General features: G+C 46.8%; 5 protein-coding genes across 8 annotated transcripts in view; 3 read left to right on the top strand and 2 right to left on the bottom strand.

Annotated features, from left to right (window-relative positions):
- The window catches only part of Znf454 (zinc finger protein 454), a 13208-nt gene extending 6979 nt beyond the window's left edge, over positions 1–6229 (top strand). The window contains exon 5 of one of the 2 annotated variants that reach the window (XM_087569256.1): positions 3232–6229. In XM_087569256.1, the coding sequence (XP_087425382.1) occupies positions 3232–4544 (1313 nt within the window). In that variant the 3' untranslated portion in view covers positions 4545–6229. 2 annotated transcript variants of the gene reach the window in all.
- A 1427-nt stretch (positions 6230–7656) lies between these two features.
- On the bottom strand, positions 7657–22430 carry Grm6 (glutamate metabotropic receptor 6). The gene is given in 10 exon segments (NM_022920.2): positions 7657–9488; positions 10816–11127; positions 14288–14911; positions 15000–15145; positions 16154–16354; positions 16456–16596; positions 17585–17739; positions 19240–19375; positions 19934–20150; positions 21781–22430. Coding segments are annotated over 10 exon segments (2616 nt in total). The 5' UTR covers positions 22267–22430; the 3' UTR covers positions 7657–9290.
- A 9326-nt stretch (positions 22431–31756) lies between these two features.
- On the top strand, positions 31757–41780 carry Zfp879 (zinc finger protein 879). The gene is given in 5 exon segments (NM_001134600.1): positions 31757–31941; positions 32684–32750; positions 35066–35192; positions 35592–35684; positions 39898–41780. Coding segments are annotated over 4 exon segments (1668 nt in total). The 5' UTR covers positions 31757–31941; positions 32684–32717; the 3' UTR covers positions 41313–41780.
- Positions 41781–44825: 3045 nt separating this feature from the next.
- Positions 44826–60777, top strand: Zfp354c (zinc finger protein 354C). Of its 3 annotated transcripts, none has more exons than XM_087574569.1 (6): positions 44826–44971; positions 45385–45497; positions 46036–46120; positions 53857–53983; positions 54498–54590; positions 55678–60777. In XM_087574569.1, exons 3-6 carry the CDS (start codon positions 46088–46090, stop codon positions 57105–57107), a joined length of 1683 nt encoding a protein of 560 aa, XP_087430695.1. In that variant the 5' UTR covers positions 44826–44971; positions 45385–45497; positions 46036–46087; the 3' UTR covers positions 57108–60777.
- Positions 60778–64057: 3280 nt separating this feature from the next.
- Positions 64058–71157, bottom strand: part of Adamts2 (ADAM metallopeptidase with thrombospondin type 1 motif, 2) — a 215605-nt gene continuing 208505 nt past the window's right edge. Inside the window, 1 exon segment of the mRNA NM_001395424.2 lies at positions 64058–67376. Within this exon segment, the coding sequence (NP_001382353.1) occupies positions 66922–67376 (455 nt within the window). The 3' untranslated portion in view covers positions 64058–66921.

Below are 71157 nucleotides of genomic sequence, written 5' to 3'. Positions count from 1 at the left end.
TTCTTGTGTTTTTACTCACAGAAAGAAAAACATCATGATAGATGGCTTTGCCTTTTACATTTTCTGTCCTCTGGGCCATGAGCTGACAGAGAGAGCTGATGGTTAAGTGACACATGGGGTGGTCTGTGCTAGATATTTATGCTTGCTGACACATTTAATCCATAATGTTCTGCAAAGCAGGAATGATGGATGCATTTTGCAGCCATCCTACCCAGCAAAGACAAGGAATTTGCACTGATGCTGCTCTTGGATGGAAGGCTGGAATTAGCACAGACCCAACTGAGCCCAAAGCTGTTGCGTTTCCCACATTACTTTTAATCAGGCAGAATCCGCAGGATAACTACCAGACCTCATGTCTCAGGTCGCTGATGGTCACTTTTACCCTCTCTTCTTCGTTTACGAATCTGTTAGCTGTCTGCGTCTTACACCCTTTAGTTTCCCATTCTCCTTTTTGGTCTGTTAACGTATTTGCGTGTAACAGCACAGTTTCATTTATAATTTTATTCTTACTTTACTTCGTGTGTGTATGCAGGTGCACACGTATACAGAGGACGGAGGATGTCTTACTGCCTTGGGGCAGGCTTCCTCTCTGGACCCGGCTGGGGCTTGGTGTATTTCAGCTGAGCAAACCCCCGTGATTTCCCCGCCTCTATCACCCTCCTCCTCAGTGCTGGAGTCTTGGCAGGAGGCTTGTGGCCACACTCAGCCTTTACCGGGAGCTAGGGTTCTCAACTCAGGTTCTTACACACCTACGGCGAGCACTCTTCCGTACTGAGCCACCGTGTCTATCCCCGTTTATCGTTTTAATTATGAGTTATAGCCTCTTATTCTCCCTCTTTGTCGTTATTTTTTTCTCTTAAATCTACTGTTGAGTACGTGTGGAACTGTAGTTTGCAGCAAGGGATTATCTGGTCAGATGATCCATGGGGCTGTACCTACTTTTCAGGTAAAGATCCCATCTGTAAAGGCCCTATGCTCCTTCCCCCAGATTCACAGACTTCCCTTGCTAGAAACCCTAGATGCTGTCTAGCAAGAGAACATTGTTTCTCTCCTTACTTTTGTGACGCTGTAGTGTTTTCCTCTTGTAGATGTCACAATGTCTTGTTTGGGGACGTCGCTTCTGCATACACAGTTGAACATCCTTACTACATAACATTTATGTATACATACGTGAACATTTCCACACAGCCTAGGGGGCAAGTTAACTTCTGTTTAACTGAATATTCGAATAAGTCTAGGAAACATAAAATAACATTGGTCTTGGTCTTGAGGGTTTCTTCCTACCAAGTATTGACCTCTAGATTCAGAGTTGTTTGGGCAACGCTGGAGTTGTCATGAAGACCACGTCACTGGACAAGATAGCCACACACACCTGTTATTTGTTAGCATGGTATGGCCCACATCAGAGAGTTTTAAAGTATTCTTGTGTATTTTTGTGTGCTTTATTTGTAGGTTTATATTTTTTAAAAACTACTTTAATAACTGTACTTAAATGCTGAACCTCTGTGGGCTTGCCTTCTAGGCTCCACCCAACAGTTTCCTGGCAAGAGCCAGGTAGGCCTGACTTGCTATAAAAGGGGCTGCTTGGCTCTCTCTCTCTCTCTCTCTCTCTCTTTCTTTCACTCTCTCTCTCTCCCTCCCTCCCTCCCTCCCTCCCTCCCTCCTTTCCCCCTGCCCCCTCTCCACTCTCCACGTGTTCCTGGCTGGCCTCTCTGTTTCTTTGTTGCTACTCCCTTCTCAACTCCTCTTCCTACGCCCTAAATAAACTCTGTTCTACACTATACCTGTTCTATGGCTGGTACCTCAAGGGAAGGGATGCCTCACCATGGGCCTACTGAGGCACCCCTCCCACCTCACCATACTGAGCTCTACAAAACATATCCTGGCTTTTTTTTTTTTTTTAATAAAATACGCCCTTCCTTTTAGTCCATCACCCATCAGAGGTAATAGAAAGGAAAGCTTATAATAAATAGTCCTTTGGGGTGAATTGAATCTACATTGTCAGGATATCAGCAGTTTAGTTCACATGAGTCAGTGGCAGTAGCTCAATCCACTCACAAACACCTTAAGTCAGCAAAGGCACTGTGATCCGGAAGAAACAGTCAATCGGCCCAAATCCAAGGAAGTGGTAAGAGGCCACCAGAACATCACCAGAAGTTCTTCAGTGCATTTCTCTCTATGAAGGCATGACAAACAATGATCATCAAAGAGTGGCAAGGCGAACCAATACCTCATAGCTTTGTCCACTGACTGCTGGGTTCTACTTAAACCCTTTCCAACATCATGTGTTCTCTCAAGCATCCACTCTGGCAGAACATCGCATGCCCTTTCACCAGGCAGCTTCCAGAAAAACACCGCATGTCTGTTGTCAGCAAAACATCCTCTCACATGGCTGCTTCAGCAAAAACATCCTCTCGTACGACAGTTACCAGAAAAACATCACATGACACAACTGAGTCTCAAAAAACTCCCCCCAGATTTCCACTTTATTCTTTGACTAAATTTTTTCATACAATATATTTTGATCACGGTTTTTCCTTCTTCCCCCTAGAACCTCCCCATCTAGAGATATCTCTCCCTCTAGAGAATTTTTCGAGACAGAGTCACTTTTTAAAATATTTTATTGTTTGTGTGTGTGTGCACCTGTGTGTGCCTGTGCATGTGTGTGCATGTTTATCTATGTTATGTCTATGTACCACATGCATACTTGGTGCACGCAAAGCCAGAAGAGGGCATTGAATGCCCTGGAACTGGAGTCATAGATGTCAGACACTGTATGGATGCTGGAAATTGATCCTTAGTCCTGTAGAGGAGCAGCCAATGCTCTTAACCAGTAAGCCGTCTCTCCAGCCCCCAAAACTTACTCTTTAACCTAGATTAGCCTCAAACTCATGGTCAGCCTCTCAAATGTTGGAATTACAAGCAGGAGTCAGCTTTTGTGGCCTATATTGGATATTTTTGAGCTTTAAAAAATCTATTTAGTCACAAACAAAATAACTGTTCTCAGAATTGCAGCCCAGATGCTCTGAAATAGGGCTCCCAACAGTGCCTCATGTGCATTGGCCTCTACGGTCCTCCTGAGTCATTTCTCTGGCTATTTCCCTTTGCATATTACCACTTTGCATCTCCAGCTACCGTTTCTTTGTTAGCATTGTTAATGGCTGTTCATTTCATTCTATCAAGCCATTTCACCCAAGTAAAAGTGACATTTCTGTTTTTGATATCTTTCAGGAGGGATGACTATGGCCGTGAGTAAGAAATTCCTTCAGGCAGATATCCCTGAGAAAGGATCAGATCAATGGATTACGGAGCAGAGAGCCACCAGAGAGACTCACTGGGTGTGTGCTGAGGAAGGTCAGGAGGTCAAGCCGAAGCAAGCAGTCCTCACCCATCAGGACACTCCATCAAAGCTGAGTGAGCAGAAAGTTGGGGAGTCTGACAAGGGCTGCACAGCGAGCTCCTCACCCATTCGAAGTCAGAGATCTCAAGCAAGCCAAAGAGCTTTCGAATGCAACAGATGCGGAAAAGTCTTCTCTAAGGGTTCCATCCTTAAGAAACATCAGAAACTTCATATTGAAAAACTCAACCCAAGTCAGAAAACACTGGTGAAAGAAAAACGGTATGAATGCAGAGAATGTGGGAAAACCTTCCACCAGAGTACACACCTCATCCATCACCAAAGAGTTCACACTGGTGAGAAACCGTATGAGTGTAAGGACTGCGGCAAGGCCTTCTCAGTGAGCTCTTCGCTTACCTACCACCAGAAAATCCACACCGGAGAAAAGCCTTTCGAATGTAATATTTGTGGAAAGGCCTTTATCCGGAACATACATCTCTCCCACCATCATAGAATACATACCGGAGAGAAACCTTTCCAGTGCAACGTTTGTGACAAAGCTTTTGTTTGCAGAGCACATCTTACCAAACACCAGAACATCCACAGTGGCAAGAAGCCCTATAAATGTAGTGAGTGTGGGAAAGCCTTCGGTCAGAGTACAAGTTTCCTGCAGCATCAGAGGATCCACACTGGAGAGAAGCCCTTTGAATGCAATGAGTGTGGCAAGGCCTTCAGGGTGAACTCTTCCCTTACTGAGCACCAGAGAATCCACACTGGGGAGAAACCGTATCAATGTATTGAATGTGGCAAAGCATTCAGGGATAATTCATCCTTTGCTCGACATCGGAAAATGCACACCGGAGAGAAGCCTTACAGATGTGGTTTGTGTGAGAAAGCTTTCAGGGACCAGTCAGCCCTAGCACAGCACCAGAGAACTCATACCGGGGAAAAGCCTTACACGTGTAACATATGTGAGAAAGCCTTCAGTGACCATTCAGCCCTTACCCAACATAAGAGAGTTCACACGAGAGAAAAACCGTACAAATGTAAAACCTGTGGGAAGGCTTTTTTCCGAAGCACACACCTCACTCAACACCAGAGGATTCACACGGGGGAGAAACCTTACAAATGTAACATGTGCGGGAAAGCCTTCAACCAGACTGCAAACCTCATTCAGCATCAGAGGCATCACATTGGAGAATGGTGATAGGAAGGCAGTTCATAAGTGCTGTGGGAATGATGTCATTAGTTATTGAATAGAAGAGAGGCCACAATCACAATGGAGTCTTTTATCAGGATGGTTGTATTTACTGGCAGTCGGTTTCATAATGCCTCGGGTCTTGAGAATCTTAGTGGTGAACGCACCTTGCTCTTCAGTCTGCCTCGTTTAGATAGCAGTGCCTTTTTATTGCCCTGAATTACTGACTATTAGAACCAACATGAAACTTCATTAAAAGCATAAATGTCAGCTTGTCAAATTCGCAACTGGTTAAGATAACTACAGGGGCTGGGGATGTAGCTCAGCGGTAGAGCGCTTGTCTAGCAAGCGCAAGGCCCTGGGTTCGGTCCCCAGCTCCGAAAAAAAAAAAAAAAAAAAGATAACTACAAAATTATGAAACTTAAGATTGAGAAGCAAAGGAACAAAATACTAAAGGGAATGGTCTATACGCATCTTCTCACGTGAGCAAGTAGCCTGCTGGCTTTAATAGAACCCTTTGTCTCCCCTCATCCATATCCCTGATGCCTGGTGTACAGCAGGTGCCATCAGTAAGTCAAGCACCAGCCAAGAATCAGTGACTTTGTGCCTCTCAGGCTCCTGCTTGTTTCAGCTACCCTCTGTCAAATCTCCTGGGTCCGCCTGCCCACTTTCTTCTTAGGAAGTTCTAGGAAGGTTCATTTGAATTGCGTGACCATCTTCTGACTTAGTTTCAACTTTTACCACCATTTTCCTTGTTATCACCACCCTGGACCTCATTCATAGTGCAAATCAGAAGTGCAAAATCAGCAGGATCCATGAGTCTAGATTTTGTACCCAAATCCAGCTTTCAGAACTCAAGGTCTCTTTCTGGAGGCAAAAGTCATCAAAGGTACTGTGCCACCCAGTTGTACCTACCTCGGCTAACTATGATCCTGGTATGATTCCTAGGTAAGGGCTTTCCATGATAGCCATTACCCTCTCGCCAGTCCAAACCATAGTAAAGTCACAGTGTCCACAGGAGTAAGAGGCCTGCTCAATTTCAAGCGGGATGTGGTTGTGGCTCCTATCCACTTCCACTTTTGTGACTCGCCATCTCCTCCATATACAGTTGACCTGAGATGAGGGATCTAAGCCCAGTTCTCAGATGCTCTGACCCATTTCCTGTTCCTGGTCAGTGCTCTGTGGCTACTGCCTTAGAGTGTATCTGCCACTCCCGTATTATTGAACTGTGTGTCCGGGTCTTCACCTAGCTTTTCATTGGATTTCTGAAGGTTTTAATTCTGTGTTCTATAAAAAGCACTATGCTAATAATTTCTGCCTATATATTTGAAAGTTCCTTTCTTTTCGTCCATGGGGCATCCTACCACTTAAAGTCTCTACTGTTCTGACAGGGGTGAACAACATATCGAACAGTTCCATAGGTCCCGAGATGAAGGAGGGTACCGTTGACATTCTCTGACTATGGCCAGACCCAGGCCCAAAAGACTGTGACAAGCTAGACCTGCAGGCAGGTCTTCTGTCATTGATCCCTCAATACCTTTTGTAGAAATCACATTCACAACCAGGCATCTTCATGTATGCAGTCCCTGTAGACGCTCTCTTCTACACCACAAGGAGCAGAAGGAGTCCGTACCAGTGCGAGGCGGTACGTGTTTCACAGTGAGAATGGAAGAACCAATAAAATCATTCCAGGAGGCTGGTTCCTGGTTCCTGGTTTGTAGAAGTACCGTTAATGAAATCAGATGCTCTTGTCCCCTGAAGTTAAAGAAAAGGACATTCTGTATTGTGTCACACTCTGTTGGCCCACACCTGGAAGTTTTGGGCACCTTCAAAGCCTAAATTGAGTTTTCAGCAAACAAAGCCCACCTGTGCAGGCAAGCCTCCCCTGTTAAGGGACTGAAAACTCACGTCTTCACTCACGCATGTAAAGGGTATTTCAAGAGGTTACCTGGCACTTCCGGGGTGGTGTACTCACATCCATTGCAGTCTCACCTGGCTAGACCTGCAGAGTCATTAACCTGCCGCGACCTGCTTCCTGTTACTGACGTCTCTTTTCTGTACTATCCATACGACCTACCCTGTCCTTTCTCAGATAAACCCTTCTTGGTCTTTACCTTTGGTCTCTCGAGAGTTTCCAAGTTCCTTTTTGTTTTCTATTGGTTTGTTTTGAGACAAGCTGATCGTCGTGCCTCGGCCTCCCAAGTGTCCAGCTTGAAAGTCATCACATCCCTAAGTTTGCTGTTCATCTTTCTGTTAATGGCAAAGGTGCTACCTCCAGATGGCAGGTACTCCACTGGGGCTGAAGCCTGCGTCAGGGTGACAGTCTCCTTATCTTAGTGACAGCCTAGGAGGGGGACTGCAGTCTCCCTTTCTCTGGGCTTATCTTCCTCAGCCGTAGCTCATGAAATTATATTCATTCGCTCATCTCTTTCTCAAGACTAATAGAACCCCCTTACAAGATTCACAAATCTGAAGAAAAAAACATAAAACTTTATTTCCATTTGATTGACCAGTTATCTGGTAATTCAAATCTATGGAGGAGACTCTTAAGGAGTTGCCAGTCCTCCAATGAACACGAAGAGAAAAAAGAAGAAAGAACCAAGTTGGGGAATCTCAGGAGGAGATGAGATACCACCCCTTGTCAAAGTCACAACTTGGATACACCACAGAATTCCAAACGGAAAGGAACCTCATTGTTACATTAAATATGAAAGGTTCCCAACAAACAGAGGACCTACTGCTCTATACGAAATTGGTCGTGATATGGGGAGCGTCAACAATAGAATGCTTAAGAGAGAGCTGGTAGGAGGAAGGTGGAAGCCGTTGTGTATTAAGGAATTCCCACCAGATGACAGGAAGTAGGGGCTTTGGCAGGAAGCCAGGATTCTAGTCAGTAACCTGAGCTGAATCTGTTAAGTGCATTCTAGAAAACACTAAGAATCTTTCTTAGTTGAAGTCTGCAAAAACCATATGGATGCAAAAAGAGAGGGAGGGAGAGAGGGAGGGAGGGAGGAGAGGAGAGGAGAGGAGAGGAGAGGAGAGGAGAGGAGAAGAAAGAGAAAGCTTTCAACTAGAAGTCAAAACCCACAACTCACTGCATATCAGAAACACAAAGAATGGTAAGTGCAAGAAAACCTTTATTCAGACCTTGGCTCACCGACTCTAGAAGAGATCCCAGAGGAGAAAAACACCATGCAGACGGTCACGTGGACAAGGCTCTCCCGGGAGAACACATTTCACACTTTGAGGGTTGACATAGCACAGAAGCCTCAGAACGGAGCATCAGAGCTCACTCAGCAGTAAATGCTGAGCTGTGCTTTGCACCGTGGGAAACCGGGAACACAGCAAGTGAGGAAGAGCGGAACAGCAGAGATGTTCTAGAGAGAAGCCTGTTGCCTTTAAGATACTAAGTAAAGTATTACATCTCAAGATCAAAGCTCATTACACCTTGGAGCATCTGTCCATTGAAGTGTAGCTAGCATACTTTCAAAACTTAGTTCTGTACCTTAAATACTGGAGAATTCACAATAAATTAAAGCATTTAGCTCTATACATTAAAACAAACAAATGAAAAAAAACCCAAACAACGAAACAACAACAAAAAACGACGAAAGAAAAGTTCCCTAACTAAAAACCAGCTCTGTAAAACTAATAGTCAAAACTAAAGCCCGTGCATGGTGTTCCCATAAGTCCCTCCACATGCCTCCACCACCTTTCAGGTGGGCGCTCCAAGACTCTATGCAGGGGAGCTTTTGTGCTCATCCTAGTAATTAAAATTTTAAGCTGGGCATAGTGACACACACCTTTGATCCCAGCACTTGGGAGGCAGAAGCCAGCAGATCTCTGTGAGTTCATGGCCAACCTGGTCTACATAGTAAGTTCTAGGACAGCCAGAGTTACATAGTGAGACCCTCACTCTAGATAATGATAATAATAATAATAATAATAATAATAATAATAATAACAACAACAACAACAACAACAACAACAACTCTTAAGTGCAGAAACAAGACAATTCATGGACACTCTGACCAAAGTCTAGCTATACCTTACCATCTCTTACCCACTGTAATGTGTTGGCATTTCTTCAAGTTGGAGTAATCTATGGAAACATACACAGCAGAGAAAAACTGTCCAATCTTTTGGATGACCCTGGGGAAAAGACCACAAGGGAAGCGACCTCACAGAAGCCTGCCCCAGTTCCCTGTACTGCTCCTCTCTCTGCTGCAGGCTCACACTCAGTTCCCAGAACCCTCATACAGGCTCTGCTCAGGGAAATATTTCCCCAAATTCAGACCTCTAAGTTTCCTATTGTGGTGATTGCACCCCCCACCCAGCTCTAATCCTGGATTTCTTGTTGGGGTTTACACATTCTGACAGACACCCTGGCCAGCCCCTAGGTTGTAGTGTTGGATCAAGATAAATCTTATCCCAACCTGGCCAAGCCCTGGCTTCACTATGGTTTTGAATGCCTGCCCAGAAGGTGTCAGTTTCGTCTCTCTTCAGGAAGATTCCTGGAAGCAGTATTTCTTACAGTGGGTCGGAGGGGCAGAATGATGTGGTTGGCGTGCCCAGGAAAGCACAAGTCCAGCGTGGTCGGGGTTTAGCTTTTTCCTTCGGAAAAGACCATGGGCATGGTCTTTACACATTCCTGGCCTCCGATGGTCTCTGTGGATCTTTCACAGCTTCCACTTTGAAGCCAGGAGAAGCAGAGAAAGGGCAGGGAGCAACCTGTGGCACCCACACTCAACCTTGCTACTTGGCGTCCTCTGCGTTCTCGTTCTGGGGTGGGGCTGCCATCGTGGAGGTCTTCTTGAGGCTGCGCTTCCGCTTCTGTACGTTCTGCTCTGGATGGAACAGGATGACGTAGGTTTTGGGCACGTAGAGCATGCCGAGGGACACTGATGCACTCAGGCTCAGTGACACAGTTAGTGTGGTGGTTTGGATGTAGATCTAAGCAAGGAGGAGGGAACAAGACCAAACTTAATGCTGATATCTCTCTCTCTCTCTCTCTCTCTCTCTCTCTCTCTCTCTCTCTCTCTCTCTCCCTCTCTCTCTTTCTCTCCCTCCCTCTCTCTCTCTCTCTCTCTCTCTCTCTCCCTCTCTCTCTCTCCCCTCCTCTCCCCCTCCTTCCTCCCCACCACCACCACCTATAAACAGCAGGTGAGTTACTTTAGTCAAGAGAGTGAAAATCGGAAAGAAGGAAAAGTTAGACATCACAGTGTGGGTCTGGTGAGGGCAGGAAGATGCAACGACAGACTGAGTGGACTAGTAAAAAGGAAGAGAGTCTGGAGAGGTGTCAAGGCACTTGCCCGCAAGTCTGTAAACCCAAGTTAGACTCCCAAAAGTTGTCTTACAATCTACACAGTTTGGACTGTGGCACACACGCAGATGCTTATACACACACACACCAAGACACATGGAGAAGCCATAAACATTTAAATTTTTCATTAAAAAGGGGGTAAGAGAGTGGGCAGATGACTTAGCAGTTAAGAGCACTTGCTGCTCTTGTAGAGGACAGGGGTTCGGGGAAAACTAGACAGCTTACAACTACCTGTAACCCCAGTTCTAGGGGATCTTGTGCCCTTTCCTGGCCTCCAAGGGCACCTGCCTGCATATGATACACACACACACACACACACACACACACACACACACACACGTACACACAAGCACATACACACACATGCACACACACAAGCACACACACATGCACACACATACATGCACACACACATACACCTACACACACACACATGCATACACACACATACACGCACGCACACACACACAAAATGTTTTCTAATTACCAAAAAGGAGGAGGGTGGCTTGGGAAAAGGGTCCCACTCCTAAAGAGCCAGAAGGTATTAATGAGTAAACGAATGAACCTGTTTTCAAATATAGAAATGAGGGAATAGACAAGGCATTCAAACGGGACTGGATAACTCACAAAAAGAGGGCGCAGGTGAACGAATGTTCTATAGTCCCGAATAAGTGACCAGAGGAAGACAAGCACTTGGCCAGTAGATTAATGAGGAAGAAATCAAAAGGAAGAGAAAAAGGAAGCAGGGAGGTTGAGCAGTTAGGAGGAGCACTAGAAGAGCAGTGAGTGAACGGAGGGCGAGAAGAATGGCTGGACGAACAGGCACAGGGCTCCGAGGGAGACAATTGAGTGTGGTCAACCCACAGTCACTCAGAATCGGTGGCCCAGCTCCTGGACAATCCAGACCTTCAGTAGGGAGTGAAGAGTGGATAGGAAAAGTGTGGGGCACCCAGTTACCTTCTCAGCTGACTGGGCGGTACCAAAGAAGATGGGAACAAAAGCCAGCCAGATAATACAGGTGGTGTACATGGTGAAGCCGATGGGCTTGGCCTCATTGAAGGTCTCAGGCACACCTCGGGCCTTGATGGCATACACTGTACACGTGACCATGAGCAGGAGACTGTAGCCCAGGCAACCAATGAGGGACAGATCAGACATATCACACTTGAGCACACCCCTGGCCTGCTCGGGGTCCACCGTCCTCTGCTCCTCGTAGTCAATCACGCTGTGTGGAGGCTGGGCCCCCAGCCATGCTATCACTCCCACCACCTGTGGGAACCAACACAGTGTCAGGGACACGTTCTCTTCTACTGGCAAGTCTGTTCCAGCCCATCACCCAGGTCTCTGGCAGGTTCCATTCCCCGTGATATTCTTGGCCTATTGGGTTGGATGCTCAGTCGTAAAATACTCTCCATGAAGTAGAATCATCCAGAGGTGTGTTCTTACCTGTGATGGGGTGGGCAGAGTGGACAGATGTGCTCAAGGCACATGTGGACCAACCAACCCCACTAGGGCTGGGTGGGTAAGCAGCCACCAGACCAGCCTGCACTGAACTTTTAACAGCAATGCCGTGCCCCTGTGCACCTTCAAGGTTCTAGAACCTTCTTCTCAGCCTCAGTTTCTCCAGATGCAGAATGGAGAACCCATATATCAGGACATGAAGGGAAACAGCTAATGCAGGTGCCACCAATAAGGACCAGTCCCCAGAGGGCTGTTCTGCCTACACGCCCAAGCCACCCCACAGGCAAGATAGCATCAGCTTGCAACTTGACAAAGCTGGTTACCAGGGACCCCCTTCCCTCTCCAAAACTAGGGAACTGTGAACAGAATACCATGAGCTTGTGGGTAAATGTGTAGTGAAGCAAATATACCCACACCACAGGCCAGAGAAACAGCCTGTGTAGTGGTCAGAATGTGAACTGAGGCTAACACCCAGGCCCTAACAGGGAGAAGAGAGTTTCGGCTACTTCCTAGTGACAACAGACAGACCCTGAGCCAAAGGAAACTGAGGGATAGGAATCAAGATGTCTACATAAAGGTGAGACCCTGAAGGGGCCGACCCATGGGTTAGTACGGGTTGTTCCCTGTGCAAGACTGCCAGATGAATGTGTGGGTGGGACTGAAATCTAGTCAGCTATCATCCAGTGTCATGTCCTCTGAAAAAAGGACCTCAATCAAAGAGTTGCCTCCATCAAACTGGCCTGTTGGCATTCTGTGGGGACATTTTTTTCGGATTGCTGATTGATGTAGGAGGGCCCAGCCTGCCGCGGGTGGTACCCTCCCTAGGCAGGTAGACTGGACTCATAAGAAAAAACTGAATGTGATTTTGGTAGCCAGCCAGTAAGCAGTGTTCTTCCATGGTTCCCACATTGACTTCGCTCAACCAATGTACTATGTACATAGTACAGATGTACTATGACCAGGAGGCATTTTAGTCATGGCGTTTCTCACAGCAACAGCAGAGAAATTAGAGCAGGATCCTTACGGTAATGTGTGCACTCAGAGGGAACGCTGCAGTAGCAGCTTCAGCAACTAGGGCCGAGTGGAATAAATCCATCCCATCTAACCAGCCCAGCAACACTGGACACTTCTCCTAGGGTAGGGGAAAAGTCACTCAAAACAAACTAGGTCCTGAGGCTGACAGGAGGATCAGTAACCACAGCATATACTCATACTGAAGCCACAGCCCATGTGACTGCTCCAGAATCTGCAACCCAGGCTGTAACAAGCCTCTATGAAATAAGAGGAAAAAGAAAAGGCGAGCAATGGATAAGAACAGATGATGAAGAGGAGACTCCAGGGTCCACTTACACCACTTGTTACCCGTAGGTAAATTGAAGGAGCAAGGAAGGTGCATGCAGTGGCCATGACTTTAATCCCGGCACTTCAGAGACAGAAGCAGGTAGATCTCTATGGGTTCAAGGCCAGCCTGGTCTACAGGATGAGTTTCAGGCCCACAGGGTTGCATAGAGAGACTCTATCTCAAAAAAAAATGGGGGGGGGGTAGGCAATGAAATACCACTACATATCCATTGATACAAACATCTAGAAGAGCTGAAGGTCTGAGGCGTCCAAATTCATGAGGCAAGACAGATGAATCTGAGGGAGTTAGGGGAGCACAGAATCTCCTCTAAGTATCTCCGTCCAATGAGTGAGGGCAGTGTTGGAGCTCCTTCTCAGGATACTCAGAAAGATCCAGAATCTTCTAAATATAGAGAGTCCAGTGCACGAACCAAAGTCATGGGTGGGAATGAACATGGGAGTGCAAAGCCAGAAGGAGGAAGGACTCATCTGCCCAGGAGAATGTGTCTTGTCAACAGAGGCCAGGCTGTAACAGCATCCAGAGAGCATGGCTGGGTACACACTGTCACACCAGCCACCACAGACTCTATGTCAAGTCATTCACCTCTTAGTTCTCTCTCCATAGAAAACATCCAGTCTGAGGAGTCTGTCCAAGACTGTAAGAGTAACGTCTCAGGAGAACCCCCGTGGGAACTCTGAACCTCAATTGTTAATGCCCCTTGCACCATGAGATGCTGGCCCTGCGGAATGAATGCTGCACCCCCACAGTGACTGCGGCCTCTGGGATACATGCGAGTCGGGCTGTGGGGACGCTTGGCTAACGGAAGTAGATGACAGCACGGTCAGACAGACGGGTGCCCAGTTTCCTCTACAGACTCAGCAGTGGAAACAGCGTTTTAAACGTGAGTAGCTCTCAACCCTGAAGAAAAAGAGGGTGCTGTGTTCTGTTGGTTATTTCAACGCCCTCGCTGTGTCATCCTGGCTGGTCCCAGCCTCTCAGAGATCCTCCTGCCTCTGCCTCCCAGGTGCTGGGATTAAAGTCATGGACCACCACATTTGACCTGTCCTTTTGATTTTTAAACACTGGATCCGAAATGGGAAAAGATGCCTCAATAAAGTCTCTTCTCTGGAGGGGGGGGGGGGGAGACAGAGAGAGAGAGAGAGAGAGAGAGAGAGAGAGAGAGAGAGAGAGAGAGAGAGAGAGGGAAGGGGAGGGAGGGAGAGAGAGAGAGAGAGAGAGAGAGAGAGAGAGAGAGGAGAGAGACTCACAATGTAGTCCAAGCTGGCCTAGAACACTCTATGTACACCATAGAGTGCTCTATCTCCCAAGTGTTGCGTTTAAAGATTTGCACTTACCACAAGGGGTCTGAAAACTGCTATATGCCAAGAGTGGCTTTGAACTTCTGCTCCTCCTACTTCCACCTCCTGAGTGCTGGTATAACAGGTTTGTGTCACCGTGCTGGGTTTATGCCGCACTGGGGGAATCAAACCTAGGGGTTTATCATGTTAAGAAATCCCTCTGCTAAATGAACTGCACCCCTGGTCTCTTATTCTCTGAGTTTGAAGGTGGAGGACTTTGTGCACCCCTTATTCACTCGCCATGTTACTGGGGAATCTGGGGACCCACCTGCAGGGAGGTGAGGCCGAAGGTGATGACTAGTTGCGAAGTGGGGCTGATGAAGGGTGGTGGTGTGACAGAGCGCTTCCCTTGCTCAAAGATGCGGTAGATGCGGTTGGTCTTGGTGAGCAGGGCTGAGTAGCTGAGCGTGGTGCCCAAGCCAAGCAAGAGTCTGCGGGCAGCACAGATGGCTGCACAAGGCTCGGCTACCATGAGGAAGGTGATGGCGTAGATCAGGAAGATGCCAGTGAGCAGCACGTAGCTAAGCTCACGGCCAGAGGCGCGGACTATGGGAGTGTCATTGTGTCGCATGAAGGTGGCCATAATGGTGGTGGTAGCCATGATGCCCAGGACAGCCAGGAGAAGGGGCAGAGCTGCCCATGGAGAGGACCAGGTCAGGCGCACCACGGGTGTGGGACGGCAACCAGTGTGGTTGGGGGTGGGCCTCATGTCCCCTGGGCAGGCCTCGCATGTGAACTCGTCCACCTGGAAGCGGTACCCGTCGCAGGCCTCACAGTGCCAACAGCAGGGGACACCCTTCACCATCTTTTTCCGTTCACCGGGCCCGCAGGGGAGGCTGCACTGAGAAGGGGGCACTTCATGGGGGTCGCCTGACCACCGTAGAACTTCCATCTGGACAGATAAACACAGGCTGCTGACCTCTACCGCCAGGAGTTCAGAGCCCTTCACCTCCACCTGCAGCTTGGCCCACGCCACCTACATCCAGTCTAAGGGCCTCTGCCCATTGGCCCACGGCCTGGTACCCGCCGCTGCTGGCGCTTCCGTTGGTTGCCTGGTACTGGAAGATGTCATAGCGCCCGGGGGCATCTCCATTCTCATTGAACATCACTGGGGTTCCTGCACTACCTACGGGAAGAAGAACTAGACAGGCTCTGGTCAGGACAATCAGCATCACTCATTAGCAATGATCATTGCCTCACAGCAGGAGATAAATGCTGTCTGGCAGCCATGAGAAGGGCATGGGACAAAACATGCCTCCTCAGAGCTGGAGATGGCTCAGTGGGGGAGCAGCCCTTGCAGCTCAAGCGTGGGAGCCTGAGTTCAGATCTCAGCACTCACTCCTAGGGCTCAGGGGCAGGAGGATTGCTGGGTCTTGCTGGCCCCCAACCTAGTTCTAGTTTTAGCGAGAGACCCTGCCTCAAAATAATAAGGTGGTGAGGAGTGACAGAGAAGGCCTGCTGTCCCTCCACAGGTGTGCACAGATGCACACGTGTCACAAAACCAAAATAGCAGGCATCCCAAATATCTGGTAGAGAGTGTACAGTTTTATGCAGTATAGTAGCTGAAAATCATCATCATCATCATCATCATCATCATCATCATCATCATCATCATCATCATCATCATCTCAACTCCCACACGCCACATACACACAGGTTCATTCAGATCCATTCCTTAGGCCCTGGACCTTACACAGCTTCTATTGGTGCAGGGAACATGTCAGACCCATGCCTTTTGCTCCAGTAGCTCAGAGCCTGGCTCCCTTTGGAAGCCTATGACTCAGAGTGGGCTGTGCATCCACAGCAGGGTTCTTCCTGGAGTCCGTACTGGGCCCAGGCGCACCACTGAACCTGGGTCCTCTAACAGCTACCTGCAGTGGACAGGAAGTTCTAAGTGACTTGTGGGGTCCAGGTAGATGAATCAAAGAGCAGTCCCTCAACACTGAGTTTTGCAAATTGGTTCTGAAGGTGAAGCCCCTGGAGGGTTAAAAAGCAGAGGTCTACACTCGGTTCAAAGCTGCAGGGACCCGTCTTGGTATATTCTCTTCCATCCGGCCCCTTTTCCCGCTGATGGACTGCCAATCAACCCATGGAGACTGGCTTTCCCACCCCGTGGGGCCAGGCACCCACTCACCATTGAAGCGGACTGCTCGGATGTAGTGCAGCAGAGTCCGGCCATCAGTAGGCTCCATGGCTGGGCACAGACCTGTGTGGCCTGGGCAGAGCGCTTGGTGCATGCTATGCAGAGCGTGAGCAATGGCGTACACAGCGTCTATCACAAACTGCACCTTCCCCTCCTGCTCATAGGCGGAGTCCTGGCCGATGCGTTCCTCACCTGTCCTAGGAGGCCCAGAGGAAGTGTGCCTGGCCCCTAGACACCGAACCTGAACTCCCCACCCTCTCCCCGTCACCTTCCCCATCCGGGTTAGTGCTCACCTGTGCATTTCCGGGTGGAATCATCTGACTGGCCACCGGAGCTGGTTAGTTTGCAGTTAAAATTCTCTTCCCAGAACTCGGCAAACCAGATGTTTCTGCGGTTGTTCTCCAAGGAACGAGTCATGAAGTATTGGTCAAATCCTAGGAGGCAGGAGGGTGGGGACCATCTGGCCAGGTGTTGTGCTTCTCTTACGTCCTTTGGTCATTGGTCCACTGTGTTTCCAGGAGTGGCCCTGTGACCAAGAACTCGATTCCGAAGGCAGAGACAGGGGAATTCCCAGAGCATGCTGGCTAGCAAGACTAGCCATAGCGGTGATCTGGGTCGGACCCAGAGACGCTGCCTCAATGAATAAGGTGGGAAAAGAATTGAGGATCAACCTCAGGCCTCCACATGCACACATGCACACACATACTAACTAGAATCCAAGGCTCTGAGAACACCATTGCCTCACTGCTCCACACTGGTACCACCCACTTCCAGATCTCTTCAGATGAAATGCCTTGACTGCTAGCACTCTCCTCGGACCAGCTTGTCCACTGGACAATTCTTTAGCATTCTAGCTAAAAGAAAGGGTGTGAAGATGGGCACCCCACAAACGCTGGAAGCCTGTGAGAGGCAGAGTGCATCTTCTACTGGGTCCCTGAAGCATGCTGTCAAGGCTGCAATTTCAGTTCCCTATTCAGAGAACCGAGAAAAGCCCTCGCAAAGTGAACCCTCACTGATGGATTCTTCTCAGTGCTCCCAGGTAGGAATGGAGCTGACAGGGAGACAGACAAGATAGGCTGTCTGTCACTTCATCACTTGGATCAGAAAGACAGTCTGTCCCACATTCTTGGTTTCTCTCCTGCCAACCTTCCCACTTAAATCACCTTTGGTACAACCAAAACCATATGCATAGAATTTTAAAACAACAGCAAAACACTGGGGCTCTTTGCTTTGGACTCTGAGCGGAGTGTCCTTTCCCTCATAGGCCTCATTCAAACACTGTTTGCTGGGATGAGACTACAGAATCTCAGAGTTACACAGCATGTGGGACTCCTGGAAGAGAGCGGTACCTGATAGACACATGTGGAAATGAGCATCCCAAACAGGAAGCATTTGGGAGGATGAGTGGGGTGGGGGACTTACCGTCGATTGAAGCCCTTTTGGGCAAGATAGTGATGGCCCCCACAGCCTCTTCCTCTAGGTTCAAGATGGGAGAGATCTTGGATCCCCAGCTGTCTGAGCCAACCCACAGGAAGTGGCCAGTCAGGTTGGCCTGGCGTGCTGCCTCCAAGACCCTCCTGGTAGGAACAGAACTGGAAGTGAGTTACAACCTAGGATCTTCCTCCAGTTCGGTCTTAGCCACCTCCCATCCTGTATCCCTGCATCCTTCTCCATATCAATCATCACATCCCTGTTTATCAGGGCTCTGCCCACTATGTGCATGTGTGTGTGTGTGTGTGTGTGTGTGTGTGTGTGTGTGTGTGTGTGTGTGTGTTGTATGTATATGTGTGTGTGGTGACCAGAGGTCAACTTTAGGTGGCCTCTACACCTTACTTATTATTTATGTATTTATTTATTTCAGACAAGATTACTTCAGTGCCCTGGAGCTTCTCATGAGGGTAGGCTGGCTGGCCAAGGAGCCCTAAGGATCCTTCTATCTCTGCCTCCCCAGTCTGGGATTATGAGTAGCATGTCACTGGGGTTGAACTCAGGTCTTCATGCTTGTGTAGCAGGCACTGTACTGGCTGAGCCGCCTTCCCAGCCCTCTGCCCACTCTAACCCACTCTACACTGGCCCTCAGATGACACTATGGTTTGCATTGGCTTTGAGTGTATCTATCTGGTGGAAACTTGCTCCTCAGTGTAAATGCTGGGAGGTGATGTGACCTTTAAGAAGTGGAGCCTGTAAGCTGGTCTTGACATTGAATGTCTTTAACCCCAGCACTTAGGAGGCCAGCTTGGTCCACATAGCAAGTTCAGGGATACACAGCAAAGCCCTGTCTCAGAGAGAGAGAGAGAGAGAGAGAGAGAGAGAGAGAGAAGAAAAAAGAAAGAGGTGTGGCTTAAGTGCAAGGTTGTTGGGTCACTGGGGATATTGCTCTTGACCTTGGGAGGAGTGAGGTAATTCCGTGAAAGTAAGTAGTTATACAAGAGTGAACTCTGACTCTGGTTCTCTGCTTTCTGATGTTCCCTCTCACCATGCACTCTCTCCTTCTCTTACTCCCTCCTTCCATTTTAACATTTGCCAACACGTGGCGCAAGGTAGGCCCTCTGCACTGCCTGGACTTTCAGCCTCCAAAAGTTTATGTTAAAAATATGTCTTTTCCTAAAAAGTTACCCTGACTTGGATATCTTATTATAGTAACAATGGATTAATGCAGAGAGCTTCTCTGGGGAATGTCAGGGCACTCAGAAGCCATTCTATCCACAAATCCCTCTACCAATGTCATACCCAACTTCCCCGGCTGGATAAGAGCCTGGGCTGGCTTAGGATAACGTAGGTCAGGGTTTACAGGGGCAGTGTCCCTCATGGTACATTTTCTGTTCTTGGGTCTGCCTACCAGTTCCCTCTCCCGCAGTGAACAACAAAAATAGTCATGTTTTCCTGGGTTTCCTAGGCCAGGCCCGGGGCATCTTCAGCCAGTCAGGCCTGCCTCATTCCCAGAACAGAAGACTCCAGATGGCGACAGGAAGAGCTTAGGGAGAGGAGTTGCTCATGGCTGGGAGTGAGGAAGCATAGGTCTCTTGGGAAGAACATTGAAGCATACACATGGTGACCGAGTGTGCCACCTGTCCCACCTGATGTCATCCTCATTGGCAAAGATGATGATGCCACGGGCGTTGGGTGTCTCCATGAGCCTCCGGATCACTTTGTGGAACTCTCCCGGCTTTGGCTCCCTGGGAATCTTTATTGACTGGGCAATACAGACACCTCCTGGATGGCAGGGATACCAAAGTCAACCCTCGTCTCAGCTACACTCTCACACCCACCTGCCTGCCACTTCTGTGACTACATGCTACAAGGACGTGACTTAAACCCTGGGTAGGGGTTAATTATGGAGTTTGGAGGGTAGAGAGCTTGCCAGGACCCTACTGAGGGGACCATAAACATGACCCGAATCCTTTAAAGTAACAGTTCTCAACGTATGGGTCACGACCCCTTTGGGGACTGAATGACCCTTTCACAGGGGTCACCTAAAACCATCGGAAAACACAGATATTTACATCACAATTCATAACAGTAGCAGAATAACAGTTATGAAGTAGTAATAAAAATAATTCAGTGGATGGGGTCACAACATGAGGAACTGTATTAAAGGGTCTCAGCATTAGGAATGCAGAACAGCTTTAAAGGGACCTCACCCTCCTGGAGCACTGTCCTGTCTGGCTACAGAGACCCCCTCCCTCTGTCTATGTCCCATCCCTCGAATCCTGGCTCTCCCCTTAGTTAACTGACTGTTGCCTGGAACCCCAGGGCCAACTCCCAACTCACCAGCCTCACGGGAAATCTGCACAAAGGCCTCAACCCCGCTCTCGCCATAGTTGCCCTCAGAGGCCAATGTAGACACGTAATTCCATCCCAGTGCCCGCACAATGTCCACCATGGCCTGGGCCTGGTAGGAGTCAGGAGGCACCACTCGGGAGAAGAAGTCATAGCGTGTGGAGTCACTGAGCTCTGGGGCTGTGGAGGCATAGCTGATCTGGGGTATCTGAAGCAGGAAGGACAGACAGCTAGGCTGTGACTGGAGAGTCTAAAAACCAGGATGGCATTGGGGACTCAAGACATGGATAAGTCACAGACAAGTTGGAAGTAGCTTTGGAGGGGATAATAGGGACCTGGACTACAGATGAGGGATAGAACGATGGAAGGGGAGAGTTGAAGGACACACACACACACACACACACACACACACACACACACACACACGTTAAATGTTTGGGGCTAGTGGGCTATCTGTGAATGCAATCTGGTGTCTGGAAGATTGGAGGGGCTTAGAGCAGGCTCACCACTGATAGTTGCAAAGGCTACAAGATGAAGAGGATCCTGGAGCTTAGGGAAAGTCTGCCCTGCTCTAGGGGAAAGGGTGTTCTGTTGACCCTATTTCCCAGAGGGAGAGCCAGTCTTTGTCAGTGGTAGCCCCCTGCTAGGATCAGAGCAGATTAGAGCTGGAGATTCAGGCTAGACAGTCCAGTGGGAAGGCTTGATCGAAACTAGGTTTGATCTATGACCATCAGATAGATTAACAGCAGGGATTATGGGACTGAGCCATAAGCTACAAGAAAGTGGGAGTGGGGGATACAGCTGAGAAAACAGGAAAAGGAGGCTGAACGACTTGGGCGGGAAGCTGATCTGCATTAGAACAGATAGCAGATGGCCCTTCAGGAGATAAAGAGGGACCAGCAGGCAGCCCTGGTGTGGCCTTTGCATCCAGGAAAGGCAGGTTGAGGCTATTCTAGGACTGGGTGAATGTGGTGTCAGCAAAGAGGAGTGGGAAAAGGAATAGGAAAATGGGAGGAAAGGGAAAGAGATGAAGGAGGGGTGAGGCTTAGCTAGAGAGTGTCAGGGAGACAGAAGGAGATAAACAAGAAAGCAAAAATCAGAGGAAAGCGGGCAGAGAAAGCCTTCTGCTTCTCTAGAAACGCCCTCTCCAGAGGCACTCCAATCCTTGGATCCTGAGGTGTCCAGACTGCAAAGAACACAATGCCCCCTTTCGATGAAGAAGATGCAGAGCCTTGCTGATAAGCAGTATAGAAAGGGGGAGGGAGCTCTGGACGTCTTTAAGAGTCCCCCCCACCCCAACGCGATCCCCACCCCACCCCCACCCCCCACCCCCGCACACCAGAAGGGATTAAAGGCACCAGAAAGGCTTAAAGGCAAGCATTTTGAAATAAAATTTAAATGGAGATTTTTTTTTAAAGGAGTGGCACCCCACCCCTCAGTACTCTCTGCTTCCTGGGGTAGCTCAGGGCCACTTCCTGGGGCTTCTAAAGAAGGGCCTAGTTCCCTTGAAATCTAAATTTCTTTATCACCTAGGGGTGCTCAGAGGCGGGAGCACCTAGCAAGATTGTACAAGGTGTCAGCAGAACCCGAATGAGTGGATAAGTGGGAACTAGATCCAATCTGCCATTAGTCAAGCTGGTCCAGGACACCGGCTGCTGGGGAAAGGGACACCCTTCACACAAAGATGCCAGACCAGCCAGTCTGAGGAATTGATCCGCCCCTGTGGACATAGCTTTTTAAACTGGTTGAGCTGGAGAGATTAAAACAGATTCTTCCAGAAGTTAGTAAAGGTATCGGCCACCTGGGAGGGAAGACCGGTGGTAGACGCCCGCCCTCACCGCAAACAAACGCAAGACGTTGGCCACCATGATGGACACGGAGCTAGCCGAGGCTCCCACCACCGCCACCACGCGCTCTGGAGGCGCGGAGCGCAGCGGGGGAACTCCCCCAGGGCAGCGCACACTGGCCTCGTCGCCGTCTCCGCGGCCTCGGATGAGCGCCTGCACGAAGCTCAGAGCCTGCTCCAAAGCGTAGGTGTCCCGCGAGCAGGTGTCGAGCAGCCGCGCGCCCAGCCGCACGCCGGGCAGCAGCTCCGGGTCAGCGTTGACGCGGTCCAGCGCGTAGAGCATCGCTTCCAGCCGGTGCACGCCTTGCTCTTTCTTCAGCGCCCCGCACGCGCGTCCTGCGGCTCCCCGCGCGTGCACTGGGAATAGTCCGCCCAGCGTCAGGCCACCGGCCAGGCGCACGGAGCCGGCACCGCAGGCTATGCCTGCCTGCGACAACCACCAGGCTAGCCATAGCAGCAGCACCGGGAGCCTCCCCATCTGCTCCTGGGCTGCGGGAAAGAAAGTTACCGGGAGGTCTTGAGCACCGGTGGACGAAGGAGTCACCCCGTGCTCTGCTGACACTTCGGGAATCTGGCCAGACACCGAGAGCACAGGAAAAGTTGGTGACTTGGTGACTCGCGCACCAGCAACTCAGTCGCCTCTCCCAGGCCTCCAGAGAGTTGCTCTCATTTTTCCTGAAAAGTCCCCCGTCGATGATCCTCATTACCCCTCCCGTCCTGCTCCCCCCCCCCAGTTCTGGGTACCTCTTCCTCTGGGCCCACCCCAGCGCACTCTAGACTACCTCCCCAGTGGTGCTTACCTGAGCCAACCTCTGGTTAGTAGGACGAATCTGTGACAGCTGTAAAATCAGAGCTCCAGCCTAGAGGATTTAAGGATTCTGGGGAGGGATGAGGATGAGGGCAGAGACCCCCTCCAGAGCTTGAGAGTGGAGGAAGGGCTCTCTTCTCTCTCGGCCTCTCTGGCTCCCTGGGTCTGTTTCTTCCCTAAACAGTCTTTAAATTGTGTCTGATCCGGGGCTGGGGATTTAGCTCAGTGGTAGAGCGCTTACCTAGGAAGCGCAAGGCCCTGGGTTCGGTCCCCAGCTCCGAAAAAAAAGAACCAAAAAAAAAAAAAAATTGTGTCTGATCCAGCAACACCAATAAGCTTGGCCACTCATCCTCAATATGCCAATTAAAGAGACAGAAAATAGTTGGAGATAAGAGATTTACACAACGTGTCCAGCCACACTGAGAGGAGGAACAAAGAGGCCCAGGGACCCCCCAGGCGGTCTTCAGAGACTTGAGTTTAAACAGAAAAGGACATGCCTAGCCAAGTCGTTGGGGTCCAGTTTCTTCTGCAAGGTGGTCTGACAGGTTGTGAAACCGTGTATTATCTGACTGAGAGGCAGGCTTCCTCTCTGGCTGCATCAGGCTTCAGGGAGAGTACACAGGTGTCTCTAGAATGCCCTCTCCTGACGAGAGAGTTGCAGGTGCTCTGACACTGTCCTTTCCTGTCTCACTGTGTTCTGCATTTCTGTACCTACCTAGATGCTGTTCTCCAAACGTAGCTTATTCCTACCCTGCCCACTACATTCTTGAAACCCTCCTGTCTTCCTGCCATTCTCACTCTCTGTACTGACTACTAGAACCTTTCCTCTTTTAAAATATTTGTATATGTATTCACTTATCTATCATGTGTGTGTATGAGTGTGTGTGTGTGTGTGTGTATGAGTGTGTGTGTGTGTGTATGACACCAGAGTTTTCTCCTGTTTGGCTTCAGACCAAACATGAGACATGGTGCATACTTTACGTATCAAAGCAGACTGGACCTCCAGGTTCTCCCAGCATTCCTCAGTCCCTATATGACATACTCAGTTCCCAACCCTGAGCTTTCCAGCCTAAGGGCTGGGCTGTCCTCCCCCCAGAGATTTTTCCCTGTATAATCCAGACATTTTGAATTCTCCCTATCTCTCTTCTTCTCTTTTCTCTGCATCCCCCTTGTCTTTTTCTATTCTCCCCCACCCTCGATGGCGACTCCCCTGGCCTCAATCCTTGGGGCCAGTGAACTCACCTAAGAGCAGCTTTCCAACAAACCTGCCTTTAACATACTCCAATTTGGCTTGAATTGGCTTATTTCACCAGTGACAGAGAAATAACCTACCACCTTCCACCATGTGGGTCCTGAGGCCTGAACCCTGGTTGTGAGTCTTGGCAGCATGCAGTTTTGCCAGCTGAGCCACCTTATCAGGGCCCAATCATTCTTTTTAATGCAGTTGCATAAGGGCCACTCCAACTTTCTCTGGGGCAAGCCCATAAGTGGCAGGTGATAGGAACCCGGTGAGCCAGAGAGTCTGAAGGACAGGCGTGAGACGGGTTTGGTGAGGCTGAGCAGACTTCAGCAGCAGCAAACACACAGAAGCCTTGCGGAGAACCTCTCCATCTGCAGACAGGGAAGCAGACACCTCAGGAAGTGATTGACAGCCTAGGGCCCTGCAGCTGACCATTTTCAGCAACGAGATTTGCATTTCAGAGTGGTGTGGTACACCAGCCCACCCACTGGGTTAGAGGGTTCGTTTACCCTGCAGCTCCCCTCTGGGTCAGGAGCCCTCAGCTGCCCCCTAGGTCATTTCCGAAAGCTTCCTAGCTCTCTGGAGCTGATTCGTACCCTGAAGTTGTTTGACCCAAAGGTGCTTTCCCATCATTTCCAACAGAGGACAGGATCGTGCTCTCTGATGCCGGACAGCAAAGGCATCTTGGAGACAGGTGCTGAGCCCCTTCCTCCAGGGATTAGTGGGCTCATCAATTCAGGGCCTGCAGCAGTTTGAGCTCCATTAGTCAGGATGGATTAGGGTGGCAGCAGAGATCTGGACATGGCTGGTGGAGAGAGCAAGCAGCAGAAACATACCACCATTCTCTGATTTCTCTTGCCACACCCAGAGTGGTTCACTGCTTGATGGAAGCCAGTGGGGCTAGGCCAGAGCCTGAGTGGGTAGGTGACACTGCAAGAGACTATCTAAGCAGAGCTTCTGTGTGTCCGTCTATCTCTCTGTCTCTCTGTCTCTCTCTGTGTCTTTCTCTCTCTGTGTCTCTATATCTCTGTCTCTCTCTGTCTCCCTCCCTCTCTATCTCTGTCTCTCTGTCTGTCTGTCTCTGTGTGTGTGTGTGTGAGTGTGTGCAAGCATGCACACGCAGATAGAGTTAACTTAAAACTATACATTTGAGGGCTCAATGAATGGGTGGTGTCAAAGCTTCTGACCTCCAGGAGTGCTGTGAATTGTTACTTTCTCACTTTTAGAGAACATGTAGGCAGGAGAGTTAGAGCATTCCTCATAGTCTCTAGCACATGGATGTTGAAAAGCATGGTGTCTGCATTGGAGAATGCCCACCTAGGCCTCAGTGTCCTGCATGGACCAGTACGGAGCATGTGTAACTATGTAATTCCATATTGGTTATATTTCTCATTGCTGTGACAAAATACTGGACAAAAACAAGTGAAACAAGAAAAGGGATATTCTGGTTCACAGTTTGAGGGGATTCAGTCATTCATGGCAGCAAGGTTTGCTGGGAAGAGTGTGAGGCAGCCGATCACACTGTGTCCACAGTCAGGAAGAAAAGAGATGGATTCTGGTGCTCCCAGCCAGCTTACTTCTTTTCCGTTAGCATTCCGTTATAGTGCCATGCACATTCAGGATGGGTGTTCCCCCCACTCAGTTTAACCTTCGTGGAGAGCCCCTCAGAGTTACACTCAGAGATGTGTCTCCCAGGTGACTCCAAGTCTATTAAGTGGACAGGAAGACTAACCACTGCCACTTTATCCCTCATCCCACAGCTGCTTTGACAGCCTATCTTTCCGCTAGCCTCATCTGTCAAACCCAAGGCAACTGTAGACCTTTCGGTGCTGGCAGAATGGGTTGTTTAGAACAATCTGCCATTAACCTTCGTTGATGCCTCCCCTGTGCAAGCTTCCTTCAACACACCTTTGCACCATCAAACATGTTCTTCCGTTCTATTGCCACGTGAATGTGCAGACTGACTTGTCAGTGCTGCCACCACAGGGTAGCCTGGCGGCAACGAGGGAAACAGCTCACCAACAGTGACGCACCATATAAATGGAGTTTTCTTTTTTTCCTAAAACTCATTGTTTTCAATAGACATTAGTTTAAAAATAATTTACAGGCCCAAGATTCGTAGCTTACTCTTGGACATTTTACATTCCAGTAGCTCCCATAAAGTTACTTAGCCTGATGAATACAGTAAAGCAGCAAGTAGACACCGGTTTGATTCCCTTTACAACTCTTTTCTGCGGGGTTTTTTTTTTTTTTTAAACTTTATTGGTTCTTTGTGAGTTTCACATCATGCACCCAGTTCTGCTCGTCTCGTCTCCCCATCCCCTCCTATCCTCTTTTCGTTCTTGCAACCTCTCCCCAAAATAACACACACACACACTTACACACTCACACTCACACATTCACTCACACACACATACACACACTCGCTCACACACACTCACACACATACACACACTCACACACACTCGCTCACACACATTCACACACTCACACTCACACACACTCACACTCACTCACACACACTCACTCACACTCACATTCACACACACTCACACACACATACACACACTCACACACACTCACTCACACACACATTCACACACACATACACAGTCACACACATACTCGCTCACACACACACTCACTCACACACACACTCACACACACATTCACACACTCACACACACTAAAACAAAGCATAGAGAACATCTCACTGTGGAAGCGGTAGTGTGTCACAGCGTGCCCACAGTACTTCCCCCAGTCCACGCATTTTCACTTGAAGATATTCATTGCAGTGAGTCAATGGTCTGGGTTGAAGTCTTCGGCTTCTAGGACACCATCAATATTGGATCCTCCTCAGGACCCCTCCAGGTTATCCTGTTGTTGCCCTGTGCCATGGAGAGAGATTCTGCAGCTTTGGAATGGCAGGAATGTCCCTTTCGTGCATCCCCACCGTTCACAGATGATATCCATTTGGGATGGGTCAGTTCAGAGCCCTGGACCTCGCCCTGGGTGGTAGCTGAGTGGCCAGCCTGCCGGCTCTCCTTACCCCACCACCAGAGTGAACTCTGACTTCACGTCATTCATCAGCAGGGGGCAGGGTCAGCTCTCATGCTCTCAGACCCTCAGGATGGGTTCTTCTGCACCCATTCCTCCAGAGCCAGCTCCACTGAGTGCTGCAGCCTGTGAGAGGCTGGGCCAGCTCTCACACTCTCACACGCTCAGACTGGCTCACCCATGCTTTTGCCATCAGGGCCAGTACGGGTGAGGTGCAGGGCCCACTCACTCAAGTGCTACAGCCAATGAGAAGCCACTAGCTCTCTCCCTCTCATGATCCAGGGTCAGCTCTCCCAGTCATTGCAGGTGTGTGTGTGTGTGTGTGTGTGTGTGTGTGTGTGTGTGTGTGTCTCACAACAAACAAGTGGCAGGGCCAGCCCTCTAGAGTGCTACAGCCAGTGAGGAGCAGGGCCAGCTCACCTGCTCTTATGCCAGTTCTCTGACTGCTTCAGGCATCACCCCTGCATCCATACCACCTCACACCCGACAAGTGTTGGGGCCACCTCTCCTGCACTCTATCCTCAGGGCTGCCTCATCTATTCTCCCTCTACCAAGGCTAGCCCAACTGTGCTGCCCGGATGAGGTGCAGGGCCCACTCTCCCGAGTGCTGCAGCCAGTGAGGAGCAGAGCCAGCTCTCCCACTCTGATGTCCTTGGGGGATGTAGGTTGATGTCGTTATGCAGGTGAAGGTAGACACAAGATAAAACAAGATCTGTCATTGGACGAGAAGGAAAGGTAGTGTGAAACAAAGTTTTAGAAAGAGATGGAGAGGCAGAAAGGAGCAGAGGCAACATGGAGGCAGACGTAACCAACCCTTGCCATGCATCGCTACATAGATACAGGTTGTTATGAATAATTCTTAAGGGATGGATTTCTATTGGTCAGTTTATCTTATCTAGGTGGGCGGTTTATATCTTTATCAATCGGTTGTGAGTTTATTGTGTGGATGTATTGTGGATTGAGAATTTAACATATAAATCTGATTGTTAAGTTACAGTTTATTGAATCATGATTTCACCGGTAGTTGGGAGTTTTTACCTTAACTACCAGGGGGCGGTTGCTGAGAGTGTGGGCAGAGTCCATGAGAGGGAGTAATAATAGGCCAGTCCCATGCTAGACTTCTAGAGCCCTGATTTTACTGGGTAGCTAGAACCAGGAAGCTCTCTTCATGGCTTGTAGAGAGCCGCCGGGAAACATACTAACCAGAGATAAATTATGGTTAGTTCCATATGGCCCTCTGGTGCTGGAACCAACTCTAGGGACCAGCGTGGCAAGAAGCCACTCTGGAATGGCTCTCAGATCACCTGGGTCTGAGAGTACTTGAGGGCAGGGTGGAGCCGCTGAGATAAAGGTACCCCACAGTGCCATGTGGCCCAACCAGTGCAGGATAGAAGGAAACCATTTTTTAATATTTACCGCAAAAGGGGGCCAGCTCTCCCTACTGCCTCAGGTGGCAGGGAGTGAGGAGGTGGGGAGAGCTTCACCTCCACACCCACAGTACCTCACAGCACATGAATGGCGAGGCTAACTCTCCTGGGCTTTCAGGGCTGATTTACCTGTACCTTCAACACCAGGGTCAGTTCTGCTGTGCTATCCAGGCAAAGTCCAGGGCCTGTTCTGAGTGCTGCAGCTGGTGAGGGGGCGGGGCTAACTCCTGACTGCAGAAGTAGTGAGGTGCACCGTATGTGTGTGTGTGTGTGTGTGTGTGTGTGTGTGTGTGTGTGTGTGTGTGTGTGTGTGGAATAGGGGGTTGGGGCGTGTAGGATGTCATATAGGTGAAGGCAGGTACAAGATAGAATGAGGCCTGTCATTGAACGTGAAGGAAGGATGGACCGAAGAAAAGTTTTAGAGAGAGGAGGAAGAGTCTTCAGGAGAAGCAGCAGAGAGAACCTGGAGGCTGATGTCAAGATTCCTCTCTGCACACTTACAGGTTGTTATGAATGTTCTTAAGGCATGGATGTATACAGGGCTTTCTATGTTTAGGAGGGCAATTATATCTTATCAATTGATCAGAGGTTATTGTATTGTGTGTTCTTGCATGTGGCAATTTAAGTTTAAGAGAGTATGTGGTGACCAGAGATACCAGGCCGCCACGGAATTGGGGTGTATATTTCTGGCATGGTGGCAACCCGCCTTGGGAACTAGATGGGTAGAGAGATTGCTGCCAGGCTCAGAGAGAAGCTATCGGCAGTGTGATATGGGATGGAGCAGAGCGGGTGAGAGGCTTTGCTGACTGAGATGAAGATGTCCACCAGACATCTTGGGGCACTACGGTGCCGGATCTAGTGTGGGATAAAAGAAAGATTTTTTTTTTATAATTTTACAGCAATGGGGGCGGGGGGCATCACATCTGCACCTGTGCCACCCCATGGCAGACAAGTGTCAGGGTCAACTCTCCCACACTCACACCCTCGGAGCTGGCTTACCTCCACTCTCAAAGCCAGTGAACTCTTGTTGCAGTAAATCTCCAACCCAAATAAGCCCGTGCAAGAAAAACACAACTCAATTAATAGGAATACAAGCTGCGCGCCTAGATTGGGCAAATCTACCACTTGGCAGGTGGTCCTGGAGTCAACAGGAAAGCAGGTTGAGCAAGCCAGTAAGCAGGTTCCTGCCTCAAGTTCCTGCTCTGACTCCATTCACTTGTAGAATGTGACTAAGTTCTCAGTTCTAAGCTGAGATCAAACCTTTCCTCCCTACCCTGCTCCCTACAACCCCCATTGCTTTTAGTCACAGTGTTTTACCACAGCAATAGAAACCCTAACTAAAATATCACCTATGTTCCTGTGTTTTGTTTTTAGTGTTTTATGATTCTAGCTCTAACATTTAGGTCTTTGATCCATGTTGAGGGGCATTTTTGAGTATAATAGGAGGTTTGGTCCAACTTCAACCATTTGCAGGTGGATATCCAGTTGAATACACAGCAAGGTGGATGACGTGAGGGCATAAGCCTGAATGACGAGTACGGTAAAGCAATGTTGATGTCTGGCAGGCACAAAGAACAGCAGTTGGAGCCCAGATGAAGACCAGTGTCAAAATAACAACAGTAATAATATCAAGAAACAAGGAAAGGCGTTCATGCTGAAAATTTGTGTGTGAAACTCCTAAAGAAAAACTGGGAGGATGAGGAGATAAAAGTAAAACAACCCTCTAAGACGTATGCAGATTTGGAAGCAGGACATTAATGCAAAGCAAGATCCCGATTTAAAAATAAAAAAATCTAGCTCCATGGTAGAGTGCCTGCCTAGCATGCACAAAGCTGTGGGTTCCGTTTCAGCACTGTGGGTTAAGAAAGAGATGGTCACAGCGTTTCTCAAAGAATGGGTAGACACAGTGATTGAGCTGAGGGAGACAAAGGAACACCAAACACATCTCTCCTTCTTCAGGCTGTACTGCAGTCTGCACACAGCGCAGAGGTCCTCTCAATTAGAACAGAAAATACTCACATGAAGCCTTCTACACAGAACAGCAAACTAACTCACTCGGCTGTGTTACAAAGGAATCCCTCTGTTCACAAAATATCACACAATACGAGACAATGACAACACAGATCGTGAAATTAATTGTAGGTGAAATAAAAAAAAAATAAATGTTCAGGCCAAACCAAGAAGCCGAGGGACAGAAAGAGCCGGCCCAACATTTACAAACTGACAGAGACAAAGCTGTCAAAACCAGTCTTGTTTGACCCAGAGATGTTCTTTAGCGGATTAACGATTTGGGGAATGTAATGATTTAGGAAATGTATTTCTGTAATTCACTGCATTAACAGATTAAAGGCAAAAACATGATTATCTAAATGGATGCTGGAAAAGCAATTTGGTAAATATCTACTTCATTCATGATTTAAAAGTTTAGCCACCTGGGAACCTTCTTTGGCTTGACGAAACTATCGGCTAAAAGCCTACGGAAAGTACACACCTAGTGTGGAGACAAAATAATCCTTAAACTAAAGTGGTATGCTTTAGCATAAGTATTGGATGCTATGTCTGTTGGTGGTTTGGTGGGGTTTTTTGTTTTGTTTGTTTGTTTTGTTTTTTTGTTTTGGAGGTGGTAGGAATGCTTCTGGTATATTTTGACAGGAATAGAAGCAAGATAGAATCTTACAGCATTTGGTGACTTTCAGTCGTTTGCAGAGTCTTCTGATGATGAAATTCTCTCCCATCTTGGTTCAGGAGAAGCCCTTCTAGTTGGCTCCAAGGACACTGTGACATAACCTTTTCCTGTCTTTCTTCCTTTAGGGCACTGATCTTATCTTGTGTATGGCCCCCCACCCCCACATCCTTAAGGAGTTCTTTGTGTTAATTGCTACCTAGAGAACATAATTTGTGTCTAATTGAGGCTGAATTGTCATTACAGTGGACAAAGACAGAATAAAATTTTGTAAGAAGAGCTAGACATTTCCAACTTGAATAATGAATCAATATTTCTACCTCTTTGCTTTTCCTGAAAGTCTGAGCTGCCAGTGGCAGTAATAACTAATAGGGCAGTTTATTTGCTTAATATTGAAGTATGAGTCAGCAACGAAAAATTGTGTGTTATGTATCTTTTGTAGCATAATTTTCTGTTAAAAAATGAAAGAGGACAAGTCCTTTCGCTATCTGAAACTAAGCAGCCAGAGCTTTATTCTTCTACATTTTTAATGCACACTCACTTTTTCCTCTTTAGTAGTATTAACATTTGTAATTACGAATTAGCACAAAAACCTGAAAGCTGGTGGGAATTGAAAAGCTAGGTGCCTGCCTCCCACTCCGCACTGTACAGAGTCCACACGGTACGGGGTGGGTGGGATTGTCTCAGCGCCTTCTGGGAAATGTAGTCCACAATGGAAACCAGGTGGCTCGCGCGCACGCTCAGTTGAGCCTAGTCGTACCCACTGTGGGCATTGAGCTTATTGGGCTTTCTGGTAGAGCTGGCACGGCCGGGAGCCTACCGGGTAGGGCTGCGGACCTGGCGGGAGCGCGCTGAGGCTTCGGCGGGAGGTACGGGCCTCGGGCCCTGACTCCAGGTCCCGCGGCCCGAGCAGCGGTCAAGAAAGCCTCCGGCTTCAGGTTAGCGAGTCAGGTCGGCCTTGAGCAGATTGCCTGCAGGCTTTCCATCCTGGAGCTGAAACTTTGTTTCTTCGTTTCAGTCAGTCAGTCTTTGGTGCTGGACAGTGTCTTACAGTGAATTCCACAGTCCTTTTTTTTTTTTCCTCTGTACCTTTGCTCTAATATTTTACTGTTGGAAAGGAGCAGAAGGATACTGGTTAATATCATGCGCACTACATGAGCTGCACAGTTCTGGCTAGTGATGCTGTTCCTCGTACGCGCGCGTGTGCGTGTGCGTTCTTGTTAATGACTTTAAGTGACTTTGGTAATTCTTTTGATCAGAGGCAAAAGCCCATGAGGAAGAGTGGACTAATTTCTAGTTGGTGGAGTCTGTAAAGGGCATGCATTCTGCAGTCGTTTCTTTCCCTTGCAATGTCCAAGTGCAGATATGTGGAATATTTGTGTTTTTCTCTTACATCCGGGAGTTGCACACAATGGTGCCCTTTACCTTGTTAACTTGATAGCTGTGACTGTTTAGTTCAGTTCACCTATAATCATAACCTCTAGCGAAAAGGTCACAGGCCCAATAACATAGTGTCAGGTTGCCTACTTCTGGCTTTGGCACTCACACCCAGGTCCCCTGTAGTTTGGGAAGGCTGGGCAGTGCGGATCCCCAGCAGGTGTTTTCCAACCTGCTCTGGCCCAGTGAGGGCTGGAGAGCAGCCAGGAGGAGTAGGCCTCACAGCTTCTTTCTCTGCCTCAGGTGTCTTCTCAGGAGGAGCTACAGAGGGAGAAACATGACCAAGAGGTTGCTGCCAGCCCAGCTTTGGGTGAGTTGCCTTTGGACTGCAGTGGGGAGGGGACAGATTTATTTCATCCTTTCTTGAGCTTCTCTGGGCTTTTAGAGCCTAAGAAGGAACAGAAGCTACTGAAAGGCGAAGCCCTAACTCCTGAAGGAAGGCACTTCCTATGCCTCAGGCCAGTTTCCAAGGCCTGTTTGCACGAATCAGTAGCCATTGCCCAGGAGTTAACTGCCTTCCCTCACTCCACTTGTTGAACAGAGGCTGTTATCTAGTCCCCTGGTTCTCACATCCTCTTGGAGAAGGTTCCAACAAGACGTACCAGGAGCCTTAGCAAGCAGGATTTTAGTAGAGTAGGAGCTTCCTTGTCCAGGCAGAGGATATGGAATCAGGCCAAAGGGCGTCAGTACTGCTTTTAATATCTTTTCCCACTTAAACATTTTGGCTAGTGGAAAACGTATCCTCCCCGCCCCATATATTAACCTGCTTGAGGTCTTGTGACCTGATTGTAGGACTGGTCTCATGATCACTTGCCTCAATAATGCTCATCAGCTGTGATAGCCTGTTGCTATAAAGCTAAGTGTAAACAATAGAGCTTTATCCCTATACCAGCCCCTACCCTCACTCTCATATCTAACGTCCTCCTAATTGATAGAAGTGATGCTGGGATACATTCAAAGGAACAGAAGGAAAGGGTTATGTGGCATACATGCAGAAGCAGGGCACAGAAACCGAGAGGTTCACGTTCTGTTGATTTAGACGTGTCCCCATGCAGAATTCTGCACCATGCAAGCGATACTCCTTTGGTGGTTGTTTGAGCTTTTTGTAAAGAGGGGAGTTTTGGCCTTCTTAATCTAGAGGCTATTATATTAGTACCTGTCATGATTCTACTCAAGGAGAGACATGGGTACCAGTTCCTCGGGGAAGCGTTTCTTGAGTTGAGACTGACAGATGACTTAGCCACTAAGAGGACTCCCTCACCACTGGAAAGATGGCTCAGTTAGTAATATATTTGCCACACAAGTCTGAGGACCTAAGTTTGAAGCAATGTGGAGAAATCAGGTGAAAAAGCCAGGGGTGATGGTAATGCTTGTCATCCCAGCATTTGAGAGGAAGAGGCAGGTGGATCCCTGGGGCTCACTGGCTTAGTGAGTCAGCAAGGTCTGGGCCAATGAGAGACCCTGTCTCAAAACAAAAATGAATAGCGTACTGAGGAATTTGACATCTGAGGTTGACTTCTGGTTTCTACACATTTGGGTATATACAGACCCACACACACACACACACACACACACACACACACACACACACACACACACAGAGTGAGTGCTGGGATGTTGCTCATAGATATAGCACTTGCCTAGCATGCTCAAGGCTCTGGGTTTTACTCCAAGCACTGCAAAGAAACAGAGGCGCAGACTATCTCTTTGTTCATTTCCATTGGGAGTCAGAGATTTAATTTACTTTTGCCCTTTCGGAGCAGGAAAGATGCCAAGCTTTGTGGCCAGCTTAGGGTTGTGGAAATATGTCTTTGGCATGCTAAAGAAAAGGCGAGTTCCTAGCCCTTCCACTGTAAGTGCTGCAAATGCTGTACCTGGATGCCCAGTCCACGATTTGGAGAGGATTAGAAGCACCGAAACCACCACACCCTCTCTCTTTTTGTGATGTCTAGTACATTTCTTAGTCTCAAGAAGACTAAGTTCTGTCCTCCTGACTTGGTTTCATGATTCCGAGTGCTCTCTCGTAAGGTCGTGCTGCCTAGTCTTGTGTCAGCTTGACACACAAAATAGAGTTCTCGGAAAGGACGGACCCTCAATGGAAAAAAAAATGCCAGCATAAGATCCAGTTATAAGGCATTTTCTTAGTTAGCTATTAATGAGGGAGGACCAGCCCATTGTGAGTGGTTCATCCTGGGCTGGTGGTCCTGGGTTCTATAAGAAAGCAGGCTGAGCAAAGCCATGGGAAGCAAGCCAGTAAGCAGCACCCTCCATGGCCTCTGCATCAGCTCCTGCCTCCTAGACCCTCCACTGTGTGAGTTCCTGTCCTGACTTCCATCAATGATGAACAGTGATGTGGAAGAGTGAGCCGAATAAACTTTTCCTCCCCAACTTGCCTTTTGGTCATGGTGTTTCATCATAGTCATAGAAACCCTAACTAAGACAAGGGTGCTGTATTTGAGCTTTCTGAGGACACAGTGGCACCTACTGTATACATGAATTTATGCTGGAGAATGAAGGTGATGACCAGAAGTGCTTTCTGGGTTTGAAACCCTCACAGGATTGCTTCTCAGTCACGCTATCTGTGGGCATGGTCTGGGGTAAGGAGGAATGGGTTTGCTATTCCAGGAGCCATTGACGTTCAGGGACGTCGCCGTGTCCTTCAGCCAGGATGAGTGGCTGCACCTAGACCCTGCTCAGAGAACTCTGTACCGAGAGGTGATGCTGGAGAACTACAGCAACCTGGCCTCGCTGGGTAAGGAGCTTCCTGGGGGCTGAGAGTCTGCCACGGAGGCACGAGATCCCTACCCACCACCTGGGAGGGCATGTGCAGGGTTTGGCTAGGTTGAGCTGGGCTCAATCATGGCTGTTCTTCCCCTTGGCTATTCTCCGAAGTCTGAACACAGCTGAATTGGCAAAGGGTACCTTCTCTGTGTTTTCCTGTTGCTATGGGTTCCCTAAGATATCGCACCAACAGGAACACCGAGCCAGATCCCTGACTGATCCTCAGGCTTCTGGACACCCTCTAGGAGCCCGGTTTTAGGCTGCTTTCTAAACAGTTTCTCCTCCTGTGCATGGTATCCCTACCTCAGGGTCGACTTGGGCTGGATATCTGTGCCAATATGGCCGCTCATGTCTTCTTGTTCATGAACAGGGATTCTGTTTCCCAAGCCAAAGGTCATCTCTCAGTTAGAGCAAGCAGATTTCCAGATGGTGGAAAGTGGAATGTTTCAAGGTGTATACCTCGGTAAGTGGCAGAGGGAGTGGGACTTGAACCTGGCAGTTCCTACCTGCCTGGGCACACTAAGGGGATTAAGTTCGGAGGACACCTGCTAGGAACCTCCTTTGATGCGCCTGGGGGTTGCTGGCAAGGATGTATGTCCTTTTTGTTTCTGATCACCTGGTGCATCGGGTTCAGCGGGAGAGGTGAATTGTCCAAGCACGGTTGTACTTTGTCAAATGCCTCTTGTCATCTGAAGTCACGTGCTGCCACGGGACACGTGTTAAATGTTTATCAATCTTGCTCTATCTACTGTCCCTTCACATTTCCTGAACTGATAACTCTTTCCCTTCAGTGGTTTGCGTGTAGCTTTCATGACCCCTGTTCCAGCTTCCCCGTAAACACATTACTAATAACCTCAGACTACCCCAAAAGTGTCGGTGTCGCACTAAGGAAAACAAATCACAGGACTTCCTCTTGTGGTTGTTCGTTACCAAGAACAGGCCCAGCTTGAGTTCTTTACTTCTTTCTCCCCGTGCCTTCCACCTCTCCCATCTGCAGCTTGTCTGTTGCGTGAATCTAAATCTGTGCCTGCCTGAATGCTCTCTTAGGAGTTTGTCTGCCACTGTGCCTGTGTGTGTCCCTAGCGATGGGCTCTGAAGCCGTAATTGGTTAATCTGCTGTAATCTCCCCGGCAGTGGGTGTGCACACTCCTTGCTCCCCGCCTAAATGTTTTGGATCCAAGGATGAAAGACCACACACACACACACACACACACACACACACACACACACACACACACACACAGAGCCTTCTATTTTAATATGTCTTGAACAGCCCAATGGCTGGGCACTTTCAAACCTCCTGTGGCTAATGCACTCTCCTCCTGAATTGTTACTTACTAAAACCTATTTTCTATCCTGGCCATCACAGACTCAGGCCTGTAGCCCTCGTGGGCCATGACCCCCAACTCTTTCATTTTGGAAGTGTCTCTGTCTCTCTCTCTCCTACACTTGTTAGGCTGGGGCCTTCTCCCTGGCCGTTTCCTTCCTCCTGGATTTCCTTGCCCCCAGAACCTCAAAGTCTCACCTGTCACCCTGCCCAGCCATTGCCACCTGCAACTTTATTTACAAATTAGAACCAGCTAGGGGGCAGGGACATCTCGCTTGTAGTCATCCAAATTCCCATGCAAATTGGGAACCCAACTAACATAATATAGACAGTAAACTAAATCTACAACAAGGCTTTAGCTCTGTATTTATTGAACATCACAGAGATATGGGAAAAGAATGAGGGATATTTTACAGAAATCTTTAACAGAGTTTTACAAGGGATAAAGTTTTGCTAACTCCAACTGACCCAGATAACAGATCAAAGCGATCATGTGATATCTGAATGCTGCTTTCGACTCTATATCAGTATGTCAGGTATTTATATTATAAGGTTGTTCTTCAACCTATTTTTTCCTTTCTACAAGTGACTACCATATCATGCATTGTTCTCTGGGTCAGGGGCATGGAATTATACATTAGCTTAGGTTTTTAAAGTTGGTTGCATGGAAAAAAATCCACGGCAAGTAAGGACAATTGTCACATTGTTCTTGCAAAGGCAGGTTAAACAGACAGGCTGAGCACGTAAGTAGGGTAGCATTCCTAATTCTGAAGTGATCTCCAGGTGTATTAATGACCTCTGGCTATGAGGTCCAGCAGAAGTTCCAGTCTTTTCGAATGTAAGAGGTTTTCATTACATATGTGTTACCATACCTTGGGCTTTTGCCTATTTTGTCTATAACTCAATATCCATTGTTAAGGAAAATCAACAAAAGTAAATGTATGTATACATACATACATACAGAATATGTATAGAGTTTAAGCAGGTTTGCAGATACTCATTAGGCCCTTCTTGACTGTGACATTCACAAGCCACATAGAGCAGATACATGATTCCTGGTCTGTACAGTGGAGTTTGTTAGACTCTGGTTGCTGTACCAGAAGTGCTCACTTTGGATTTTGTCTTTGTTTCTGGTACCAGACGATAATTCTCTTGGGCTCAGTTACTTACCTAGAATTCACTTTGTGCTGGCAGTAGCTGGGCATTCTGAGTCAATTTTGTCTTGGGTTGCCATTTTTGAGCTGTCTTTAGATTTTCCTTTGTTTTAAATGAGGATATTTTCTACCAATAACCTTTTTCAGAGTCTCTGTGTACAGCATATGTCTATGTCTAAGCCCTTCCTCTTCTCCTTTAGACATAGGCTTTACAGTAGAATTCTGACATTAGATTTCTTTTCCCCTATCAATAGCATCCACACTTGGCTCCACTCTGTGAACACCGAGTGTTGATAACTGTTTATCTGTCTGATTCTGATTGTCTTTTTTTTCTATATCAGTAACTTCTTTTATAATCAAGAGAATGGAAGCTCTTTTATAAAATGTATTCATTTCTTTTGAATCAGTGATTTAATTTCTTATAGTCTATCCTTACTACCCTGGCTGTCATTTAGACTTTATCTTTTTTTACATTAGTTATTTATTTTGTGCAGGAGGGTAGTTGGGGGATGAGTCAGAGCATGAGTGTGGAGCTGAGGGCAGCTTTCAGAACCCAGTGCTTCCTCTACCACTTCAGTCTAAGTTTGAACTAAGTTGTTGCTGGCAGCGTGATCCCCGTCCAGCCATCTTGGGCCCTAGATTTATCTTCAACTTCGTCTTATTACTACTCAGCTTAAATATCAGTATAGCTGCCTCCACTACCCATTGCTTTGGTTTTGTTCGTTCTTATATATTTTTCATAAGGCCATAGTTACCTCTTTGGTGGTCTGGCTACTTGGCTGTTGAATGGAAAGTTTGCTCTTCCCTGGCTATCTTCCCTGTAATTCCCAGAGCACCGGCCTCTGCACGGTCTATTGAGGGAAGGCGCCTTACAGCGTCAGCACTCTGACAACAGCCAGCATGGCACTGTCGAGACTGATACTGTTTCAAAGAGTTCTTGGAGCATGGGCTCCTCCTTCCCCCTCTCCTCCTCTTCTTCCTCTTCCTCCCTGCAGTTTTCTTTTGGGATTTACCTGAGTATACTGGCCCCTGACTTGGGTGCTGAAACTGAATAGTAACATAAGCTGTGCTCAGAAATACATGACAATCCAGGCTTTGTTGCTAAGTCAAGACTGGCACCCCTTCTTACTGTTAGAGCTGCCATCTGATGTCCTCAGCCCATCTTCACCATCTTCACACACACACACACACACACACACACACACACACACACACACACACACAGACACTCAGGCACTCACAGACACACACATACACACACACACTCAGGCACACAGACATGCAGGGATACACAGACACACACAGATACACACACACAGAGACACACAGAGGCAGGCACACACACACAGACACTCAGGTACTCACAGACACACAGACAGACAGACAGACACACACACACACACACACACTCAGGTACTCACAGACACACACAGACACTCAGGCACACAGACATGAAGGTGCACGCACACACACACACACATATACACACACACAGACACTCAAGCACACATAGACGTGCAGGCATACACAGACACAAACACACACACACAGAGGCAGGCACACACATACACACAGACACTCAGGCACTCACAGACACACACAGACACACACACACACTCAGGCACACAGACATGCAAGCATACACAGACACACACACAGATACACAGAGGCAGGCAGGCAGGCACACACACACACACACACACAGACACACACACACACAGACACACAGAGGCAGGCAGGCAGGCACACACACACACAGACACACAGAGGCAGGCAGGCAGGCACACACACACACACACACACACACAGACACACACACACACAGACACACAGAGGCAGGCAGGCAGGCACACACACACACACAAACACACAGACACACAGAGGCAGGCAGGCACACACACACAGTCACACACACACACAGACACTCAGGCACACAGACATGCAGGTGCGCGCACACACACACACACACACACACACACACACACACACACACACACTTCTTCAGACCTTCCAGGCGTGTCTACCCTCCTCTATTTCCTTTCCTTTGTCCTTGTCCTAACCTTTGCTAAGATTTTGAGTTTGGATTTGTTAGCTGTGTCACGTGGTTTTGAGTTTGGCTTTTCTGTGTCATGTATTTTTTGCGTCATTTTCCTTTATTCTCTGTGCAAGAGTTGCTGACATTTTGTTTAATTTAGGGTGGAAGAGCTTGTTTGAACCCAGGGTTTCCAAAGAGGAAAATAAGGAAGTCTTGAAACACCAGAGAGTTGATGATCTTTTCGGCTTCTTATTGGGAAAACCGTGTGTAAATGAGGAACAGTTGGAGGAGCAACCAGGCTACAGGAAAAACCTCTTCAGTGAAATGCTGCTTTCTCTTAGAAGAGACTGTACACACGAGAGGGGCTTTCCAGGGATCGAACTTGTGAGAAATCCTAGGAAAACCAGAGTTGTCTCCGAGGGAAGAAAGCCCCGCTCCCCGCAGTACTCAATTCTATTCAGACAACTGGGGTTCAACGCAGTGCACAAGCTTTATAAGTGTAACATCTGTGGGAAGGGCTTTCTCCACAGTTCTTCCCTGAGCAAACATCAGAGGATTCACACTGGAGAGAAGCTCTACCAATGTAAGGAATGTCGGAAGGCCTTCAGCCAAAGCTCGTCCCTGACACAGCACCTGAGAGTCCATACTGGAGAAAAGCCGTACGTCTGTAGTGAATGTGGGAAGGCCTTCAGCTTCACCACCTCTCTCATTGGGCATCAGAGGATGCACACTGGAGAGAGACCCTATCGATGTAAGGAATGCGGCAAAACCTTCAAAGGCAGCTCGTCCCTTAACAATCACCAGCGGATCCACACTGGAGAGAAGCCTTATACGTGTAGCGTGTGTGGGAGAGCCTTTAGCCAGTGCTCGTCTCTTATTCAGCATCAGAGGATTCACACTGGGGAGAAACCGTATGAATGCAGCCAGTGTGGGAAAGCCTTTACGTCCATATCACGGCTGAGCAGACACCACCGCATCCATACCGGAGAGAAGCCCTTTCACTGTAATGTGTGCGGCAAAGTGTTCAGTTACCACTCGGCCTTGATCATTCATCAGAGGATTCACACTGGAGAGAAACCGTATGCATGCAAGGAGTGTGGGAAAGCCTTCAGCCAGAGCTCAGCACTTATCCAGCATCAAAGAATCCACACGGGAGAAAAGCCGTACAAGTGTGACGAGTGTGGGAAGGCCTTTTCCTGGATCTCGAGGCTTAACATCCACCACAGAATCCACACGGGAGAGAAACCTTACCACTGTAAAGAATGCGGGAAAGCTTTTAGTTCCCACTCTGCAGTCAATACTCACAGAAAAATCCACACTGGCGAGAAGCCTTATAAATGCAGTGACTGTGAAAAAGCCTTCAACCAAAGCTCAGCCCTCATCCAGCATCAGAGAATTCACACCGGAGAGAAACCATTCAACTGTAAAGTCTGTGGGAAAGCCTTCAGACAGAGTTCGTCGCTTATGACACATACGAGGATTCATACAGGAGAAAAACCTTATAAATGCAAAACATGCGGGAAAGCGTTCAGTCAAAGCTCATCTCTTGCCAACCACCAGAAGACACATAATTGAGGACAACCGTATAAGTAAAATGCATGCGGTAAATCTGCCTTGAGACATTCATTGCATACTGACTGTGACAGAATTCATCCAGAGAGTGATGAGTGGTAGTTAGTCGAGGGTGAGCATGAGGGTAGATTTCAGCAAACCTCTGGCATTCGTGATGCAGAATAAACTTGTGTTTGGAAAAGTTACATAGAATGTTTTCCACATGTTCTGAAGTTTTACTGATGACGGAGTTGACACTAAGATTGAAGGATTAATATTTTCTTTCTAGTGATGATGCAGAATTCATAGCCACCAACCTTTTAAAGCATCACTGGGACCTACTGATTTAGGCGAAAGTGCATACGTCAGACCAGTCTAGGATCTGTGCTGAACAATGCCTTTGAGTGTGAATGCAAAATAGCTGAATTGGAAAAAATGAGGAAAAAATATCTAGCTGCCCATGGTCACTAAAGTTTGCTTTTCAATACTCTGGAAACGAGTTCTTATTTGTTGTTAAAACTTATGGTTCATTTTTCCTTTCTCTATTGCTGGATTTTCTTGGTCCTGCCAGCAACATGAAGACTTCCAGTATAATTTAAAGCTGAGACCTTTTGCTGGGGCTCAGTTTAGACTTAACCCAATTATACTAGCCTGAGAATGCCACGAGGCTAGTTCTTTACCTCCTTACCTCTCTCCAGTCTCGTTCCATGTCCACTGTGTAATCTCTCCCTTTTTGCCTCCCCTGTGTTACTCTCTCAGCCTGGGAGTTCCACCGTCATGCTTCCTGCCCCATCTGTTGGCCATCAGATCTTTATCACAACCAATCACCTGATTCATCTCTTAGGTTGCTTTAGGCAGAGAGGAAGGGCACACATTTACAATGTAGAAAACTCAGTGATGGACATAAAAATGACAATACCAAAATCCTGCTGGCACTTAGTTATCTGCCAGTACAGAATTAACAATTAAAAATACAGAGACACACCTTAATACAACTTGAGGAAGGTCAGCCCAACAATTTCCACTAAGCTGAGAAGAAAATCACCCTGAGTGTGCAGGCGTTTAAAGGTTCCTCAGACAAATGCTTTTGAAATTTTATTTACACACACACACACACACACACACACACACACACACACACACACACACACACACACACACACACACACACACACAGTTCATCAGAAATGAGAAATTATGTCACAGTGAAGCACTGTGCTCTTTGTAACAATTGTGCACTGTTTATGTAAGCTTTTAGAGTCAACTTCTTAACCCTGTGAAGTTTCTAGAACTTCCTGTGTCTTGTGAACCATCTTTTTCCTGTTTCCATTCAAGGTAAGTTCAAAACATAGCCCACCAGCCCCTTCCTTTTCCAAAACATTTCCTCTGTCTTATAGATTTCCTCTGCCTTATAGATGTCTGATTGTTTTCTTCCATTTCTGGCTGAGCAGTGGCTCAGTATACCACAGCAGCAGTCTGTATTCTTAGTTCCAAGACCAACTGTGACCCACAACATCTACTTCCCACTGGGCAGGGGTATTTCCCAGGTAGGAGATTGCAGTCCCATGGTTAAAACAGTTTACTACAGAGTGAGAATTTTGGTTTTAAACTTAGAAATATTTTGGGGAATATGTTTCTGTTTTAATCCCAGGCATGGGGTATGGGGCTGCTTCAGACTGTCCACGGCAGTTGACTGTGATTTGCGTCATGCTCTGGTATAGGCTTGCTTTTGCCAGCTGCAGATGGTTTCTGCAAGTGGGTGACAGTTGGAATTCTGGGGACTCTTAAGAGGGTATATATAAATGCAAGAGCCCCTGACAGGGGTGTGGCAGCTCATGCCTCTCCTGCTGTTTGCTGTTGCTGGTTTCTGGTTGGAGATATCCTGATCACGAAGATCAAAATTGCCCCCAAGGAATGCAAAGCCCCTAATTAGCAGGAATTAGTCTAATGATATCAACATCTTCTTTCCCCTCTAGCCTTTTCTCTCCTACCTAGTGTTGGGGATTTGGAAGGGATACGGTTGGAGAAGGTGGAAGAAAAAAGAACCTATAAAGTAGCCAAAAGTCAGGTTATAGAACTACACTTGCAAAAGACCCTGGTTCAATTCCCAGGACTCATGTTGGTTGATTCATAACTTCCTATAACTTCAGCTCCAGGGAATCCAAGACTTTTGGCTTTAATGGGCATCTAAACTCATATGAGCATACACACACTTAAAATTTTTTTCTCCCATAACCAACGTTAATAGCCATGGTAATCTATTCCCGTGTTTTGAAGGTATGTAATACCTATTAAAGTAACAGCAGAAGTTTCCCCCACTGGGGATAGGATCTCTCCAGCCACAGGTTTTACCCTAGAAAATATGTTTTCTCCCGTGGAGCAGGCTTTAAATGAAAATGGAAAATCCTGGCTGTACCCATACTATGTTTGTAGCTGCACAAGACTATTGGTATCAGCTCTACGCCAGAAGCCTGCACAGTGCTTTTGAGCGCTTTGAAAGTGAGCTAGCATAGAGGTATCTTCCAGCTCAGGCCAAGCCTGATTTCTCCATGTTCCATGTCCTGTAACTAAAGTACGTGCTATCTTCAGAACAGGGACTTCCAAACAAGCAACAACAACAACAACAAAACAGAGACAATTGCTTTTGTAGGATATAATCTCAGTATCTATGGCCAGTGATACTGAGAGAGGCAACACATACCTCAGAAACGGGATTTTCTCTCAACAGACTATGGCTTCTGAGAGAGCTTCAGGTCAGCCATGAGGGGCTATTTAAACGCCTTCACTGCAGAGTTTTTGTTGTTCTTCAGGCTGATTTCCCAGATCAGAAAGATACTTAAGAGAGTTAGGATTACGTATTTTGTTTAAACAAACAAACAGAACGAAACAAACAAACAAACAAACAAAAAAACCAAAAAACAAAAAACCAACCAAAAAACCCCCAAAGGTTAGGTATAGGGACCATCTCTGAAGGTCTATTACTGCCCCAACCAAATGGCAATTGATTTTAGGATTCAGCATCTAGGTGGATTAAAAAAAAAAAAATCAAAAGGCTGAACGTGCGCATTTAATCAATTACTTTTACTTTTTAATCCTCCTAGTTTCTGAAACCATCCTGGGCTGCACGTCATGAACCATGTCACATAATTTTCTGTGTATTGTACACGGTAAAATAATTTAAATTACCATAGTTAGTGATGTGGGCTACACCAGATTCTCCTAGAGTTTTGGTTTGGCTTGGTTTTGATTTTAGTCCGGCTATATAGCCCCCTCGCTGTCCTGCAACTCCATTTGTGTCAAGCTGGCCTGGTACCTATGGGTACCTAGCTCCTAAACCCTAAATTCCGGTTTTGTCCTGTCACATCATTTCATCACCCTTCTAGCAAACAAGTCTGAGAACTGACTGAGAGAGGCCAGGTTTGCTGTGTTTGCAATGCACCACACTCCGACTCAGCTTTCAGAACTCTCCTGGCCCCGGTGCCTTTTGGGATGTGTAGTCAGAGAGGATTTGAGGCATGCCGGGAATAGTAGTTCTCTGGGGCTTCTCCCGGTGGCGGGGCTGCTCGCGGCGTTTTGGGGGGCTCCTGGCCGAGGTGATTGTGATTGTGCCAGAAGAGCGCGTCTGGGGTCGACATCCTCGTGACCGCTCGTACTGAGAGCGGCGGAAGCGAGCGCCGGCGTCCGTGAGTGGGGCGAAGGGGGCGGGCGGGGCGTAGCGGGCGGTGGGCTTCCCGGCGGGCCGGGCGCGGCCTGGCGGCTGCTCTGCAACCTCTAGCTCGGGGACCCTCCAACAGGCTCGGCCCGCCACGGAGCGCGGCTGAGCCCAGACTGCGGGGCTGGAGGCCTGTGCATCTTCTCTAGCATCTTAGCGATGCGGATCTTAAAATCAACAGCCGATACCTAGCAGTCTAGTCTAACTTAATGAATTAGCGCATCTGATACCAAGTTACAGGCCCCTTGCGCCTTCATTGTGCCTATGAAGAAACCAAGGCACAGTGTGACCCGAGCATTCGCTGAGCCTGGATAGGAGCCGTGGACTGGAAGCAGAATTTACTTCCCATCTGTGCTGCTTGCTATGTCTTGTCACTTTGGGTAGACTGGAATCTCCTTGACTGTCCACCTCAGCCACGTCGACAGCACAGCCACACCTCTGCTTCACAGAGGACCAGTTCCAAGAATTCCCAAACAGCCAACACTCAAGTTCTTGAGGTACACAGACACAGCATTGGCAGAGAATTTGGACACATTATCCTTTGTACTTTGAATCAATCTTATCCAACCTTTTAACATTGCCACGGTTTTTGTACAAGGCGCTAACAGGCCTGTAGGTGGGTGTGGAGGGATCAGTGTAAGAAAGTAGAAGTGTAATTAATATACCGAAGGGATATGACTGGCTGGCTTGATCAGCATTCTTATCATTTGGTTTGTGTTGTTTACAGTGGGTGGCTTTTTGGGGGGATCTTAAGACCATTGTGGGTGGGTTTTAAAACTTAATTTATTTTTATGTGTGTATGTTTCTGTCTGTGCCCATGAGCACACAGTATCTCAGGAGGCCAGAGAGGATATTGGATCCCCTGGAGTTATAAGTAGCTATGTGGGTACTGATAATCAGACTTCTCTTCAAACAAGGGAAGTGCTTTTAATCACCAAGCCATTTCTCCAGAACCCCTTTGTGGGTGGCTTTACCCTCCTGGCTCTAAGCCTCCCCTTGTACCAGAATTCCTTAGTACACCTTTTTCCTTTCCAGACATACTTGGTCAGCACTCAGCTTTCCTTTGGCAGGAGAACTAAGAAGGGAAATGGCTGTGGATTTGCTGGCTGCTCGAGGGACGGTAAGTGAAACTTGTCTTTCTGTAAATTGCTTTCTGACTCAGATGTGGATGTGTTTCCATTTTTTGCCCTTGTCACTTTTTTCCCTTGCAAAATTAACATTTAACAGGGGCATGCAAACTCCAGTTTGGAGCTGACCTGCAAGGAAAAAATACATAAATCTTTTCAAAGGAACACTTACACTTACACTTTTCAAAGGAACAAACCTAGCTACGAAGAATTCTGCCAGGTCCAGAACACATGATACCCTATAACCACCATCTCATAAAACCTCCCAGGTGCTTTCTTTTTTCAAATGGGGGCTCCTTCAGGTGGAATGTGTACTCCATTTTGTTAGCCAGAGAGGTATGAAGGTCTCTCTACCAGAAGATCTCTCCTCTGGCTTAATCCCAGAATTCTCTCTCCTCCCTGATGTCCCACTTCCTATTTCCTGTCTAAGCCACAGGCCATTAGATTTATTATCAATGGGTGCCACATCCACACAGACATAAGACATACTTTAAAATATCTTCTGTGGGGGCTGGAGAGATGGCTCAGAGGTCAAGAGCACTGAATGCTCTTCCATAGGACTTGAGTTCAATTCCCAGCAACCACATGGTGGCTCACAACCATCCTTAATGGGACTGATGCCCTCTTCTGGTTGTCTGAAGATAGCTACAGTGTACGCATATACATTAAATAATAAATAAATCTTTAAAAATTTATTTCTGGGTGAAGTTAGAAAATATTTTAAAAAAAATATCTTCTGTGGCCTCCAGTTTCCAGGGAAATTTGGTCCTTTCTTTTGGGTTCTTAATTTCATTAGTAAAAGAGTCTAGAAATCTACTCAGAAGGAAGCTTGAAGAACATGTTGTTAGAGTTTGAGGAACGTAACAGGAAAGGCAAGCTGTAAATCCTGGCAGCTGCCAGGAGGAGTGAGATAGGGTCCAAGAAAGAGGCAGGTTCAGCAGTAGAGGTCCGCAAGCTGCCTGACGGGCAGACTGTCGACGTTAGGTCTGGTTCTTCCACCCAGCCCCACTCTCAGCAATAAGACAGGGACTCAAAATATATTTACCAATACCTTGGCTCCACCCTGACTAGATCGTAACTAAAATAACCCAATTATTTTAACCTACGTTCTGCCACCTGGCTGATTACCTGTGCCCAGGTACCCCATGTCCGCCCCATCACATCTTCCCGAGTGGGTCTCTCACCTGGCACTATCCCAGAATTCTCTCTCCTCCCAGACGTCACACTTGCTATTTCCTGCCATCAAATTATTATTCAGGTACTATATCCATACAGACGTAAGATATTCTCTCTACAGCAAACGGTTGTGTGGAGGGGAGGTAGCTTCTGAGCCTAGGTGAGGAGCCCCAGAATGCCAAGGATGTTTAGTATTTGGGCCAGAAAGAAAAAGATAAAATAAACAGGAAAAGTCACAGTTTTTGGAATAACCCTGAAAACTGGGCAAGCTCCAAAGTGGTACCTGATGGAGACCTACGAGGTGCTGCCCAGAGGCTTCTGGGAAGGCTGAGTACATTATTTCACTAAGAGATAATTCGTCCTCCTGGCTTTAGCGTGTCCTCAGGTGAATCGGACTTTGGGGGTGAGAAGGCGGATAGAGGCAAACTGGCCAGGTGATCGACAGACCCGGCCTTATCTCTAATCTTTCTTATGTGTATGGATGGTTTATCTGCATGTATGTCTGTGCACCACGTGTGCCAGTTGCCCATGGAGGCCAGAAGAGTTCACCATATCCCCTGAAACAGGAGTTATACATGGTTGTGAGACCCTGTGTGGGTGCTGGGAATTGAAACTGGATCCTGTGAAAGAGCAGCCCTATGGACACAGTAGTTGGTAAAGTTCAGGCTAGCTTAGACTTGTTAGGTCTCCATCCAGGGCTAGAGGTAGGGTGTGTATTCTCTTCACCAAAGAAGGAACACTACTGATGAGTCTTACTAAAGCCAGAGCATTCACCCCTTTTTCATTGGGTGATTTAAATCCTGAGGAGTGGCAGAGCTAATGTTTCCATTTGTAGTGCTACTAGAGGAATGGGAGGTAGGGCCTAAAGCCAGCCGAGCAGGATGGTTCATCCTCAGCGGTCTCTTGTGCTGGGAGCATTCGTGAACCCCAGAAGACCATTGAGGAGCTGTTTCTGATGTAACAGCATTAGGGTCTCTTTATTACAAGCTGGGACTTGGGCTCTCCTCCAACCCAATGCTGACACAGCAGGACAGGAAGGGAAGGCAGAGCAGCCCTGAACCCTCAGCAGGACAGAGTTTTATAGGAAATGGAAGTCAAGTGAGGGAGGATCTATCCCAATAAGTATCTAACTGAATGTCAGTTGTAAGCCGACAAGTGTGTGCTCTGAAGCAAGACCGTATACAATTACAAATGGATTACAAATGGTCTGAAAGAACATCTGGAACAATCCGATTAGTCTTTGATTGACAGTTGTTAGGAAGTACTGAAGGGGTAACTCTGGCCAAGGACAAACTGTAGGGTCCTTCCTGGTACGTGGGTACAGCTTGGGTTCTGTTGTGGGTCAGGTTCTCAGGCTTTTTTTTTAAAAGATGGAGGCTGGTCCCAAGATGGAGTAGGTATGGTCTGTCACTTAATCCTTTTCACTCTGTCAGGGCTTAGCCTGTTTCTCCCCTAAGGTTAGTACTACATTAGTGACAAACACCAACAGAATACGGTGCCCAACAGTCCCAGCTCTGGCCTGGGCTACCCTCTGCCCAAAGTGGGGATACCTCACGAGAGCTTTCTTATCCCAAGGGTGTATAGACAGTCTTCATTTTAGGCAAGGGAAGTTAGGGAAGAGTTTGTTTGTAATTGTAGTGTAGCTATTTCCTTCTGAACCGTAAGCCACAAATAAACTCTTTCTTCCAGAAGTCATGGTGTCTTATCCCAGCACAGAACAGTAAATAAGACGCCACTTCATAGGGTCATGGGAGGGAGCTCTTCCTGGTCGGGAAGTACTGATAGCACATTATTCAAAGAGTATGTGAGGTGAGAGGTAACGCTGCCATCTTGAAAAGGGACAGTTTGCTGCATCTTCCAATCAAAAGTGCATGGCAACTTTGACTCAACAGTTCAGTCCATTCGAAGTGGTTCTCCACCTTCCCAATGCTGTGACCCTTTAATGCAGTTCCTCATGCTGTCCTGGCCCCCAACCATAGACTTACTTCATTGCTGCTTCATAACCGTAATGTTGCTGCTGTTATGAATTGTATTGTAAATACCTGATATGCAGGCTCTCTCATATGTGATCCCCAGAGTGGTCACGACTTACAGGTTGAGAACCATTGGTCTATCTTATTCCTACAGGTATGTTCTGCCAGGAGACTGCTGGGACAATGGTCATTATGTAGTGTTTGTGACAACAGAGAACACGCATCTAATACTCATCTGCAGAGTGCTTGCCACGCAGGCATGAGGACCTGAGTTCAGATCCTGAGCTTCCTCATAAGACACTGGGCCTTAGGGTACTAGGAGGGGGGTAAGAGGACCCTCTGTCTCACCAATCAGCTGACCTTGCTGACTCAGGGAGCTCCGGGTTCACTAACAGGTTCTATCTCAAAAAATGAGGTACAAAGCAATAGGGGAAGACACTTACCATCTGTCTCCGGCCTCCACACACATGCACAAGTCTGCATATAGCATGTACAGGCGAAAAATAAAGACATAAATTTTCATCCATAGGGATGTGGTTACGTAACTTATAGAATCTGTAGAGTGAAATGTACTGTGCAGTTGAAATGTATTGAGGCAGAGTTTTGTGAGAAAGCGGTTTACATAAGAGTCACATGTCACTGTCATGTAATGTGTCAACCATGCACGTAGTTCATGTGCCTGAAGCTTTCTAGTAACAATGTTAAGGAAGTACACAGTAGCAAGTAACTTAGTGTTGTGTTTAATACAGTATATCCAAATTATTGAGATACTGAGTGTGTGTGTGCAATTGCATGTGTATACTTATGTTTACAGGTATGTGTGGATATGTGTGTGTAAACCAATCTGTTAAACATTTATATACACAGCACATCTCACTTAGAGTAGTCATGATTTGTGGTAATGACCTCTCATGGTTGCTGTTCATCATACTGAGCTGAAAAGCCATAGACAAATTACAAAAAAAATTTAAAGTAGACCAAAATAATATTACATAGAGAGAAATGTTGACCATTGGCTTTTCATCAGAATCAACAGAGTTCAGGAAAAGCCAATTGGCATTTTACATGTGGAAAGAAAGTCTGTATGCAGTGGGGGCAAAACAGAGCATTCCCAGACAGACGGGAATTCAGCTCGCTTGTAGTCAGCTGAACAGGAAATACTTGAAGAAGTTGTGGTAGCTAAAAAGGAAATTGTGCTGCCTGGAAATTCAGGCTAAAGCATTAGAAAGGTAAGTGCATGAGTTGGGAGGACCTCTTTAGAGGGCTCCCCAGACCAAGATCCTGGACACAGATCTGGGGATGCTGGAGGAAGGCCGGGTGCACTGTTAAGGACGATCACAATGGAGTCTGGCCTCCTCCTTCAGTCTGGCTGTGTTGTCTCCTTGACCTTTAAGTGAAAGCTGCACAGAGAGCAGGCGTCTGCTTGGTGCAGTCTCATAAACTGGGGGCTGTGTCAGCTGGGAAGATCAGCAGTCGCAGATAAGGAAGAAATGAGAAAGTCCTGTGTACTTGTGAGTTTCTCTATTTTGTGAGAGAAGGAATATGTTTGCAGTGGAGAAGAAATAAGAATGTGTGCTTTGGGGGTTGGGGATTTAGCTCAGTGGTAGAGCGCTTACCTAGGAAGCGCAAGGCCCTGGGTTCGGTCCTCAGCTCCGAAAAAAAAAAAAAGAACCAAAAAAAAAAAAAAAAAAAAAAGAATGTGTGCTTTGATCTTAGAAATTGCTGGTGTTTCAAAACTACTCTTCTTGTTGCTAGGACAAAATATCTGACAGAAGCAACTTAAAAGAGGAAGAATTTATTGGCTCATGGTTTTAGGGACTACAGCCCATCATGGCAGGAAAAGGAACACTGGGCTAGGACAGTACCAATGTCCACTACAGCTTCACATCTGGATAGGCCAGGAAATAGAAAGCTCTCACTGAATCAGAAATGGTATCACCTCCAGGACCCATCCCAGTGACCCACTTCTGCTGGCCAGACGACAGCTCCAAAATCCTACAGCCTCTCTAAACAGTGTCCTAGGCTGGGCACCAAGTGACCGTTCAGACAACTCAATCTAGACATTTAAGCCCTAATATTAAGGTTGATGTAGAAGTTTACTTAGATTCTGCCTGGTTTTGTGGTTACTGGGGACTGATCCTAGGGCCTCGTATTTAACAGGCAGGTGCTCGGCTACTGAACTGTCTCTTTAGCCCTACGTTGTAACCTGAAATATCTTAGGGGCTGCGTGTGTAGTTCATGGGTAGAGCACATGTTCAACATGACTAAAGCCCTGGGCTTCATCTCCAGCACTGAAAACAAATCTGAAAGAAAGAAAGAAACACATAGAAAAAGTTGGGAGGATGTTAAGAAATTAATGAAAAATTGCTTTCCCCCCATCCACAAACACCAAAGGATAATTAGGGAAGTGTTCTGGGTGTTCCGTGTGTGCCCTGTGTAGAAGCATGCATGTGTAAGACTTGTCAAAGATTGTTTTGTAGCTTGCCTTTTCACATAGATCAGTAGTATGTTAAGGTGGAGTCTGGTGCTGGGGTACAGATTTACTGGCTTTTGTTTAATGGCTGTACGTATGTATTTCCAGTAACAGTGTATTATCGTTTGTATATCCATTGCCGTATTAATAGACACGTATGTTATCCTTACATTTTCACCTCTGTGTTGTTTCTTTTTCTGTGCAGCAGTTTACCACAGATTCACTGTTTAGAACAGCACACATTGGTTACCTCACAGTTCTGAAAGTCTGAAGCCTTACACTGTTTTATTGTTAAGCTGTCCACAGGGCTGGTTAATTAGATACCGGGAGGAAAAATCTGTTTCCTTGTCCTTTTCACTGCCTAATGGTTAGTCACCATGGTTAGTTATGTCACCGCTTCTGTGACCACATGGGCTTTGCTTACGCCGAGTCTTTCTAATAAGGGCCATCGTCACTACACCTCTACCTGCATGTTAATCTACGTAGTCTGCTCATGTCTCAGTCCTTAAGGTAAACAGAATGTCAGAGTCCCGTTCCTTATGCATGCCACATTCACAGGTCCTGTAACCGGTGTGCCAGGAACCAGTAACTAGAAGTAATTCTGCATTTGATACCCAGAGGGAATGCACCCACCTAGTACTGATATTGTTGCTTGAAACAGAGTCATTCCCAGTGGTAAATGTGCAAGGCTAAAGTGACATGACTTCCCCATGTTGATGGATTCTCAATAAAATACCCACCCACAGTATCATTCCAAAGCTCACCACCTTCATCTGGGTTACAGACAGATATCTTTTCCTGGCTTGCACTCTCTGGTGTTTGGGAGCTGTTTCTTTTGGAAGAAATTACTTTTATTCCTGTCTGTCTGTCTATCTATCTATCTATCTATCTATCTATCTATCTATCTATCTATCTATCTATCTATCTATCTGTTTGAGATAGGGTTTCTCTGCATAGTCCTGGCTGTTCTGGAGCTCACTGTACAGACCAGGATGAAATTACTTTCTTAGTAACTCTTTGGCTCTTTGGCACATACATAGTTTGCAAATCCTTTTGATTTTCATATTGACTAGAAACCCGTCTGTAGTAGCTCAGAAGTCTGTTTACTTGAACTCAAACCCTAGCTTTACTATTTTTCCCAGTATTCTCTTGGGAAGGCTACTAAACCTGTTTATTTACTTTTTGATTGTGTGTCTATGAGCCACAATACAAGTGTGGAGGTCAGAGGGCAACTCTAGGAGTTGGCTCTCTGCCATATGCTCAGGAAGAATTAGACTCAGGTTGGCAAGGCTTGGCAGCAAGTGCCTTTACCTACTGAGTCAACTTGCTGACCTGGTTATTTAGCCATTCTAGACCTAGTGTTTCATTTGGAAAGTGCTTTAACTCTAGCTTCCTCACTAGAGGGTCTTCCTAAGATTCAAAGGAGACAGTGCATGCAAAGTTCCTACAACCATCCCTAACACATTTATTGAGTAATGTTTTTTTTTTTTTCTGTTCAGGGATCTCTTCCTGTTTGGTTGGTATTTTCCTCAGCTTTCCTACACTGCTCTACATGTGTTCTGATTTATATTGGTTTTCTTCCTTTTGCTTAGATTTGAGTGAGAGAAGGCTATGCTTGCTTAGAAACACTTTAAATTCTAGGTATGTATGTATGTATGTATGTATGTATGTATGTATGCATGCAGTATGTATGTATGTATATGAGTACACTGCAACTGTCTTCAGACACACCAGAAGAGGGAATCGGATCCCGTTACAGATGGTCGTGAGCCTCCATGTGGTTACTGGGATTTGAACTCAGGACCTCTGGAAGAGCAGTCAGTGCTCTTAACCTCTGAGCCACCTCTCCAGCCCCTCTAGGTTTAGATTTTATATGCTACTGTCAGGGATTTTAATGCCTAAAACCCCACAGCTTTGACTCCAGGGGTTCTCAATAAATACTTGTTTACTTAAATAGTTAATAACTTTCCACAAAATTACATAACTAAATGATTCAGAATACTTAGTATTTCAAGGTAGATTTAATTTCTCGGTGGATACCCAGTGTCACTTTCATCCAGATGATGAAGATGGTCTGGGGTAAGGAGGAATGGGTTTGCTGTTCCAGGAGCCTGTGACGTTCAGGGACGTCGCTGTGTCCTTCAGCCAGGATGAGTGGCTGCATCTGGACCCTGCTCAGAGAACCCTGTACCGAGAGGTGATGCTGGAGAACTACAGCAACCTGGCCTCGCTGGGTAAGGAGCTCCCTGGGGGCTGAGAGTCTGCCACAGAGGCACGAGATCCCTACCCACCACCTGGCTGGGAAGGGTTTTCTCTAATGAGCAGTGTAGTAGAAGAACGTCTGTGTCCATTCCATTGTGCTGCAGAGAAAAGCCAATCTCTGTGGAGTGGAAAGTATACTTTTTCTCTGACATCTTTTGTTTCCGTCTTTCTTTGCCCTTCCTTGCACCCTACTGTCAGACCGTCTTCTGCCACAGGCCAGTGACTAAATCCCAGTTTAGAGTCTGAAATTCATATAAGACATTTAATTAAGTGTTAAAAACCATCCAGGATACCCTGTCTCAGAGAAGTTCATTTCCAGGACCGTGCATTAGGTTTGAGTTGGTTCTTGCTTCTTGTCCCCTGTCCCCTGGGAAGTGATCAACCTGTGTTAATCCACTGTAAAGGTCAGGTGAGTGGCTTGTGAAGTGACTCTGGGATCGCCATTCAGGCCATTCACCCCAGCTCCGTTCTCTTTCCCGTGAGCAGGGTTTCAGGCTTCCATACCTCCCGTGATTGGCAAGCTGCAGAAAGGGCAAGACCCTTGCATGGAAAGAGAAGCCCCGGAAGACACCTGCCTAGGTGAGTGAGCGGTGGGAAGTGGAGACACCGGAGTCTCCCTGAGTGTGTCGTGAAAGGGCGGTGGAACAGTGACTGGAGAGGCGTGGGGCCTCTTGTGCTAAGCGGGCTGCTTGTTGACATGCAGCCATCTAAATGCAGTGATGCACTGCGAACCCATTTTCAGTTACAGATTGAGTGAGGGAGGCTCAGCGTCTCTTAACAGGAACTCAAACTAAGTCTTTTCACGTAGAGGTAGAGCTAAACTTGGGGTTGGGGATACTCAGACCTTCAGGACAAATTGACTTCACAAACTTAGATTTTCCTAAGATTCCTACAAAGAGAATGCAGTCTTCTGGTGCCAGCGTACAGAAGAAATGAGTAAATCATTTCTCCTCTGGCCTAACAGAAAGGTGGAAAGGGATGAGAGAGAGCAAGAAAGCCTGCCATTCTTCCAGTCTGAGGAGAGAGTGGTGCGCACGGCCGGTCTTCATTGTGATTGATGTGTTGAACTTAGATGAGAACTCAGTTGTGTTTGGGCTGTTGTAATATTTAAGATGCAAACATCATCTTCTCGATAGACCATTTTCCCTCTCACAGGCTGTGATGAAATTGCAGTGGAATGTGAAGTCACACTTTTAAGAAAAACAATTAAATACTTTACAGTTGTTGACTGTGGGGTTCAGAGGATGCATGAGGGAAGGTGCAGTGAGATTGGCTGTGAGCAGAAGGAAGCAAAGGGCACTGCCTGCCCGCTGCCATGGGTGCAGCGTGGGATGCGGAAACTGAGGGATTCATGGTGCTTAGCTTCAGCTTGTCACTTCACAGCGTCCCACGCGTCCTTAAGTCCTTCCTTCCCTGTCTGGACTTCTTGTTCTTTCCAGCTGCAGCGTCCTCACCTTCAGCACTGCTTCGTCTAGTTCGTCCTTATCCCTACTCCTTAGCCTTTTACCTCTGATCAGCCTACTCTCCCTCCAGATACAGGTCCAGGTTAGGGACCAGGCTGCACCAAACCTCTTTTCTAGGTGTTGCTGCCACTCTCGTTGGCTTTCTGATGCATTGGTGTCTCTTTTCTAGCAAAGGAAGAATTAATTCTTCCAATTGTTTTCAGATTTCCAGATTCAGTCGGAGATAGAAGCGTCGTCCCCTGAACAAGACGTTTTTATTGAAGGACCATCTCGTGGGCTGCTAAAGAACAGATCTACTAAGTGTGCTTACTGGAAAATCAGCTTTGGAGAGCTTGTGAAATATGAGAGGCTAGAGACAGCACAGGAGCAAGAAAAGAAAGCTCACGAGCCAGGGGCAGCTTCCCCCAAGGAAGTCACCAGTGAAGATGGAATTCCCACAGACCCTGAGCTCGAGAAGCCCTTGTTCATGAATAAAGCACTAGTTTCACAAGAGACCGATCCCATAGAAAGGGTCCCTGGTATGTATCACACTTCAGAGAAAGATTTACCACAGGATTTTGATTTAATGAGAAACTTTCAGATTTATCCGGGACAAAAACCTTATGTCTGCAGTGAATGTGGGAAGGGTTTTAGCCAAAGTCTTCATCTTCTAGAGCACAAGAGGATTCACACTGGGGAGAAACCTTACAAATGCAGTGAGTGTGGCAAAAGCTTCAGCCATAGATCTTCCCTCCTGGCTCACCAGAGAACCCACACCGGAGAGAAGCCGTACAAATGTAGTGAGTGTGAGAAAGCCTTCGGCAGCAGCTCCACACTCATCAAACACCTGAGGGTGCACACCGGAGAGAAACCTTACCGCTGCCGGGAATGTGGGAAGGCCTTCAGCCAGTGTTCAACCCTCACTGTGCACCAGAGGATTCACACTGGGGAAAAGCTCTACAAATGTGCTGAGTGTGACAAAGCCTTCAACTGCAGAGCAAAGCTCCACAGACATCAGAGGATCCACACGGGTGAGAAACCTTATAAATGTGCTGAGTGTGGGAAAGGATACAGCCAGTTCCCATCCCTGGCTGAGCATCAGAGACTCCATACTGGAGAACAGCTTTGCCAGTGCTTACAGTGTGGGAGAACCTTTACACGTGTGTCTACCCTTATCGAACACCAGAGAATTCATACTGGACAGAAACCATATCAATGCAACGAATGTGGGAAGACCTTCAACCAGTATTCCTCCTTCAACGAACATCGGAAGATTCACACTGGGGAGAAACTTTACACATGTGAAGAATGTGGGAAAGCCTTTGGCTGTAAATCAAACCTTTATCGGCATCAGAGGATCCATACTGGTGAGAAACCCTATCAGTGTAATCAGTGTGGCAAGGCCTTCAGCCAGTATTCATTCCTAACGGAACACGAGCGAATCCATACTGGAGAGAAGCTCTACAAGTGTATGGAGTGTGGGAAAGCCTATAGTTACAGGTCAAACCTCTGTAGACACAAGAAAGTCCACCTGAAAGAAAGGCTCTATAAATGGAAAGAATACGGCACACCTTTCATCTACGGCTCATCCCTCGCTCCACATCAGAGGTGTCTGAAGGGGGAGAAGCCTGAGGACCTTAATTCATCCCTCTGATCCAGGACACAAGCAGAAGAGGAGCAAGTAGAATGCAAACCACAAGGGATTTATCCTTTTCACTTGGACAGCAATGGTTACCGCTGAGCCAGGGACAGCAGATGTACAGAGAATGCCAACATCAACCATTTAAAGACTATTACCAAAACTGTTAAAAATTCATAGAAAAAGTATGAAAGGCCTCATTTAAAAACCAAAACACATAAGTAACTGTTGCGTATAAGCGTTGTTTCATGAGAGGGTCTTCTCTCTCTGAGAGCTTCTATGTTATGAATTTTCTTTTCAAGGTAGTCTCTGATGTAGTTAATAATGTGGAGAATTATGGGGCCTCAGACCCTAAAATGGTGAGCTGTTTCAGGGAGAATTCCTTTTCAGACAGATCCACTACAGAGGAAAAGAATACTTTGATTTGTTGTGCATCAACAATAAAGCTCTTTATGAATTGCCCCTTATACAACATACATGTGTGTATGTATGCACATATATTCATATATACACATTTAGGACTTTTATGTATATATGGCCATGTCACTTAACAGTGGGGATGGATACAGGCGTCGTTAGAAAAGGCTTCATTAGGCACTTTCATGTTTATAGCAACATCATTGCTCCTGCACAGCCCTAGATACTCTGGGTCAGCCAATCAGTGTGATCTTGAGGGGATCAACATACCATACTAAAAAAAAAAATGAGTTTATAATTTAATTACATTTCTCCCTTCCCTTTCTCCAAACCCTCCTATACACTCCTCCCCACTCTCCCTCAAATCCCTGGTCTCTCTTCTTACTAATTGTTATGCATGCATATAGCCATACTTTTTATAGTAATTGTTTTTATTGGTTTGCTTGGTTATTTTAGGTAGAGTTTCACTACGTAGCCTAGGATGGCCTTGAACTCACATAGACCAGGCTGGCTTTGAACTTGCAGTCTTCCTGCATTAGCCTCCCACATACTGGGATTAAAGGCATGAGCCATCATGCTTGGTGTAAATTTTTTTTAGTAGAATATGTATATGCTAAGGATAAAAGTATAGTATAGCAAATGAGTAAGCTGGTAATGTGGTTTGTCACCATCACCGTGTGTCATGTATGTATATAACTGTGTACTGTGATGTCATTTGTCACCATCACCGTGTGTCATGTATGTATGTAACTGTATCTGCTATGATGTCGTTTGTCACCATCACTGTGTGTCATGTATGTATATAACTGTATGCCGTGATGTTGTTTGTCACCATCACCGTGTGTCTTGTATGTATGTAACTGTATCTGCTATGATGTCGTTTGTCACCATCGCCATGTGTCATGTACTGTATGTAACTGTGTGCTGTGATGTCATCTGACTGCCAGCACAGAGGGTTTGTTTGCACAAATGAGCAATGCATTGTGCCTAAGAGGTTACAATAGTTACGAAGTCATGGCAGCTCTGATGTATTGGACAAGTAGGGATTTACCAGACCGGTTGTAGTCTAATGAGACCATTGTGATAGATGTTGTCTGTCATAGGCCAAAACATCATCACAGGCAAATGGCTGCATGCACACACTCATATATATGTATGTATATGCATGTGCTGGTGTATATACATATACATACAAAGAGTTAGGACATTTTTTTTCTCTATAGTCCTTAGTGATTAAAAAAAGATTCAGTTTACTAATTTAGAATTTACTGTTGCAAATTAAAATTTTCTCCCAAAGGAGACTTCTTTCTGACTCTCCTGTGTCTGTAGTAGGATCTGGTTTGAATCTAGCTGGATAGTCTTACAGTGCGATAGAAGTTGGCCTGAACAGACAGAAGTGGGCAGACTGTCATCCAGACAGTGTATTACGCATTTTAGAAGGCCAGTGTTGACAGAGTCTCCTGCTATGAACAGGATCAGAGAGACTTTAACTTATAACCTTTTAAGAATCAAAGCCTTCAGCTCTGATAATCTATGATAGTTATAGGTTCATTTCTATCCTCAAGGCTCAAGAACACTATTTGTTTTGTAATCTGTTCCAATATTATTGCTAGAATGTAATCAGTTGTCTTTAGTTTCCTCTAGTGTTGGTCTGAGTAGTGGAGTTGAGAACATGATCTCCTTCTATCTCTGATTCCTTACCTGCCTCTATACGTAAATTCTCAAAGCCAACAAGGGTCCAGGTGGAAGTGTCGCTTTGGTATGTTTCCGTGTACAGCGGCCTTTCTTTTACACAACTTTTAATACTTTTTTTTTCCGTGTAGTGCTGACGACTGAATCCAGGGCCTTGTACATGCTCAGGAGATGCTCCACCACCGAGCTGTACCTGCAGCCCTCAGGATTTAAGTATGTACAGATGAGTATTTTATATTAAACAATCTACTCATTATTTTAATATTTTATGTCTCCCCTAGTCTTAGTTCCTTCATTCTTTGACTTACCCCATTGGTTTGTCATTTTAGAAATTGCTCTAGGAACATTAATTAGACCCTTCCATCTGAGCAAAATGTTAGAATTAAACAGGCATTCAACACTTAACCGACTTCTTTTAGCTCATCACAGTAGTTGTATGTGTTTAAATGTATTTGCAAGAAAAATAAGACTCCAAGGGAAGCTTCGAATATCTTCTTGTACCTAGTGAGCCTGCTCAGTGCCCACTACACTGGTTTACAAATGCCATTGCCTCCAAAAGGACGAAATGAACAATGGCATGTTTGGAGTAGGAGGAGAACGTAAGTGCACCTATAGGATACTTTTATTATAAGACATCATTTTAGGGTTATCGATATGAGTAGACACAGGGACTAGCTTGAAGGTCCATCCTTTGATCAAACTTAAGGCACTTCAAACCTCAAAATACCCATGACAGGGTTGGATATAATATTTTCTAAAGGTTAAGGGAGAAAAGCTTTTTATAACATTTGAAGAAAAGCATCTTTTAAATATATACAAAGCAATAAATGAAAGCCATTTAACAACTGTCATCATTAAATCTAGCAAATGTTGATTGACAGTAAAACCTACTGCATGAAAGACAGTCAAGGAACATTGCATAATCCCACAAGAGTACAGCGAGGAGATGCAAAAGAAGCCCTGGCTTTCATACTGAGATCTGCAGGCAGAAGTCCCCTCATCACAGCGGCCACTGTGGCTTCCCTGAGGCCATAGAAGCATATTTTATTATTTATGATATCCTGCCAAACCAGTTAGTAAATGTCTATGGAAATGCCTTCTCTAGACTTATCTTCCTGCTTACAAAGAAATAAGAGTAACATGGTAGATTATATGGCAATAGACAGATCTAGAGTTTGAGACATCAGAAATGATCATTAAGCTGTACTTTTCAAATAGCTAATATGTTAGAACAGAAAGATGCCTGAGACAGCCACGTGCAAAGTGTGAGCTTTTATTGAGAAATAAAATCAGAAGGAACTATAAGACATTTGGGGGATATTTAGGGAAATACACAGGTAAAAATAGGTGTTAGATACTGTGGTATGCTTCCTTAGACTAGGTAAAGTATTGACTTTATATTTCCCTATCATATGCATGCAAAAGTTTTAAGTTGACAAATCATAATGTCTGCAGCATATTTTAAATTGAAACTGTAGGATCCATCAGTGGTTGTTGAATTGTTGTGACCACCCTTTAAACTTGTCTGTACCTATGTTTCAATGTAATAAAAGCTGAGGCAAAAGTGATTTGTAAAGTGCTGAGTGTGACCCTTCTCTTCAGAACTCCCCCTTTTCAGTCTTAGAGAAGCTGGGTACATTTGTAATCAGAAATGGGGGGTTTGACTCCCTTTTAAATGGAGTAAGCAAGGGCTGGGGATTTAGCTCAGTGGTAGAGCGCTTGCCTAGCAAGCACAAGGCCCTGGGTTCGGTCCCCAGCTCTGAAAAAAAGAAAAAAAAAATGGAGTAAGCATACCATGCCTTCTCTCCCATCGAATGCAACGGATACTCAGGCCAGCTGTTTGGAAATCCTGAAGAGTAATGACAGCAGATTAAAGAAGGAAACTCATTTGAAACAAACCATCAGGGCATTTCTGTGGAGTATGGTGGCTGAACAGGCCAGTCACATCTTTAAGCACTGACTCTTCCCATGAGCCAAAGGGGTCGGTAAGGTCTTTGTGACATTTTTAATGTTTCTCTCTGCTTGTGCTTGAAGGTGGATGTATTCCCATGGCATGAGACAGAGAGAAGAACCTAAAGCCTTGGGTTTATAATCAAAAGATCAGGAGGAGACTCTTGGGATAGAGTGTATCAGATTAAAAAGAAGCTCAAAAAACCATCTGCAGTTGTGTCCATACAATCGTGGTGGTCATCACGGTCAGGGCACACATGAGCTCACCCTAGCTAGTACTCTGTCCCCACTAGCATTTTCCAGAGGTACAGAACCAACAGAATTCAGTCTGTATTTCAACAGAACTCATTAGATTGGCTTACATGATAGAATTGGAGTAGTCCAGCAACAGCTGTCTCACTCCAGAGAGGCTGAGAATCCAATCTAACACCAAAGAGGATTCCTGAAGAGTCACTGGTATTTGGTCCTCACTGGAGAATCCCACATGCTTCGAAGCAAGCTAACCTAGTCTTACATATGCAGGCCGTGACTTGCATGCACTCATGTTCTCTCCTATCCTCACCTCTAATTTCTTCTGAGACTTCTTTGACCCAAGCATAATTTAGAAAAGCATTGCTTCAACCTCAAAGGACCAAAGACATTGCCAGCTGACTTCTAGTTTATTTCAGTTTTTGGTCTAATAGTTTGTTTTATTTCTATTCGTAATTTACTGTTTTGAGATTCAGAATGTTGCTTGTTGTGGTAAATATTTTATTGTCGGTTTAAGAAGATATTTATTTTCTGTCTCCCATCTCTTGTTTGAGTTTCCTATCTCTGTTGTCTTTGGAATCTGATAATCTTCCTACAAACTCCCAGACTTCTAGTTGAGTCCTGGACTCTGACTTCAGAAGCCTTTCTTACCCTCCCCTCCCACACAAACACTAGCCAGGCCTGACCCTGCTTACCTTCCAAGATCAGATGAGATTGGACACATTCAGGATAGCCTGACCGTAGACTATCCTCTTCCTTATCACTACAGAAGAGACTGGAGAGAGCTGGAAGTGACTAATGATCATATCCTAGTTAAAAAGTTTCCAGTAACACCTTGTTCTTGGACACAAACCTTTGTTTCAGAGTCTAAGCTGGGACATATTTCAAAATGCTAACCTTTTCCCTCCCTCTCAGTTAGTACAAGGAGATTTTTCTTCTGTTTTCTCTGTGTCTTAGTTTCTCTTCCTCCAACAACTCAGTGGAGAAAGGGTTTATTGTGACTCACAGTTCAGGGTACTGCTGTCCATCAGGGCGGCAGCTTGAAGCAGCTGCTCGGATCATATCCACACTCAGGAAGTGGAGAGCAATGAATGCTAATGCTCTGCTCACTTGCTCCTTATACCATTCGGGATCCCGGCCCAAGTAACACTCCCAAGATGGGTCTTCCCACAATTAACGCAGTCAACACAATTCCTCAAAGGCATTCTTACAGGTTAAATAATCTCCCACAGGTTAGTCTGGAGAAAAGAGCAGTGGGAATTGGGGGTGGGGGGGGCACATAGCCAGAAGGAAGACGAGAAAGAGGAGAAAAAAGGACTGGGCACACAAGAAGGAAGGTAGGGCCTTGGATATTGATAAGGATATTGATGGGGTAGACTGATGTGGGTGTGGGAGCACACTCCTAGAATCCCAGCACTTGGGAGGTAGAAACAGGTGGATTTCTGTCCAGCTTGAGACCAGCCTGTTCTACATAGTGAACTCTGGACTATCCAAAATACAAAGGCAGGAAAGATGGCTTCATGGCTAAGAGTGCTTGCTGCTCTTCCAGAGGACCAGAATTTGGTTCCCAGCACCCAAAACCAGGAGGTTCACAACCACCTGTACCTCTAGGGCCAGAGTATCTGATGCCTTCTTGTGACTTCTGTGGGCAGCTTCACACATGTGGCATTCACATACATACATAAATAAAAATCTTAAAACAAGCTGGTGTTTAAAACTTCACACAGTTAACACAAAATGCCTAGATGTGGTAAATCTAAAAGCAATGGAATAGATGTGTTGTTATGCAATCTACTGGAGACAGGTCACACAGTCCTATAACCCCAAGGGGGAAGTCTCCTAACAGTCATTTCTAGAAGCAAAATCTTGGTCACTTCATCATTGGATGATGTCATCAAGAAGACTTTATCAACTGAGCATTTCTGTGTGTCCCAAAGTGACTCTCAAAATACTGAAACAGCCTGTGGTTTTATAAAAGAGGCAGAACTAGAAACTAAAACCTACAATCAGGAATTAAGATGTATCCAATTAATATTAGGAGATAGTTTGAAGCTAGAAATTATTAGGATAACAAATTCGAGCTTTTGAAAGATGGGGCACTCCTAGTGTATGGCGCCCAATAGCTGACAACTTCATACTTTCACAGCCCTGCTGGAGTTCTTACAAAAGCAGACAGAGGAATCTGCCTTTCAATCCTTAGAATGATGTTTTCTAAGTGTAGGACTGCTTACAGATTGACTGACTAATTTTAAATAATATGCACTCAAGACTCTGTTAAATTCGAATTCCAGAAACATTTCAATTATTTTTTTTAAATATGTCTCTTATTTTATACTACAAAGTGTTCCGTGTTTCTCTGGAATTCCAATTTAACTCAGTGGCTAGTATTTTCTCCTGGAAACCCTAGTCATACAGAAGAGGATCACAATGATTGGGTTGGAGGCTCTTCCCTAAGTCACATCCCATGGTAAGTTGGAAGAGGATGCTTCTTCCCCACCATGATCTGCTGACTTGTGTAGCCACAGCCAGTGCTCCTAGATGTCCCCCCACCTCAGGAACCTGGGCCTCATTCCCAAGATTAGCTTACCAACATAACACACCTCTCCTGTCCAAGTTTACGCTGGGGATGAGTGTCGTCAAGGTAACAAACGCGCTCATGATTTGAAAAACCACAGATGCTTTAATAATTTATGAAAGTAAGGAGTCAATTTTTTGCTACACAGAACAAAAACGCATCAATGGCTGTTGTCAGATAAAATTTTGTGACTTAAGTTGAGCACCGTGTTTGGCCCCACTTGGCGGCCACCTGTCACATAGGAGTAAATAGAGTCAGAATGTTACCTTAGTCAACATTGGTATTGAGCACCATTTATATACTTAAAACAGACTTACAATACAAATGTGAGACTTATATACAAGGTTGCCTGGGGGTTCCTAAGGAGCTTCTTCAAATGTGGCCTGATCTCCCTAGGAATGAAAAACGACTCCTAGGAGCCTCAGATTTTTCTGGGTGATGCCGGACAGTCTGGGTGAAGACATAGTGCTGGAACTTCCAGAGGGTATCTACCTGCCACTGTGGCTACAGGAACGCCTCAGAAATAGGAGCTTCTTGAAAAGCTTAGGGTTGTTTCTCAGCATTCTCCAAACGATCCCAGGCTCAGACATGCACAGCTTCTCTGAGCTCAGCGGACACTGTGTTCCTTAGCCAGAGTTGTATGAGCACCACGAGCTCCAGAAGGGCCTAGAAGTCCATGGCCCAAGGCACCAAGGATGTCATCTCCCTCAAGGCTCTGTCTTGCTGGGTCTGTCCCTTGTGGGGCTTCTATGATTTGCTGGATCTGACAATGGAGTGTTACTATCCCACAGCCCTTAGAATGGGTAAACTCAGTCATCTTAACTAGTACATGAGTCTAGAACATTCCTCCACATTCCACCACAGACTCAAACAGGAAGTACTCAGTTCTTCAGCCCAGGAGTAAATCCAGCTGACCAGGATTCAACAAATGAGGGCCAGCCATGGGATTCACTGCCAGCTTCCCAGGAGGCAGAACAGAGCAGTTCTCAACCACATACCAGGAGAGCTAGTCAAAGGATATTTTCCAGCTTGGTTCTTTGGGAGCTGGAGCAGTGTGGGAGTGTGTGTGGGGATTGGGGGCAGAGGATTGGATGGTGGGTGGGGGTCTGGGAAGAAGGTTAGGCACCATCTGAAACAGTGGTCCTGCTGGTCTCTATGGTCTGACTTCTTTCTATAGACCATTTGAACAGACACCTCCCCCCAAAACACACACACACACACACACACACACACACACACACACACACACACACACACACACTCAGATTCACACAAGCATACCGGGCACCTCAAAACTCAATGGAGGAGCAGCCACAATGGCGTCAACCCAATCTCAGCATCCTTAATGAAGGGAAGGGGGGTTGTCAATAAGGAAGAAGAATCTTAGATCTACAGTTGATGAGAACACAAAGGAGGAGCCTCAGAATCTTGGCCAGGCTGGGCCAGCTAGGGTACTAACATGCCCTTAGGTCTTACCATGTGGGGGTCCTGGAGAGGCACGCTCACAAAATGCTGGCAAATAGACAATGCTCACCCTCACCCCCTCCAGTGACCCATCCACTCCCTTCCGTTTTTCTCCAGTTCTCATCAAGCTCACCAAACACCATTCTACCCCCAAACAAAAGTTACCTAAGTTCCCAAAGAAAGATGTAAATTGGGGTTCCCGCCTCCCACCCGGTACCTCAGATCGCAGACCATATTGCCGGGTGTTAGAACATCTAAACGCTGGAGGTGGGCAGGTCAAGGTCGCATCACGGGCCAAACCCATCCTCTGAACTTGAGGCCCTACAGCCTGGCACTTTACCACCGTGGTGGCAGTACAGGGACTCTAGAAAAAAGAGTCCCGGTTCTTGGACCACACACTGGGTCATCCCTGCAGAGTAGATGCCTCCATTATTCTTCCCCTCTGGGTCTTTTAGCCCAGGCTAGCCAGAGAATAATACTTGGGCTCTACTACTACAGCTAGGGGCAGGGGTGGTGGTGGTGGTGCAGCAAGTAAGGCCAGTGGAGAGGAGAGAGGTGATGCTTGCTGCCTTAAACCCAATGGCTCCTGTTCAGAACTGCCCTCAAATTCTCCTATTACAGGAGTCTCATCGATTTCCTGAAGAGAGCCAGATAGATGCACAGCTGCTCAGCTGAGATCAAAACACTGCACACTTTTTGAGCACCAGGTTTTGAAACTGCACCAGACAATTAGTAATTAAAATGGAAGCCAGGTGGAGCTAGACCTGAAACTCACAGGTCACCCCGCCCCCACTGACATAAAGGATTTTGAGTACAGGAAACATAGGTATCTGGAAGTGCAACCTACGACAAGGCCAGGCTGGTAGGGGAGAAACAGGCCACGTTGGCCCCTATGGCCCCTATGGCCAAAGCCCAGCATCAGCTCTAGATGGGTGTTCCTCTCTTATGGGTCAGAGTCCTAAACTACTGGTTACCACAATAAGCCCATCGTCTGCCTGGCCTTCGGGGTTGGTTTGGCCCGTGACCTCCTCATCGTTGTACTCAACCTGGCAATTGGTCTATAAATAAAACATTATGCCACTTACTAGTCCCCAGTGGTCTTGCCGCTTTGTCTGGGGACTGGTCATCATCAAGGAAGTGAAGGTTCCCAACCACTGCTTAGTAAATTGGAGCCAATTTTTCTGTCTGGGACTCATCCCCCTTGGCCTCCCATCGCTGATAAGAAACCGGGGAACTCGACTATTCCTGTCCACTTAAGATCACCACAAGACTTAGGTCACTCCTAGCCTGGAAAATACATGTTAGGCTGATTGCCACATGCCCCACCCACCCCAATACGTTCTTTTGTACTATTTTCCATGCTTTCCAGACCTCGGAAGCGGGGTTTGGGGCTTCGTTTTCCACAACACAGGATTTGCTATCCAAGGGAATACTATCTACAAGCAAGGGGAAGGAGCCGTTGATGCGAATCTTTCCTTTTTATTAGAACTTTCCCGGCTTCTCTTTTCTCTGCGCCGCGTTAATGAGCTCCTGGATTCTTTGGTTCCTTGTCTTTACGTACGGGCTTGGCCGTCGAGGGATCAGGTTGGGAGACTGGGCCTCTTCATCCACGCCGTGGATTTTGTAGGGGACATCCACGGCATTGGTTTCTGGGTGATCTTCAGTGGCATTAGCGATGGAGACATTGAGGGGGGCCTCCAGAGGAGGCCCTGGAGAAGGCTGCACCTGCGTAGCAACAGTGGGCCCCGGGAGGGTGGGCATAAACACGTCGATGTCGTTGTGCTTCCCCGGAGGAGGTTCCGAGCCTCTGTCTTCTGCGTGGCCGAGGTTCGGGCTGCAGGACTTGCAACAGAGCTTGTTGTAACTGGGGATGGAGCAATAGCGGGACAAGACTTCCATCCTACAGAACATTGACTTGTCGCCTTGGCACTGGTCCTCTGAAAGAGAAGAGCAGGAGAAATAACCAAAGGACAAGGTGAGGAGGACAGGTACCCACCACCGAGGAGTGCAGATTGCTGGAGGAGGCGTGTGACAGAGTCCAGAGGCAGCACAGAGGCAGTGAGCTGGTGTGGAGAGTCAGTAGGATGGCGGTGTCTGAGTCTCTGAGCAGGGCAGCATCCACAGCCCCCCAACCTGGAGTGCTCCCCTCCTGCAAGCAATCCCCGGCTGAGCCTGCTTTGCCAGCCAGCGCGTCTCGGAGGTTGAAACGGAAACGAAATCTTTCTGTTCTTAATAGAGGTTCCAAGTTCAACCTCACGGACGGGACTTCGTTGGGATCTTCACACAACATCTCAGTGGAACCTCAATGTAGTTTTGTGGTGGCAGGGCTTGACTCTGTGGTCATCTACAAGTAGTAACCATCACAGAGTGCGACCTAAAAGAACCAGCCCCTAAAGCCGAACATGGCCCTTCAACTGTAGTTTCTGATCTGACCTTCCAATGCGTTTCTGTCAGAGACTAAAGACTCAGACTAGTGCAGGCCTTTGGACATCTGCCCAAACTTATCTGATGTATCCTGTCCTGGTAATGCTGATCCAGCCCGAGGCCCCGCCACACACCTTCTGGCAACTTGCCAGAGAAGCTCAATACCTTCTTGTGAGGCTAATCCTTAGCACATCCTCATTCCTCCCCAAACAAGAAATTGATCATCCAGGCCCTGGTTTACATGGAGAGCTCTCTCTCTCTTCAGAATTCCCCCCACCCCTCCCTTCCCTGGCCAATCCCCAGCTCTGTCTGTGGCTCAGTTATTCAGACATTGCACCCCCTTCCCCAGCTTCATTGGTCTTTTCACCAAATGTCACCTCTCTCTTCTCTTCCCCCCATAGCCCATTCTAAAACCGAAACTACGATGCTTTATAAAACACACGCAATATAAAATAGCAAGTCACTGACGTAGGGAGGTTCTGCATCTCTCAGACAGGCACAGGCTGGCCTCTCAGAGGAGAGGAAAACCCCCCAGTCTGTGGCTTCATTGTTCCCTGCCTTCTCCAAACTTGCCCAGCTGACAAGTTCACACTCGATTGTCAGAAAAGGCGACCAGAGTGTGGCTTTTTCATCACCATGAGAGCCCCAAGACAGAGCCTTGGGCAGTATCTGAACAAGTCCCCAAGGTGAGTCAAAGGATACATTCAAAAATATTAAACAGACACGTGGGGATAAAGAGCAAATCCAGAATCGGAAGACTCTGGGTTTTACCTCAACAAAGCCACAGTCAAGAGAGACACAGAGATGTATACCACAGGAGATGTTACCAGCTGCGGGTGCCACGATGGGAAGAGGGAAAGCAAAGCAGCCTACGAGGAGAGCCCAGGTTGTCCTAATACTGAGAAGAGAATGTGCTCACCACATACTGGGAAGCACAAAGGCTTCAGGCTGAGGGTCAGTCAAAGCCCAGCAGCGAGGGCGACAAGTAGCATCTTCTTCAGAGGAAGTGTTTCATGGATGCCCAGTATATGAAGAACGTAAAGAGTATTTCATTTATGTTAAAGTTGGGAGCTCAGAGTTCCACTTGTTCCCTTCCCACCCCTATTCCCACTTCCTCTTGGCAGTTACTTAGGCTTAACAGTGTAAAAACACTGACCACAGTCCTAGGGACATTGGGGGGGGGGGCATTAAATAAGAGCTATGGGACAGAAACATCTCCCACACAAGCTCTGACAAAGGAAGGAGCCAGCCCCAGGAGGCTACAACTCCTGCCACATGGTAGCACTCTCTCCTGTTCCTGTATCTTTTCCTTTACACAAATGACAAAATGTCACTAAGCAGTTTGGGTCTGAAGTCTCCCCGCCGCCCCAAAGGCTTGATGCTGCTGGAAAATGGTGGAACCATCTGTAGGGACTGGTGAGAGGCAGTTAGGTATTGATGGTGTGGCATTGAAAAGATACTGGACTACTGCTCCTTTCTGTCTTTTCTTTTGCTTCCCAGCTGCCAGGGGGACAGATGTCCTTTGCTATGTGTTCCAATCATGTCATTACCACCATAGGCCCAAGTGAACATGGACTGAAAACCATGAAATAAATCATAAGCCAATATAACTTTTTTTTGTCTCAGGTATCTCGTCCCAGTGCTGGAAGCTAACACAGTAGCCACGTGGAATCAAGGATTGCCTACAGAAGTCAGGGAACTATATAGGGCCATGGCCAGATTCATCCTTTCACCTGATTTTATAAATAAAGTTTTATTGAAACACAGCTATATTTATTATCACTGACCATTTTCCCACCATAACAACTATAACATAGCTGTGGCAGAGGCCAGATAGGTTCCCATGCCTAAAATGTTTGTTGTGTGGCTCTTTTCAGAAGATATTGGTTGACTCTGGGCAGAGACCATCCCTGGATTAGCGGTTGGCACAAAGACAGCAAGCATTCAGTTAGTGGAGAAAGCAAGCCCTGAGCATTTGGATTCCCCTTCCGCAAGATGTTTCCCTTCCACCAGCTTGCCAGGTAGACTTCTCTGAGTCCTCAGACTAAACCACAGAGCTTCAATTTTGAAAAACTAAAACCCAGTGAGTAAAGCAAACACCCCACTGGTTAAGGACTTGGTATACTAATATCAACTTTGAAAAACATGCCAGTCAGTCCTCTGTGCTTACAGGTTCTACATCCTTGGAACCATAACAACTAAGACATACCTGTAGCAGAGGCCAGGTAGGTTCCAATGGACAGGATTTGGGGAAAATACTATGTTAAACACACTTCTTTGTGGTCATTATCCCATGAATAGTGCAGGAAAACAAGTAAAACTATGTGTGTAAAAGTATACACTGTCCTGGGAATGATACAAAATCTAGAGGTGATTTAAAATGCTTGGGGGATGCATATATTATATGCATATATAATGTTTTATTCCTGGGATGTAACCGGGATGTATTCCTTAATCTGCAAGGTCAAGGCGTGGTTATAATCCATACTGGAAGTGCTTGTGTCTCTTCAAACCAGTAACCAGAAAGCTCTCCAGGCTGAAGGAGCTGTCAGTTATATTTGCAGCTGAACTGTGTGTCCTGAGGCTCTGGCTGGCGAGAGGTCACCGAGATAATTTTGATTTTATGATAGTTGACCTTCCACTCCATTCCCAGTAGGAACTAAATACCAAGAACTCTCGGATTTTTGTTTTTAAGTAGGATCTCATATGTAGACCAGGTTGGCCTTGAACTCATAGAGATCTGCCTTCCTCTGCCTCCTAAGTGCTGGGATTAAAGATGTGCGCACCAAGGGTGACCAAAATTATTGGCTTCTAGAAACTGATAACAAACCACTGAGAATGAACACATTGTTCATGAAGTCCCCTTGAAAGCTAAGCTTGGCCAGCCGCGGCTAGCACTTGGATGGGGAACATTAGGTCATATCCGTGTGCCCCTTCCCTTGTCCTGGTGGTGTCTGAATTCCACCCGGATTATCAGTTGCTTCCTGCTAGTTTTCTTGAATGCCTTTTAAAACCTATCATTTGTTTTAGGAGAAAATTGATACTAGTGTCGTTGACGGAAGACAAGTACCATAGACAATCTCAAACATGGATACTGAGGAAAAGTGAAGTCAATTTAAAAATCAAATTCCATTTTCCCAATATCTAGGGGGATAGTCCTGCACAAAACTCTTTAAGTTAGAGAGAGAGTAAAGTGTAATAGTTGTTGGGGAGGGCCCAAGGCAAGAATTCCTCCCTGATGTCATTAAAGGGTAAAGAAAAGCAGTGGGAGTTGCTGGGAGCAAATATGCCGTG

This window comes from Rattus norvegicus, chromosome 10, assembly GCF_021556685.1.
Source record: "Rattus norvegicus strain SHRSP/BbbUtx chromosome 10, alternate assembly SHRSP_T2T, whole genome shotgun sequence".
NCBI lineage: Eukaryota > Metazoa > Chordata > Mammalia > Rodentia > Muridae > Rattus > Rattus norvegicus.
The sequence above is the reverse complement of the archived record's forward strand: the minus strand, read 5'-3'. Positions and strand labels throughout refer to the sequence as shown.

Coding starts and splice junctions, on each gene's coding strand:
- Zfp354c (XM_087574569.1), top strand. CDS start 46,088: ATGGCTGTGGATTTGCTGGCTGCTCGAGGGACG. Junction 53,984..54,497: donor CAGCAACCTGGCCTCGCTGG/GTAAGGAGCTCC, acceptor TCCCGTGAGCAG/GGTTTCAGGCTTCCATACCT. Junction 54,591..55,677: donor CCCGGAAGACACCTGCCTAG/GTGAGTGAGCGG, acceptor AATTGTTTTCAG/ATTTCCAGATTCAGTCGGAG.